The sequence below is a fragment of the Glycine soja genome, chromosome 6 (genome assembly GCF_004193775.1).
Source record: "Glycine soja cultivar W05 chromosome 6, ASM419377v2, whole genome shotgun sequence".
Lineage (NCBI taxonomy): Eukaryota > Viridiplantae > Streptophyta > Magnoliopsida > Fabales > Fabaceae > Glycine > Glycine soja.
In genome coordinates this window covers 38,039,611-38,111,699 of record NC_041007.1, presented here as the reverse complement: position 1 = coordinate 38,111,699, position 72,089 = coordinate 38,039,611, and the positions used below count along the sequence as shown (strand labels likewise).

The window sequence follows — 72,089 nt, the reverse complement described above, 5'->3', positions numbered from 1 at the left end:
CATCAACATGAAAAATACGAGAATGAATAACTATTTGAACCAAAATAACTCATACTCACAACCATACAAGGGTCGAAAGTTTCCCTCATGGAATGAAATTTTGAAGTAAAGATGATTTTTTTCTTGTTTTGGGCACTTTTTTTATGCATTTTTAGGAGAATTGGAGTCCTGAGAGTTCTATTATTGGCTTCATCGAAAAGAAAACTATGATAATTAATTATTATTTGAACCAAAATAACCGATACACAATCATATAGGTGCCAAAAGTTGTCCTCATGAAATGAAATTTTGAAGCAAAGGTGTTTTTTTCTTCTTGTTTTTGAACACTGTCCTAATGCATTTTTAAGCCGATTGAAGTCTTGAGTGTGGAATTATTGACTTCATTGACATGAAAATTATGAGGATGAATAATTAATTGAACAAAAATAACTCATACACATAACCATACAAGTAAGTTGCCCTCATGGAATGCGATTTTGAACCAAAAGGTAATTTTTTCTTGTTTTGGGTACTTTTTTTTATTGCAATTTTAGGCTGATTGGACTCGTGAGAGTTCTATTATTGACTTCATTGATATGAAATATATCACAACCAATTACTATTTGAACCGAAATAACTGATACATATAACCTTACAAGTGTCAAAAGTTGTCCTCATGGAATGAAATTTTGAAGCAAAGGTTGTAACATCCCAATTTTCGTAAACTAGATTAAAAAGGATTTTTATTTATGAATAAATAGAGTTTAAAAAAATGATGATATTTTATAAATAAATAAATAAGGAGATATAATTATTAATTAAAATAATGATTTGAGAGAAAATAAAAAGGGTATTTTATTTATTTGTTTAATAGAGAATAAAATAAAGTTTGTTTTTATAAAATAATAAATAAATAAATAGAGTAAAAAATAGGTCGTAAATGCCCCTAGCTATAAATAACAACATGCTAGGTCAGTTTTCAGCCTCCTCTGCCTCACAATGTTGTTTCTTCTCTCTTCTCCCAAAACCCTCTCTTTTTCCCGTAGACCACCTAACCTGTCTCAGAAAAAACGACGATCTCAGACTTGTTCACCGTTGGATCGTTGTGAAATTTAAACACCAGGTCCACAACCCAATTACGACCATTCCCACCATTGAGAATTTCAAAATCATGTCTGAGCTTATAGGAAAACCCTTCGCATTATAGCCTTTAAATTTCCCGCAGAAACCCAAAACTGTCTCGGTAAAACTATGATCCGGGTTTCGTTAACCGTTGGATTTTGATGAAATTTGCATATGTTGTTCGAAATTCAATTGTGCACACTTCCACCGTTGGGATTTGCGACATAATAATCGTGGAGGGAGAAAAAGGAATCGCATGAAGACAGTATAAGTGGATGTTTCAATCTCTTCTCCGTCTCTCTGACGTTTGGGAATTCAATCGGAGCAGTCGGAGGAATAATTGAATAAATCTCAGGGAACCGCTAGAGATACTGCTATCGCTGGCTAAAGACACATGAGTCCGCTCGGAGGTAAGGGATGAGTTATTCACGATTGGGGATTAGTGAGAACATGTGCAGGGATCCTTAGAGTATTAATTGGAATAAGTTTTGGGGTGTTTCTACAATTTTTACTTTATCCTTATAATTATAACTATGAGTTATATATAAATTGTATATGTTTGATGAATCATTTGATGTCCCAATAAGAAATTTTTGTGAAATTAATGTGCTCTTGTGTTGAGTGTGAACCGCAGTATGAATTGATGAAATTAAGTAAAGAGATATTGAGTTTGTATTTTCCCCTTTTCATAGTTTTTTTATAGTTTAAAATTGATATTATATTTGAAATTGAGAAAAGAATTCTAATAGACTATGTGTTGTATTCTTAGATAATATATATATGAATTCATGTATACTTATATATATGAGAAAGTGTTTGTATAATTATTTAGAATTGGTACATTGAAAACTTTCTTTAAATTCATGATCAAATATGATATACGTTGCTGGATTTATATATATAGATTTAGTTATATATTTATTTATATTAATATTTTATGTAAATAATGTTATAGTGTTGTTATTGTGTGATTCCAAAAATTATTCAAGTGTTGGAGTTTGAGAATACTATGTTTAGATTTGAGATACATGTGTATTGAGATGTGTGTATTGAGTTATGAGCTGTGAATTATACAATAATCCGACCAGTGTTGATATTGAGAAAATTGTTTATGCACAGTGTTAAAGAGAATGTGTAGGTCTCCTATTTAGGAACCAGTGTTAAATTGTAGCACAATGTGTTAAATGTGTTGAAACATGAGTGTGAGGTCGTGGTATTGTGTAATTCACTAGCAGTGTTTATAAATGCAATATGTGATAAATTGTGAAATAACATGTTGCCTTGAGATTATAATATTGTTATTGAGATTGAGTAAAAGTGTAAAGTAAAACATGTGTTGAATTGTGAGCTACGTGAAAACATGTGATGGTGGATTATGACATTATGAGATGTGAAATTGTGAATGAGTTTTGGTTGTAAATAAGTGTGTGATTAACTCTTGATGTGACATTATTTGTGTTGTAAACTGTGAATTGTACAATAACCCGACCAGTGTTATCTTGAAAAAAGTGTAAATGCGCAGTGTTAAAGAGAAAGTGTAGGTTTCTTATTTAGGAATCAGTGTTAAATTGTAGCGCAATATGTTGTACGTGTTTAACACACGAGTGTGAGGTCATGGGTATTATATAATTCACGAGCAATGTCTGTGTGCTAAAATAATTTTAGGGGTTGGACCTGAATCAGGAGGGAGAGGCCCTGACGGACTCTTCGGAGTGTAGGCCTTGAGGGTCACCGGGTTTGAGTGCTCCTTTAAGCCTATGCTGATCCCATATAGATGGAGCATTCTTGCAAAACATCGTGACCCTGACTGGTCTCCCTATGATTTTACTTAGTGAGAGTGACCTGGCAAACCCATTGTGTGGTGTGTCTTGTTATGTACTTCTAAGTGCCCCAAGGTAGCTTTTCACTGACATGGTACCACATTGCATGTAAGCTTGAGTCTTAGCATAATTGTCTCATGCGCTTGCTAATTGTTTATTATGAAATTGAGGTGTTATTATGTCTTGATCAGAGCATGTGATTCTTGTGTAATGTGATTGATGATTGAAAAGTGTGATTGATGGATGAAAAGTGAACTTTGAATGACAAAGTGGTGGAATTACGTGAATTACATGTAAGTAAGTTTTATTTGGTTTATATGATATGTATATCTAGTTATCTTGTTTCTCTATTAGTTAGGAATGTGATAACTCACTCCCAGTTTGCTGTTTGTGTTTGGATCCTATGATGATCTTGAACTTTGTGTTCGGGGGAGCAGATGACTAGGTGAACTGCTTTAAGGAATATTGTGTTGAAGGACGTCGGGACACAGCGCTCTGATAAGATGTGACATTGGCATATAAGTTTTTATGTTAATTTTATGATGTTAGTCTATTTTATTTCACCTCACTGATTTAACAAAATATTTTTGTAAATTTTGACGGCCTTATTTTGAGCCGAATATATTTTTAATGAGTTTATTTGGTAATTGAAGTAAACATGAACCTTTTACCCATGTGATTTTGTTTACCAATATATTTTATTTATTTATATATATGTCGGGGTAGAGGGTGTCACAAATGTGATTTTTTTTCTTGTTTTGGACACTTTTTTGATGTATTTTTAGGTCGATTGGAGTCCTGGGAGTTTTATTATTGGATTCATTGACAGGAAAGCTTTGAGAATTAATCATTATTTGAACCAAAAAAACTAATACATATAATCATATAGGTGCCAAAAGTTGCCCTCATGAAATGAACTTTTGAAGCAAAAGTATTTTTTTCTTGTTTTTGAGCACTTTTCTAATGAATTTTTAGGCCGATTGAAGTCCTGAGAGTTGAATTATCAACTTCATCGACATAAAAACTATGAGAATGAATCATTAATTGAACCAAAATAATTGCCCTTATGGAATGAAATTTTGAACCAAAAGGTAACTTTTTCTTGTTTTGGGTACATTTTTAATGCATTTTTGGGCTGATTCATGGAGTCACAAGAATTCTATTATTGATTTCATCGATATGAAAACTATGAGAATGAATTACTATTTGAACCAAAATAATTGACACACATAACCAGACAAGTGCCAAAAGTTGTCCTCATGGAATGAAATTTTGAAGCAAAGGTGATTTTTTTTCTTGTTTTAGGAACTTTTTGGATGCGTTTTTAGGCCAATCGAAGTCTTGAGAGTTCCATTATTGGCTTCATCGACATGAAAAAATGAGAATTAATCATTATTTGAACCCAAATAACTGATTCACATAATCATATAGGTGCCAAAAGTTGCTATTTTGAAGCAAAGTTGTTTTTTTCTTGTTTTCGAGCACTTTTTTAATGCATTTTTAGGCCAATTGAAGTCCTGAGAGTTAGATTATCGGCTTCATCGATATGAAAAGTATGTGAATGAATCATTCTTTGAACCAAAATAACAAATACACATAGCCATACAAGTAAGTTGCCCTTATGGAATTAGATTTTGAACCAAAAGGTGATTTTTTCTTGTTTTGGGTACTTTTTAAATGCATTTTTAAGCTGATTGGAGTACTGAGAGTTCTATTATTGACTTCATCGATATGAAAAATATGAGAATGAATTATTATTTGAACCAAAATAACTGATATACATAACCAAACAAGTGCCAAAATTTACCTTAATTGAATGAAATTTGAAGCAAAGGTGATTTTTTCTTGTTTTGGGTACTTTTTTGTTGCATTTTTAGGTCGCTTAGAGTCTTGAAAGTTCTATTATTGGCTTCATCGACATGAAAGCTGTGAGAATGAATCATTATTTGAACAAAAAATATGATACACATAATCATATAGGTGCCAAAAGTTGCCCTCATGAAATGTAATTTTGAAGCAAATGTGCCTTTTTCTTGTTTTTGAGTACTTTTCTAATGAATTGTTAGGACGATTGAAGTTCTGAGAGTTGAATTATCGGCTTTATTGACATAAAAAATATGAGAATGAATCATTAGTTGAACCAAAATAACTGATACACATAACCATACAACTAAGTTGCTTTCATGGAATGAGATTTTTAACCAAAAGGTGTTTTTTTTCTTGTTTTGGGTACATTTTTAATGCATTTTTAGGCTAATTCATGGAGTCCCAAGAATTCTATTATTGATTTCATCGATATGAAAACTATGAGAATGAATTACTATTTAAACCACAATAACTGACACACATAATCAGACAAGTGCCAAAAGTTGTCCTCATGAAATGAAATTTTGAAGCAAAGGTGTTTTTTTCCTTGTTTTTGAGAACTTTTCTAATGCATTTTTAGGCCGATTGAAATCTCGAGTGTTGAATTATCAACTTCATCGACATGAAAACTATGAGAATGAATAATTATTTAAATGAAAATAACTTATACACATAACCATACTAGAAAGTTGCCCTCATGGAATGAGATTTTGAACCAAATGGTGATTTTGTTTTTCTTGTTTTGGGTACTTTTTTAATGCATTTTTAGACTGATTGGTGTCCTCGGAGTTCTATGATTGACTTCATCAATATGAAAACTATGAGAATGAATTACTATTTGAATCAAAATAATTGATACACATAACTGTAGAAGGAAAGACTTTGATGTTTTGATGATGCCAAAGGATCATGCGCTTCTCAAGTTTAATTCAAGAGGATCATACGCTTCTCAAGTTTAATTCAAGACAAGAATCCAAGAAATTCAAGATATATGATGAAGATAATCTCTAGAGACTTAGGAAGGGAATTCCAAGTTGAAACAGCAAGAGGTTTGGCCAAAGAATATTAGTTAAAATGTTTTTACAAGAGATTTACTCTCTGGTAATCGATTACCAGAGGATGTAATCGATTACCAGTGGCCAAAATGATTTAAAATTATTTAAAACAACTATTAGAAATTTGAATTCAAATTTTACAATGTGTAATCGATTACACTTGGATGGTAATTGATTACCAACAGTTATTGAACGTTTTAATTCAAATTTTAAAGACTGTAATCGATTATACAAGTCCTGTAATCGATTACCAGAGGAGATTTTCAGAAAATAATTTCCAAGAGTCATATCTGTTCAAATGGTTTTTGAATGACCATCTAAGGTCTATTTATATGTGACTTGGAACACAAATTTGTTTAGAGTTTTTTAGAACAAAAAGTCTTATTCTCTCAAAAGCAAAAATTGTCTTATCCTCTTAAAAATTCCTTGGCCAATACACTTGCAATTCAATAAGGAATTATTTGAGTGCTTCATCGTTCAATCTATCTCTTTCAAGAGAGATTTCTTCTTCTCTTCTTCTTACTTCTAAAAAGGGATTAAGAGACCGAGGGTCTCTTGTTGTAAAGCAATATGAACACAAAGGAAGGGTTGTCCTTGTGTGGTTCAGAACTTGTAAAGGGTTTTTGCAAGTTAGTGGAACTCTCAAGCGAGTTGCTTGGGGACTGGACGTAGGCACAAGGGTGTGGCCGAACCAATATAAAACTTAGTTTGCACTTTCTCTTCTCTTAAAATCTTTTATTTATTATTGCTTATTGCTTCTATTCAGTAAGTTTAATTTGAATAATTATTTAGGAATTCATTTTAAAAGGAATCTTGGGATTTGGGTTAAAATCAAAATAGAATTTTTAATTAGGGAGTAGTTTGTGATATCTTAATTCAACCCTCCTTCTTAAGATATCTGAGGCCATTTGTTTAACAATAACTAGACAAGTGCCAAAAGTTTCCCTCATGGAATGAAATTTTGAAGCAATGGTGATTTTTTTTTCTTGTTTTGGGCACCTTTTTGATGCATTTTTAGGCCAATTGGAGTCCAGAGAGTTTTATTATTGGCTTCATCAACATGAAAAATATGAGAATTAATAATTATTTGAACCAAAATAATTGATACACATAATCATATAGGTGTCAAAAATTGCTCTCATGGAATGAAATTTTGAAGTAAAGGTGATTCTTTTTGTTGTTTTTGAGCATTTTTCTGATGCATTTTTAGGTTGATTAGAGTTCTGAGAGTTGAATTATCAGCTTCATCGATATGGAATCTATGAGAATGAATCATTATTTGAACCAAAATAACTAATACACATAATCACGCAAGTGCCAAAAATTATCCTAATGGAATGAAATTTTGAAGCAAAGGTGATTTTTTTCCTGCAAATGGTTCAAATAAGTGTTGTGAAACTTTGCCAATAAATTTTGAATAATGAAAAATTATCATATTAACATAAGTAAATTACATAAACACAAAATACTGACAATTATTTTTTAATACACTAGTTGCTAAAAACAAAAGCAAAATACATAATTAATCACTAAAGTGGGATCCAGTGCCACAATGTCTTGGCTTTCTCATACGATGCTGATGTTGGCGGGGTTATTTTTGTTGATGTTCTGGTTGTAGTCCACTGTGAACAAAATATATATAACGTTATTGTACATTCTTTGTGACACCCTCTACCTCGACATATATATATATAAATAAACAAAATATATAAAAATATCGGTAACCAAATTCACACGGGTAAAAGGTTCACATTCACTTCACTATTATCAATTAAAACTTATTAAAACATATTCGGCTCAAAATAAGGCCGTCAAAATTTACATAGATATTTTGTTAAATCAGTGAAATAAAATAAAATAGACTAACATCATGCAATTAATATAAAAACTTATGTCCCACTGTCACATCCTATCAGAGCGTTGTGTCTCGACGTCCTTCAGCACAATGTTCCTTAAAGCAATTCACCTAGTCATCTGCTCCCCCGGACGCAAAGTTCAAGATCATCACAGGATCCAAACACAGACCACACACGGGGAGTGAGTTATCACATTCCTAACTAATAGAAAAACAAGACAACTAGATATGCATATCATATAAACCAAATAAAACTTACTTACACGTAATTCCACCACTTTGTCATTCAAAGTTCACTTTTCATCCATCAATCACACTTTTCAATCATCAATCACATTACAGAAGAATCACATGCTCTGATCAAGACATAATAACACATCAATTTCATAATAAACAATTAGCAAGCGCATGAGATAGTTATGCTAAGGCTCAAGCCTATATGCAATGTGGTACCATGTTAGTGAAAAACCACCCTGGGGCGCTTAGGAGTACATAACAAGACACACCACACAATGAGTTTGTCAGGTCACTTTCACTAAGTAAGATCATAAGGAGACCAGCCAGGGTCACGATGTTTTGCAAGAATGCTCCAACCATATGGGATCAGTATAGGCTTAAAGGAACACTCAAACCCGGTGACCCCCAAGGCCTATACTCCGAAGAGTCCGTCAGGGCCTCTCCCTCCTGATTCAGGTCCAACCCCTAAAATTATTTTAGCACACAGACACTGCTCGTGAATTATACAATACCCACGACCTCACACTCGTGTTTTAAACACGTACAACATATTGCGCTACAATTTAACACTGGTTCCTAAATAGGAAACCTAAATTTTATCTTTAACACTGGTTTCTAAATAAGAAACCTACACTTTCTCTTTAACACTGCGCATTTACACTTTTTTCAAGATAACACTGGTCGGGTTATTGTACAATTCACAGCTTACAACACAAATAATGTCACATTCCACCATCACATGTTTTCACGTATCTCACAATTCAACACCTGTTCTACTTTACACTTTTACTCAATCTCAATAACAATATTATAATCTCAAGGCAACATATTATTCCACAATTCATCACATATTTCATTTATAAGCACTGTTCATGAATTATACAATACCACGACCTTACACTCATGTTTCAAACATGTTTAATACAATTTAACATCTCATAATATCACATCAACCTTCTCATTTTTACATGTATCTCGCAAATTGACACATTCAACTTGTACTACTCAATCTTCACAATAATATTATAATACCATTATAATAACTTATTACACCTTATAACTCATATACACATCACACAATAATAATATTTGCATGATACCAAAACATATATATGTATATGTATATAGTAAATTAAACTACATTGGTTTTAATCAAGGGATTTCTATAACAATTAATTTAATATTACATCAAAAGAATTTACCACTAGGCATTAACCTTACAATTTTCTTTAATTTATTATTCTAGTATTACAATAATTATATACACATAACATATTGATCATCGTTGTAGAAAAATTAGAACAAGATAATAATTTGTATAAAATAAGTCATTGAATAATATTATTTAAAATATAATTTACGTTAATAAAAGAGCTTAATTTTTTTAAGGGATTCACACTCAACACAAGAACATATCAATTTCACAACAATTGGTCTGTCAAACATATGTAATTCATTGTAATAATTATAAGGATAAAATGAAAATTGCAAAAACACCCCAAAACTCATTCCAATTGATATCTCTAAGGATCCCTACATATGTTCTCACTAATCCCCAATTGTGAATAACTCATCTCTTATCTCTAAGCGGACTCACGTGTCTTCAGCCAGCGATAGCATCATCTCTAGCGGTTCCCTAAGATTCCTTCAGTTTTTTCCTCTAACTGCTCCGATAGAGTTTCCAAACGTCAGAGAGACAGAGAAGAGATTGAAGCCTCCACTTGTACTCTCTTGGTGCGATTCCTTTTTCTCTCTCCACGAATATTATCTCGCAAATCCCAACGGTGAAAGTGTGAGAAATTTAATTTTGAAGAACATATCCAAATTTGACTACAATCCAACGGTTAACGAATCCAGAATCGTAGTTTTTTCAAGATAGTTTTGAGTTTCTGTGAGAAAATAAAAGGCTACAATGCGAAGGGTTTTCCTCTAAGCTTAGACATGAATTTGAAATTCCCAAAGGTGAAAATGCTCGGAATTGGGTTGCGAACGTGCTGCTAACATTTCACAACGATCCAATGGTAAATGAGTCCGAGATCGTCATTTTTCTGAGACAGGTTTGGTGAGCTGCGGGAAAAAGAAAGAGTTTTGAGAAGAGAAGGGGAAAAACGAAAATGAAGCCAACAGGAGGCACCTGACTTAACATAGCTATTTATACCTAGGATACTCAGCCTATTTTGCTCTATATTTATTTATTTATTTACTAAAAAGCTTTTTAAATTTATTTACGAAAAATTGGGATGTTACATTCTCCAACTAGAAGGTGGAAAGTGTGTGTTTCAAGTCTCCATCTTTCAACGAGCCCAGTTACAAAATGATGATCAATCTTGAAGTGGCTCAACTTTGCTACTTGAGCAAAGCCAACTTCCTTTAATAGTGATTCTATTCACAATTAGAAGTTCAAAACGTAAGCAAACCTTATTTTCTTCCCATAAATAAATTTTGGATTAACTTATTAAGTTAAGGAATCAAAAATATGAAAATAAGAGCCTCCGTTCGTAAAATTTGTGAAAAATGTCGATTGATTCGACATAGGCATTGAATGACAACATGAAACAATGACATTATGTGCACTACCCTGTTGGTGAAAGCATTAAACCATAATTGTTAGCAACAATATTATGTTTTCAAATTACATAAATAAAAATAATGAAAACAAACATTTTTTAGCATACCATGTTATGTATATGTGCAGATCTATGTTTGTGTTGTTCCCATAGCAATATTGATGGGAAAATAGTAAGTGAGATATTTTTTCGTTGGCTGATATCATATGTTGGTGGAATATTTCATTATACAACTTATAAACTTCAAGAAGACAATGATATCATAACAATGTTCCATACACTCTGCTAGTATCCAAACCTTACTGTAGTTGAGTTATATGCTACTATGGAAGATCTCCAAACACAGTGTCATGGTTGTTGTAGGGAAATCTGTCACAACAACTTGATCGAAGTCTAAACTTGAGGGAACTTGAAAATGTTAGCAATGTTGACGAGTAAGAAAACAAATATTACTATTAGTGTGTTTATGCTTTTCTTTACTTTTAGCACACTTAAGCTATGTTTGATTTGTATTGGACGAAGTATTTTTTATTTTTTTTTATTTTGAGTTTAAGACTATGTTTGTATTTAAGACTATGCTTAATTTGTAATGGATGAAGTGGTTTTTTATTTTGAATTTAAGACTATGCTTGCATTTAATTTCATGTTTATAATGGATTAATTCGCAATGCATAGTAATTTCGTGTTGAGTTGCTAATCATATTTGATATAAGTATAAAAAAATATAAAATAAATGAAAATAATATTTAAAAGTTAGAAGAACATTGAAAAAAATGTCTATAAACACATTCCCAAAATACCCTTTTAACAAAAATATGTTTATGTTGTATATAATATACAACAAAAATATCTTTGAATCATGTAATGAAAACATACTTTTGTTGTGTATTTTTTTGCACCCCTTCTTACACAATAAAACTACATTTTCATTATATAATTTATACACTTGAAATACGTTTCCATTGTACAGTTTATACAACCAAAACATATCTTTGTTGTATACTTTTTGCGCACCTGTTACACCATGGAAACATGTTTCCATTTTATTAAATTTTTACAAAAAAAAATGTAAATAATTGTAGATATAAGTTAATTCTTTTAAACTAATCAAATTCATAGTGATATAAATTATGCATTTTTAAATTTAAATTAAATCAAATAAGATATAATTTTATTTTTTTGATAGTAATAAATATCATATAAATTATATTTTTTAATTAAAATTGAATTAATTATGACATAAGTCACCATTTATAAAAATAATCAAATTAACTATTATGTGCATTTCCTTTGTTATTAGTAACCAAATTGATTATGATACAAATTTGTATCATAATTAATTTGGTTACTATTAATGAAAGGTAATTGTGTTATCATTATCATGGTTTTCAAAATCACATTTTAAATCGTAGAATCGTACGATTCTATGATTACAGGAAGCCTCCGCGATTTAAAAGGGTAGCAGAATCGAAATCCGAGTAGACCTGAGCGAGTTTGCGTAGACTCAGACTAGTTAACGTAGACTCACGAGTCTACTCCGAGTTTGGGAAAAAATTGAAACAATGTCGTTTCATTCATTTCATTTTTCTTTCTTCCTCCTCCCTTCGTGTCTGCGCCCTAGTGCTTGTTGTTTAAGGGTTTGTGTTTTTCTTTCTTCCTCACTCCATCTTGGCTATTCCGTCACTCCATCACAATGGTGCGACTATGAAAGTGAAGGTAAGGTGCTCCATGCTTGTGCGTGGTGGCTGCGGGGACTGTGCAAAGCGAAAGTGCAAGTGGCCGAGACTCCAAGTGCGTCTTTCTTTTGCGAGACTGCGAGGGTGTGAGTGCGTGGTGGTTGCGGCGACGGTGAAGTGCGTGATCGTGATAATGTTGAAGGAAGTTAGATAGAGTCACTAACTACTGTTGTCTTCTGTGTTTTGTTTTCCCTTTTCATCCTCCGTGACATGTATTCTTCTTTTCCTATTCTCTGTTTGAAGTTCTCTTTCATTGTTAAATTTTTAGGTTCTTGTTAAATTTGTAGTCTCACTCTTTTGCTTACCTTGATGTGGCCAATCCGATGACACTCGACCTCATTGGTCTTCTCTTTGAGTTTACGTTTCTGCTTCCTTGTTTGGAGAAATGGAACATCATTTCAGGTCTTGTGCGTTTCCAAAACATGCTTCAATTGTCAAATCTAAATATGTGCAATTGTGTTTATTTGTTTGTGTTTTTTTTTTTCTGATTTTTCGGATGGATAATCATGTTCATGTCCATTAATGGTTTACCAAGCATTGCATTTCTATTAAACAACAATAAGTATTATTATGGATAAATATTACTCAAAGAAATAGGTGAAGATGAGGAAAAGAAATTATTTGGGAAAAGAAAGAAAAATAATAATTTTTTTAACATGCAAAACGACATCGTTTTGTACTATTTTTTTAAAAAACATTTTTCCACGTTTAATCCCAGTCAGAGAAAAATCATAGGTGACACCTCACGTGGCATGCTTGTGTGGCCGTTTAATAGCCACATAGGCAGTTAATGATTACGGACTAAAGACAGGGACCTAAGACAAATTTCTTGAAATATTAGGGACTCAATCCTAAAGAAAAATTTATCTGGGATCAAACACAAAAAATATGCATTTATCAGGGACCAAAAGTATACTTAACCATTTTTTAAATTGAGTAAACTCTTACGAGTTTACGATTCGATTCTACAAGTCGAGTTTAAGAAGTCTAAACGAGTCTACATAGAATGGCAAGTTTGACAACCTTGATCATTATGATAATTTTTATCATAATTAATTCAATTATTATTAAAATGATAAATTATATCATAATTAAATGATTAAAAAAATAAAAAGCTTTAGATACAAAGTGGAAGATGAAAATTTTAAAAATAAAATAAAAAAAGGGGAAGAAGAAGTTGGGGGTTAACAAAACTAGAGTAAGGGAAAAGGATGTGGAAAAATAGAGAAGGATAAAAGTGTCTTTTTGCATGTTTTCAAAAAGTAAAAGGGTGAGGATCATAAAATTGGGTTTACGAATAGTAACACTTTTATTTAATTGGTGATTAGAGCTATCATGTATAATGTTCTTATCGGGCCTTAGCTCCCTTAATAAAGGGCCCTGCCAGGGCAAATTGAACCCAAGAAGTCAGTTTTACAAACTTTTTTCGGAATTGGGTCTGTTTTGAAAGTAATTATCAAGGAGGTTTGTTTTTCAAAGCTTTCCGCCATTACTATAAGCAAAACATGATGTGGCAGGGACAACATGACATTTCGCCAGTGGGGTTGGCGAAACAGGCATAGCATTTTGCCATTGGGGTTAGCGAAATAGGCATGGCATTTTGCCATTGGGGTTAGCGAAACAAACACCCATCACATTGACAGCAGGCATGACAACAATAATCCATTTATTTTCTTTCCTTTTTAATTACATAATAATCAAATTAATTTTAAATAATTACATAATAAATGAAAGTTAATATTTTTTCTTTCCATTTATGTTCAGGAAAATTAATTCCCATTTATTATGTTAATATTTTAATTTTAGTATATATTTTTTCTTTCCTTTTTAAAATCCTTTTAAATTTTAGTATATACTTTTTTCTTGTTTGGCCACTGCATACGCGCCACGTCAACAGCGAAACCCTCACCTGCAATCTAGCCTATTTCGCTAATACCACCAGCAAAACCCACTGTTGCTGTGCCTGCTGTTGACGTGATGGGTGCCTGTTTCGCCAACCCCACTGGCAAAATGCCATGCTGTCCCTGTCATGTCATGTTTCGCTTATAGTAATGGCGAAAAGCTTTGAAAAACAGATCCCCTTGATAATTACTTTCAAAACAAACCTAGTTCCGGAAAAAGTTTGTAAAACTAACCCCCTGGGGTCAATTTGCTGCCCAGCTAGACCCAAACCCATACAATCCTATTTAATATGGGGTTGGGGTTAGAGTTAGTCCACATGCCATGTTATTTTAAAAATTGATTTTTTTCAATTGTAAAAAAAAAAATTTTAAGTCATTCGGCTAGGATTAATTTTAGTTGACCTTGACTAGGGTTATTTATAGTCGACTTCAACCAAGGTTATTTTCGGATGACCTCGATGGAGATTTTTTCCCCCCTACCTCAGCTATATTATTTTATGTTTACCTTACTAGGGTTGTTTTTCGTCGACCTCGGCTAAGGCTATTTTCGATCGACCTCAACCAAGACTGTTTTTAGTTGACCTTAGTTAGGGCTATTTTCAGCCAACCTCAGCCATGGCTATTTTCAACCTACCTCGGTCGAGACCATTTTTGGCTAACCTCAGCTAGAGTTATGCTCGGACAACATCAGTTAGGGTTATTTGGACCAACTTTTGCTAGGGTTGTTTTCTGCAAACTATGCCTAAGGTTATTTTCTATTGACTTCGACCAAGTCTGTTTTTGGCTGACCTTGGATAAGGTTGCTTTTGGCCGACCTCAACAAGGCTCATTTTAACTGACTTCGGCTAAGGTTATTTTCTGCCGACCTTGGTCAGAGTTGTTTTCGGTTGACCTCAATGGGGCTCTTTTTGGATGACTGAACTAAGGTTAATTGTAGCCAACCTCGACTAGGGGTTATTTTTGGTCAACCTCCATCGAGATTATTTTTGGTCGATGTTGACTGATATTTTTTTTGGTCAACCTTGACTAGGGTTAATTTTGGTTGGGGCTATTTTCAGGCAACCTCATCTACAATTAATTTTGGCCAAGCTCGATTATGGTTATTTTTGGTTGACGTCGAGTGAAGTTTTTTTCAGCCAACCTTGATTGGAGTTAATTTTGGTTGGGACTATTTTTAGCCAACCTTGACTACGGTTACTTTTAGCTAATTTTGACCAACCTCTTCAATACATTTTTTACATACTCTTTTTATACAAAAATAAAGAAGTATGAAATTGAAATATATATTTGAATTATGAGAATTGAAAAAAAAAGGTATAATCTTTTTGGCCCTTGGGCTGACCATAGCCCACAAGGCTTTGTGGGCTTTTTGGTCCTATGAGCCATTTGTATATGTATCCCATTTGGCCCTGACCCACATGACCTAGGATCAAATGGGTTAGGATTGGCCCATTTGAGTGCTCTAGTCCTTGTATTTCTTGGGGCCTTGTTATTCTCACCTACTTTTTGTCTTTCTCCCACGTTTTCACCTCATACATTTTGAAAAAAAGAGTGAAAAGTCTCCCTTATCCCTATTAATTTTCTACCATCCCATTCCTTCCTCTTGGTGAGTTTTTTTTTTTTTTTTTTTAGATTTAAGAGTCTCATGATTTTGTTATATATTCACATACAAAGAAATCACGATTTCATCATTGTCTAAACTTTGTTACATAATGGAATCATTCACAATTTTATTTTGTTTCTGACATAATAGAAGTGTGATTCCATTGTGTATATGATCATTTTTAAGTATTTCATAATTATGTTTTTGGTAGGATACATTATTTGTGATATACTTTTGTTGTACCTCAACAATTTACCAACAATTATTTGTGATATACTTAAATGTGATGGTAGTTTAGGAAAATAAAACTTGTAAATAATTTTGGAAGAAGTACTCTTAGAAAAAAAAAGGTTGCTGAAAGAAAAGGTTGAACTCTTGTTTGAAACTTTGACAGCTTTTACCTGGCCCAAAACTAAGAGAAAAAAAAATTCTTAGGAATTTGACATTAGTCAAATAGAACTTGGTTTGTAATACATCTTGTAATACACTTTCTCTGGGTAAGAATTTGAAATAATTTATTTTGAACTTATTAAAATTGTTTCATTTTAATGATTTATAAGTTTTTTTCCTAATTTATTTCAATAAGTGTCATACTTTGTTATGAATAAATTCTCATTTAATAAAATTTATTACATAAATATTCAATTAAACTACTTATTGAATCGAACATTTATTTAAAAAAGAAGAAGATAATTTCAGGGCAAAATAAAACAACTGATCAAACAATAATAGAAATGATAAGTTATGACCAACATGTATTCATATGAAAAAACTATAAAACTTTAATATTGAAAAACTAAAGATACCGGAAGACTACGATGCATAGACTATAACACTCTTATAAACATGTAGCTAAGAAAAAAGGACGAGGCTATGGTGACGTTAGCAAACCAGGACCACCTGTGGAAGTGTAATTTTAAGCTATAATGACCGTGAGATATATTATTTAAAAATAGAGCGGCTGAGATGAATTACCGGTTACCTCATACAACGGTAATTTTGATATTGTATATGAGTTTATTTATAAAATACGTATTTGGATTTAATGAAAGGTCAAATACGTAAATTTGTGTGGGTATGTGTTGGGAGAGATACATGGATACGTTTGTTGACCTGAATCGTAAAACCTTGTCTGCACATGGTCGAAACCCAAGCTCGGTTTGGAATATCTCCGATCCTAGCTTAAGTTGTTCCTTGTTATTGTTACTAGTGGTATGAAGGTAATCGCTAGTTGTACTATTGAGTGTGCATATATACCAGGGCTATTGTTTTGGTGTGAGAATATATATGGTGGGTGGAAGAGAAATGGGCGTTGGAATTTAGAAAATCCTCCTTTATGGGTGATGGATTTGAGTGTAGTGTGCAGGAAAAACATTACGCCATTGAAGAGGGATTATGATGTTGTGTGTCCATCGATAAATGAAGCATGCGCTGATCGGTTGGCTAAGTCCTCACTGATCAATGTAGTAATTGTGTCCCAAGTTTTAGGGTCTGGTTGGTCATAAGTTAAAAGTGTTCTTGAGAATTTCTATATTGAAAAATAATTTTTTTTTCAGTAGAAATTTTTTCAAAATCACTTATGGTCTTTTATCCAAACTGACCCTAAGTATTTTAGATATGAATAATACATTAAAAGAACAACATTATTTGGCGTTACTTGAAATCTAAATTTTGATTTTAATAGAGCTGAATGATAACATTTTTCATGCCAATAACAAATAATACAATATGATTGTATAATTATTAAACAAAATTTATAAATACATTGTCTAGGTTGGTATTAATTTTGCTTTGAAAACCTAGGGTGACTCTCCCCACATAGCTGTGTCCCTCTTACCAAATTATAAGGCTGTGGTCCAAGCATTTGCAATAGTTGAAAACATTTTTTTTTCTCAGAAAAATATTATATTATATATCTAAATGAAGTAGGTACAAGAAAACATAATGTGATCATCATAAGGTTCGATTGAAACTTATGATAAACTTGTATTTGTTTCTTGTAATCAAAAAGTTAAAATAATTTTTTTAGGTAAATATTATAGTTAACGATTTGACAAGTTATTGAAGGAAACACCAGAAATGAAATGTCCACAAAGCATAAGTAACCTAATATTTGTCTGTCTAATACATTCATTCATAGGAAACTAGTAACAAATTTATTGAATTTGTTAAACCCTAGAATTACATGAGTGGAGTACCATAGCAAACATCCTAATTGCTCACCAAAATATACATATGAAATTTCCAAAAAACGATGCAAGGAGCAACCAAAATGTCTCGGTTAATTGTAACAATGCAACCAAAACATAATTGTGATGCCTTTGTCAACAAAAACCACAGACTCAATACTTTCTTTTTCAAATTGTTGTAGGTGTGGTCATCATCTCCCAATGCTTATCTGCCTTAAGCATTACACTTTGTAAAAATTGATTGTGTTCTCCTACAAGGATATTCATCACTATCTTTATACGAACCACCTTTTCATCCATCTACATGTGTGACTACAATTGTTGCCAGGTATCAAATGTATAATGTAAACAAAAATAAACCCTTAAATTATGTGTTGCGGACAATTCATTAACATACCACTCCCATGATATCTAGAAAGAACTCATCCTCCATGTTCATCCAGTTCAGCACCCATAGTCCCAAATGAAAAGTCTGGTTCCAACCAATAGCCAGCTGCAATTCATTCGTACGTGGTGGGTCCACTACTTGTCAATAAAAGTCATATTGCACAAAGCAAATAGTCAAGTACTACTAAATGAGCAGAATGTAATAATAATAAATAAAAATACTTCTAAATCACAAACGCGATAAATTAGCGCTCTCTTGAGTTATGAAGTCCTATTTTTATAAGACAATCAAAAGCATATTTAATTTATTGATTTTAACATAAATAAATTTAAACATAACAAAATAAGTAAAATTATTGGGAATAAATTAAAGTATTTATATGCTATTTTATAATAAAATTATGTTATTTAATTCTAACGTCTTAAAATTAACCATGACAGGAATTTCAAATGTACCACCAACGTTAATTTTATATGAGAAGAGTGAATGTAAATAATAATATCTATCTCAACTTTGAATAAATGTATAACAATCTGTACAAACGGAATTTTGATGTAGAACTATGCAAAAGATGGGTTCCTCTGTGACAATAATATTAAAACAAGTTAATCTACATTCAAATTCTACAAGCTATGACGCACACATTCTCACGAATAGAATAATAGCAGGAATTAATAATAAAAATAATTAACAGAACCAAGCAAAATAAAAAAGGAAATTATAGAATATATATATATATATATATATATATATATATAGAATTATACCTAATGAAATGGAAGAGAGAAATAATAGTGTACTCCATTCATCTTAATAAGCCAACATGAAAAATCCTCCAATGGAGTAAATCAAGACCTTGTGCGTGTTTCTTTAATTGTTACATTGAGTTATAACTGTTAAAACTTTTAAATATATCTTCTCCTTGGGTAGAACTTTCAGACTTCTCCTCTCTTCTTCTTTTCGGTCCTTTTTTTTTTCTTTTTCATTATATAAGTGTGATTTTTAGAAACCTCTTTTAGGTTAACATAGTTTTCTAATAACATGATCTTCTCTTATAATCACCTCTTATTTTTATATTTATTTAATATTTTAAAAAGATTAAAATATTCTCCGACCAAAATTGGTTATTCACAACATTTATTTGATTTAATAGTTTTTCTCCTTCAAAGAACTTTGAGTTAATATAGTGACACAAAATGTAGAATACTCTCTTTCCTCTAAATGACACTTTGAGAAGTTCAACTTTTATACATTATAAATATAATAACACAAAATGTAGAACATGTAACATCTCATTTTTTTTTGTAAATAAACTTAAAAAGATTTTTAGTAAAATAAATAAATAAAGAGAAAATAATAGGCTGAGTACCCTAGGTATAAATAGCTATGTTAAGTCAAGTGCCTCCTCTTTGTCCCATTTTTGTTTTTCTCTTTTCTCCTCTCAAAACTCTCTCTTTTTCCCATAGACTACCAAACCTGTCTCAGAAAAATGACAATCTCGGACTCATTCACCGTTGGATCGTCATGAAATTTAAGCACCAGGTTCGCAACCCAATTCTGAACATTCTCACTGTTGGAAATTTTGGTATCATATATGAGCTGAGAGAAATACCCTTCGCATCGTCGTTTTTTCCTTTCCCGTAGAAACCCAGAGTTGTTTCGCTAAAACTATGATCCCGGTTTCGTTAACCATTGCATTGTTGTGAAATTTTGATATATTGTTCGTGATCCAATTTCGCACACCTCCACCGTTGGGATTTGCAAAGAAATGTATGTGAAGGGGGAAATATGCATTGCACGAAGCAGTATAGAATGGAGGCTTCAATCCCTTCTCTTTTTCTCTAACGTTTGGGAACTCTATCAGAGAGGAAAAATTGAGGAATCTTAGAAAATTGCTAGAGATGCCGCTATTGCTGTCGAAAGACACGTGAGCCCGCTTAGAGGTAAGGGATGAGTTATTCACAATTGGAGATTAGTGAGAATATGCGTAGGGATCCTTAGAGGGTCAAATTGAGATTTATATGTGGGATGTTTTATTATATTGAAATTCTTCTTGTATGATTATCTGAAATTATGTGAGGGATTTTTACTCCCCGTGGATTGAGAAATATTCTTGTATAATTTGTTTGTGCTTTGAATAATATTAGTGTAATAAATAATTATATTAGAATTATGAAATTGTGATTGGAATTGTACATAAGTGATAAATCGAATATATGATGAATTATAGAATAACATGTTACTTTGATATTATAATATTGTTATGGAGATTAAATATAAGTGCAAAGATAAATGTGTTAAATTATGAGATACACGTAAATATAGGATGGTTGATTGTGACATTAATTATGTTGTGAGTTGTGAATTATACGATAACTCAACCAGTGTTTATATTGAAAAAAATGTTTATGCGCAGTGTTAAAAAAAAAGTGTAGGTTCCTAATTAGGAACCAATGTTAAATTGTAACGTAATATGTTGTATGTGTTTAAAACACGAGTGTGAGATTGTGGATATTGTATAATTCATGAACAATGTCTATAAATGAAATATGTGATGAATTGTGGAATGACATGTTATTTTGAAATCACAATATTGCTATTGAGATTGAGTAAAAGTGTAAAGTAGAACATGTATTGAACTGTGAGATACGTGAAAACATGTGATGGTAGATTGTGATATTATGAGATGTGAAATTGTGAATGATTTTTGGTTGTGAATAAGTGTGTGATTAACTCTTGATGTGACATTATTTTTGTGTTGTACGCTATGAATTATACAATAACCCGACTAGTGTTATTGTGACACCCTCTACCCCTCACATATATATTAATAAAGGAATAAAAATTCAAATATTAATTAAAAGTATTTTTCAAACATTTTTAAATACAAGCCTTTCAAATGGGTAAAAGGCTCACATTCACTTTCTTCTACATCATATTCAAACTTGTCCAAATAAATAATAAAGTCATCTCAGCTCAAAGAAGGCCATCTAAGTTTCATACAATTAATATAGAACTTATATCTTAATGTCACATCCTATCAGAGCGTTGTGTCCCGACGTCCTTCAGCACATGGCTCCTTAAAGCAATTCACCTAGTCATCTGCTCCCCCGAACACAAGTTCAAGATCATCACAGGATCCAAACACAAACAACACACGGGGAGTGAGTTATCATATTCCTGACTAATAGAGAAACAAGACAACTAGATATATATATCATATAAACCAAATAAAACTTAGTTACACATAATTCACGTAATTCCACCACTTTGTCATTCAAAGTTCACTTTTCAATTATCAATCACATTACACAAGAATCACACGCTCTGATCAAGACATAATAACACATCAATTTCATAATAAACAATTAGCAAGCGCATGAGACAGTTATGCTAAGACTCAAGCCTATATGCAATGTGATACCATGTCAGTGAAAAACCACCCTGGGGCGCTTAGGAGTACATAACAAGGCACACCACACAATGAGTTTGTCAGGTCACTCTCACTAAGTAAGATCATAGGGAGACCAGTCAGGGTCACGATGTTTTGCGAGAATGCTCCAACCATATGGGATCAGCATAGGCTTAAAGGAGCACTCAAACCCGGTGACCCCTAAGGCCTACACTTCGAAGAGTCTGTCAGGGCCTCTCCCTCCTGATTCAGGTCCAACCCCTAAAATCATTTTAGTACACAGACACTGCTCATGAATTATACAATACCCGTGACCTCACACTCGTGTGTTAAACACGTACAACATATTGCGCTACAATTTAACACTGGTTCCTAAATAGGAAACCTACACTTTCTCTTTAACACTGCGCATTTACACTTTTCTCAAGATAACATTGGTCGGGTTATTGTACAATTCACAGCTTATAACATCACATCAACCATCTCATAACATTCTTAATGATATTCATAAGGTACAACACACACATGTTCATCAAATTTAACCATAATATTCTCAAACTCCAACACTTAATAATTTTTGGAATCATACTATAACACTCTACAATATTATTTACATAAATTATTAATATAAATAACTACACACACACACACACACACACACACACACACACACACACACACACACACACACACACACACACACACACACACACACACACACAGATATATATATATATATATATATATATATATATATATATAAGCTAGTATACATCATATTGAATCACAAATATCAAAGTAAGCTTTCAATGCACAAATTCTAAATAATTATATGAACACTTTGGTCAATTTTAATTATGATATTAATTTTATTAAATTATATATAAAAACCTAAAAAAGCAAGAAAAAGAGAAAATACAAAATCAATATCTCTCTCTAAATTTTTCCTTACTTTATTTCATCAATTCATATTAATTAGAAAAATGCTTGATTTATAGGGTTCACGCTCAACACAATAGCATATCAATTTCACAACAATTGGTCTGTCAAACATATATAATTCACTGTAATAATTATAAGGATAAAATGAAAATTACAAAAACACCCAAAAACTCATTCCAATTGATATCTCTAAGGATCCCTACACATGTTCTCACAATTGTGAATAACTCATCCCTTACCTCTGAGCGGACTCATGTTTCTTCAGCCAGCGATAGCAACATCTCTAGCGGTTTCCTGAAATTCTTTCAGTTATTCCTCCGACTGCTCCAATAGAATTCCCAAACGTCAAAGAGACGGAGAAGAGATTGAAACCTTCACTTGCACTGTCTTCATGCGATTCCTTTTTCTCCCTTCACGAATATTATCTTGCAAATCCCAAAGGTGGAAGCGTGCACAATTGAATTTTGAACAACATATCCAAATTTCACGAAAATCCAACGGCTAACGAAACCGGAATCATAGTTTTACCGAGACAGTTTTTGGGTTTTTGTGGGAAATTCAAATGCTACAATACGAAGGGTTTTCCTCTAAGCTCAGACATGATTTTAAAATTCCCAACGGTGAGAATGTTCGGAATTGGGTTTCAAACGTGGTACTCAAATATTACAACGATCCAACGGTGAAAGTGTCCGAGATCGTCGTTTTTCTGAGACAGGTTTGGTGGGCTGCGGGAAAAAGAAAGAATTTTGAGAGGAGAAGGGAAAAAACGAAAATGAGACCAAAAGGAGGCAGCTGACTTAACATAACTATTTATACCTAGGGTACTCTGTCTATTATTTGCTCTATATTTATTTATTTTTACTAAAAAGCTTTTTAAATTTATTTACGAAAAATTGGGATGTTACAGTTATCTTAAGAAAAGTGTTAATGCGTAGTGTTAAAGAGAAAGTGTAGGTTTCCTATTTAGGAACCAGTGTTAAATTGTAGCATAGTATGTTGTACGTGTTTAAAACACGAGTGTGAGGTTGTGGGTATTGTATAATTCACGAGCAGTGTCTGTGTGCTAAAATGATTTTAGGGGTTGAACCTGAATTAAGAGGGAGATGTCCTGACGAACTCTTCGGAGTGTAGGCCTTGGGGGTCACCGGGTTTGAGTGTTCCTTTAAGCCTATGCTGATCCCATATGATTGGAGTATTCTTGCAAAACATCATGACTCTGACTGGTCTTCCTATGATCTTACTTAGTGAGAGTGACCTGACAAACTCATTGTGTGGTGTGTCTTGTTATGTTCTCCTAAGTACCCCAGGGTGGTTTTTCACTGACATGATACCATATTGCATATAGGTTTGAGTCTTAACATAACTGTAGCATACACTTGCTAATTGTTTATTATGAAATTAATGTGTTATTGTGTCTTGATCGGAGTGTGTGATTCTTGTGTAATGTGATTGATGATTGGAAGGTGAATTTTGAATGACAAAGTGGTGGAATTATGTGAGTCATATTTAAGTAAGTTTTATTTTTTATATGATAGATATATCTAGTTGTCTTGTTTCTCTATTAGTAAGGAATGCGATAACTCACTCCCTGTGTGTTGTTTGTATTTGGATGATGATCTGGAACTTTGTGTTTGGGGGAGCAATGCTCTGATAGGATGTGATGGTGGGGCATAAGTTTTTATATTAATTGCATAATGTTAGTCTATTTTATTTTATCTCACTGATTTAACAAAATATTTTTGTAAACTTTGACGACCTTATTTTTAGCCGAATATGTTTTAATAAGTTTTAATTGATAATAGTGAAGTGAATGTGAATCTTTTACCCTTGTGAATTTGGTTACCAATATTTTTATATATTTTATTTATTTATATATATGTCGGGGTAGAAGGTGTCATATAACACTCTCATTCTTCCAAATCATTAATGATATTGAGAAACTCAACTTTTATATATTATAAATAGATTCATTAATTTAGTCTTGCACAAAAAAAATCTACCTCCAATGTATAATATTAATAATTATTATTTTTTCTTAATAATATATTATTGCCACTTTTTACTATTATAAATTTCCTTTGTCGGTTAAAAAATTAACATACAACTAAAAAATAAATATACTTCTAAAAATCTGGCCTTGAACAGAAATAATAAGTAATTCATTAAAATCAAAATATTGGGCATAAGTTGGGCCTGCTAAATGTGCATCATCAATGATCCTGAAAACACGCAAAATACTGTTCTCACATATCCTTTGATTCCTTTCTGCCTAATTTTCGATAAGTGGACATTAAGTGAGTATTTAAAAAAGATCATTGTTAATATCACGGTGTTCCATGACTCAAAAAGATTTTGTAGTTAGGGTTAACCATGATACTAGGCAAAATAATGTATCTTTAACCAACAAAACGATAACATATGACCACCGGGATTGAGAGGATTCAGCATGTTGGGGGATACAAATCATGCCAATAGATGGAGGATACCAAACAGTACGCCAAATTGCTTCCACCTTAGGCTCTAATTCCTTCCAAATTTCGTTGTGGCAATCGGTAAACAGAGTCAATACCATATTCATCCTAACACATTTTTCTTCAAGCTGCATTTAGAAAGGCTACCATTAGACTATATTAAAATTATTGATTCTTTGAAACACATTAGACTATATTAAAATTATTGATTCTTTGAAACACATTAGACTAGTCGACTTACAACGGGAATGACATTTTTGCCAATGGCATGCTCCATATCAAGCCATTTCATCACTCGGACACCAGAATTCTTACTAACAAACATTGATCAGTCAGACAATTCGTAATTAATCTTCAACAAGCCATCATATATAAGACATTTTACAGTGTACTACACATACAGAGCAAACAACAGTCACATATAATACCTCAAAATTTATAATTGTGAAGATAACAATAATTTTAGATTGAGATACTGACCTATGTCGTCTAGTTTTGAGAAAGTCTCGAGGATTGTTGATGCTCCAACCAGGTGCCTCCATGTATCCATCCAAATAATTGTTCGGACAAGCATTTTTCTCCACCATTTGGAGATAATAAATTATTTGGTACTAAACTATCTTATGCAAGTAATAAAATTGGAGATAATAAATAGAGGATTTTAGACTACCACATTCATCATTGTATCCTTCCTGAACTCTAACATGCGTAGTTCTAAATGAGAATATGAAAATAACCAACATGACAACAAGCAGTTTGTTAAACAATTAAGTCGCATATGGTCAAACCACAGTTGACATCAATTAATAGAATATGAAAATAACAAAATGCAAACTTTATGTCATGACGAATAATAAATTATGCAAGTGTTCTAAAATTCAGTGCACGATATTGAATTGGATTGGCAACACCACGTTCATACCATAAAGGATGGAGGGAGGCTCCAAATTGTTTGATTGGTGAGTCATTTCTGCCACCAAGTAGCCTTCAAACTCATCTAGCTTATGACCTTATAATGCATACCAAGAAAAGATTTATTAGGTGTGCCATATGGTAGTTTACCATGTTAGTAAATATTTATGTTTTAATTTAAAATTTATAAATATATATTAATTCTATTTTATAAAATAAAATATTTATTTTAAATTTTTTTAAGATTTTGTTTTAATGAGTCAATTAGTATGTTAGGTTTGTTTTGACAATTATAGGTTAATTTTCAACGGTCATATTTGTGCCTATATATATATATATATATATATATATATATATATATATTTCTTTTCTTCTTTCTAAAAAAATGACAGAGCAATGTCTGAATTCTTTTTTCTAAAAAATTGTCTTTTTCTTTTCCTATAAAAAAACTTAATTTTTGTGAGAGCAAGAACATTGATGTTTAGAAGGTTCGGGGATCCTTTCGCTGTACACGATCGGAACCAACGGGTTGTCGTATCTTGGGAGAGGATCCTTTCTACCAGTGCAGTGGGGTGTTTTCTCTCTAAGGATAATGTTTATGCGCTTCAACCCAGACTATATCTTTCTTCTCTTAATTTATTTTTTTCTTGTTCTTATGGTATGATATAGTGTATTATTGATTTATGTGGTGTCAATTAAAATTATTTTTCTACTGTTATTTTGTTATTTAATTAAAGACTGTACATCTTTTTCTTATTTATTTTATTTTATTTTTTATTTTATTTTTTCTAACAGTATCCACTTAAGATAAGTCAATTGAACAACCAACTTACTTGTGCATCTATTTTGTTCCCAGGAACAAAACTTATAAAGTCTAGTCTACTAATACATCCATCGATTTTGAATATCACCTCCCTGCCAGCCATATTGTAGATATTAACATTGGTGGAGTTTGCAATATTGACAAATATTATATACCCAAAAGGGAAACTAAATTCCAACACCACTATACCTTGAATCTTGATCTGGCATGCCAGATCTAAGCAGCAATTTTTCATTGCTCAACTATCAGATGCATGCCTAGAGTTGGTGTGAATAGGCAATGTACCCTCCGAAGCCACATTGTGTGGAAAGTCAGATGTGAGGAATTTTTCGACCAATTCCAAAGACACAAAAAGACACTTTTAACGGTACTTACATTCTATGTCTGTCATGGTGCCATTTGTTTGTTTCACCATGCTGTGGATTTCGTCCAAACGATCTATTGTGCCCACAGCTGGTGGAGACTCTTGCTAACACTGCCCATTTTGGCATTGGAGTTGCAGCTGCTTTGCACCTGATCCAACATAGTAACACTCTTACAATAACACTGAAAATTGCATATGTCACATGTCAAATGAACTGAAGCTAAACAAACCCTACATATTACAGCCTTCCAGAGTTACTAAAGCCTTTGTGCTCCTTGTACATTCCACTAAAATAATAAACTATAAAACGAATGCCCCACTCTACATACCAAATTTAATCAATAATCCATCTTCTTGATCAGGGTATATTACTCTTTCATACCTTCCGAATGATGGTAAATGTAACCCACATTAGCCTAAAACGTGTATCCCTTCATAAAATTTCAAACACAAATTATAAAAAATTTCAATCACAAATTAACACAAATCCAGACCAAATTTATTCTTATTTTTTTATAAACAACTGTTAATTGACACAAATTTCAAACAAATACAAAAATAAACACACCTTCAAAGTCGAAATCACATTCTTCTTCACCTTCAAATGCACGTGTATGCTCGTTGCAAGTCAATTTATTATGGCCCGAGACCTTGCAAACACTACACTTGGTGGTGTGCTTCGTTCACAATGTTGTAAACAATGAAGTTTTCCTTAGACCACCCATGTGTCTTGCATATATAGGTAAGGTCCCTCAAACCAGGGACACCATTTTCAATTCCACTTGTGCCAACATGCTGTCAATTTTTTTCCTCCAAACGTATCACCTCATCACTAATTTTTTCCTTGCATGTATAAAATCTTCACTGCTTTGACAAGCCAAAGTGCAAAATTCCCTACAAGCATTAAGCAACCATATATATTGAGCTACCACATGAGAGTCCGAAAATGTGGAATCAACATTATTCAAATCAATAAATCTATCCTTAACTGCCTGGCTCCATCTTTCCAAAACAAGAGTTTTTGGTAATTCATCTCTATATAAATGAACAAGTATGACCAAAATGTGGACACATGGTAAACTAGATGTCTCCATCATTATCTCACATAGGGACAGATCTAGAAATTGATCAAATGGGTTGAGTTTTTTTTTTCTCTTTATAAATTATTTAAATAATATAATAAATTCTGTTAAATAATTATGTAATAATTAATAAATGTTAAAACATATTTGTTATTTATCGGTATTTAATGTCATAAATTTTTTATGATTTATTCAAATTTTAGAAAACATTTGAATTTCAATTTCTAAAACAACTACAATAATTGTTTTAATTTAGAAAATATTCTTCAAATTGTTGTTTAATTAAAAAAGAAAAAGGATTATACTTTGACAGAATAAAGAGTTTTCAAATAATTATCTTTAGATAATTTAAATGATGATTTATGATTGAATGATAGTGTAAATCAATTTTATACTGTTAATGCAAAGACATTAAGCTCTAAAAAACTAACAAATTTAAATTCATTATATTTATAACAATATAATTAGAGTTAGAATAATTCTTTTCACTATTAGAAAATAGATTTTTTAACATCGATTATTATGGACGATAAGTTTAACATCTGTTTTCAATCGATGTTGAAACTATTACCATTAAAAATATCATTTTAACATTGGTTATGAAAACTAACATTGAAATCCACCATACAACATTGGTTCTCTCCAAAACTAATGTGGTATAGTAGGAAATAGACAAAAAAAAATTCAAAATAACATTGATTCTGAAAATATTGATGTTGTGTAGTACTTACAACATCGGTTATAGCAAAACAGATGTTATATAATACTTACAACATGAGTTCTGTCAAAATTGATATTATATAGTACTTACAACATTAGTTTTGATAATACAACATCAATTTTTCAGAATCAATGTTGTTTTTTGCATTTTTTGCTACTCACACCCCTTGCTTCACATACTTTACCACACCCCTTATGTGACCCACCCTTAGTACATGAATCTTAATATTTAAATGAACCTCCTTTAAAAAAATCAGTTAGCAATTTTGACATTGCATAAGCAGTGTATAAAAAAATGAGATATTCAACCACAAAGAAATGAAAAATCAATGTGTCAAGTGAATATTCACATTTATTGATATGTCAAAAGAAATACAATTCAAATACTGAGATCCATACAGATGGACATGTCTTCAAATATGTATCTAGAATATCCCCTTCCTAGGCATCAAAGAAACTAAGATAAAGTGTCATTAATTGAGCAGACAACCAAAAGGATCACAAAAAAGACACTTACTGGTCACCAATGTATTTTCCCAATGTGAAATAGCCAATGTTTAGTTCTTCAACTAGATCACGTTGTTGTCAAGACCCTACTGTCTAGCAAAATATATAAGCCTATGACTATCAATACTGTTTCTCCTGATAATACTCAAAACAATGTTAGTTGAACCTCAGTTCTTCTTCAGAACACTCCACTTCTAAATTGGTTCATATAAGATTGTCCATTAATGAAGTGCAAAACCATGTTCAATCTTACGCTAGTCCAGACAAGCTATATTCCAGACCAATATTCTTGAACGCCTTCCAAATACCAAATTGACATTATGACTTGATCAAAATTCACAACTGGGAAGAAATATAAACAGCACAACTAATGATAACAAAACGAGTTATTAACTAGATATAAACCTCTGACATCTAAGCTTCTTCCAAGTCCCTTAAAAACCTGTAAATTCTAATATAAAAACACCTGTTACTAAGAAATCCAGATTGTTACCTAGTGCAGAGCAAGTTGAATGTTTTTGCAGTTAACTAAAGGACCTTGAAGATAGTGCACCTTTACTAATGTGTTCCCAAAATGAAGCTTGTCCTACCTTGTTAAATTTCTAATATAATTTGTCACATAAGCCGTGTCACATTACATTGTAGAGAATTGAAATAATTTTCTGCATCAATTTAATAAATAGTCAGTGCTATAAACTAAGAAGTTTGTCACTGTTATTGTGACTTCATTAAATATAACATTATTTAGCAACCAGGCAACAATGTAGTTGCATCACTAATCACGATAGCACCAAGTTACATCTAGAAATTCAAAAATAAGATACAAAGAAAAGTTTATTTTTAATAGCACAAACCTTCCCTGTTGAAAATGATTTCCAACAAACCTTCCTTGTTTCCCCAATTGTATCGAATTGTTAATGCTTTATATTTACGACTAGTTATATTTGACCCTTGCAAAAGCATTTGTTATGATTATAAGCATGACCAAGGCCAAGGTATTTTTCTTGACTTTAGTGAGGCGAAGGTTAGCTCCAAAGGTGGAAATATAGTTGGATAATACTATTATGTATTTGTGGATCACCCTAAATTTTTTCAATTGGTGTGGATCACCCTAAATTTAGCAACCGTATTCGACCAAGCATGTGAGCTCTAATTAGTTATACCATTCATGTATGGCTCACATGGCTGAAAATACTTTGAAACTTAATATCTTCCATATTAATCTTTGTATTTCCTATCATAAAGAATCTAGCTGGGACTATATATTTAAATAATTAAAATTTCTTATACATGAAGTTGCATAGGAATGTCTTGGTCACACATTAATTATTACGAAAATTGTTAGTTGTTATAGAGATGTATACAAAGATATAATAACTAGCTAGATTTCAGGCCTGCAAATAGATAGACCATGGCCAGCTTTCTTCATGATATAAAGTGGACGTGGCATCTATAGTAATTGGAAATATTCAGTTTGTTTTAAAATTCACTCTCAGGATGAAAAAAGAACAAAATTTTGCTTTCCAACCATATATGTAACAGTAAAAAGGAAAAATATCGAAGTCAATAAAAATTATAAATAAATAAAATATTCAAGGTTGTAGTCAGTTTATTCCATATAATTAAGGTGATTCATATGGCCCTAAACACGTGTAGGAGTACAAGTAACATCTCATATACATATTCTTGCAACGGAAAGTTAGATATAAAACCAAAAGGCATTATAGATTGTTCCTTATAATCAGACTATTACTACATATAATCAAGTTTTTAATTGACGAAAAAAATAACATTCAACTATATTTCATGTAGGAATTAGTTAAAACTATGGTAAAAAATATGTTAAAAGGAAAAAAATTGTCCCATTTTATCATGCTATACCAACAATGATGTGGTTAAGGTGATGCAGAGGGGTTAAATTGAGCTGTGATAACATACTCAAGCATCCAAATCAAGGACTTAAGACTCAAGAATGAAAACTCTCGAGCACACAGTATAAGTCCTAACCAAAGCTTGCTCTTCTTGACATTAATTATTGGCAAATTTTTATTATGTTAGCATGCTAGAATCTAAAAATATGAAAGGACTGCTCAGCACAGGCTTGCTAGACTCCTAAAACAATTGAACAAAATTTGCTACTATTTTTCCATGGGTTATTTCAAAGGGAAAGTTTAGGAGTCGATAAAATAAGAGAAGAATCAGAATACATAATTCAAATCATAAAATAAGAAAGTGAATATGCAAACTATGCAAATATCCTTCCATGTTCCATTAGAAATTATTTCATCAGAAATTATAATATTTTTGTGATATCAAATGATCTGAATTTTTCTTATCTTTTTTAAAATGAATTCTCAGATAAGTATACAGTAGTCCAAACAGGAAGGAAAAAAAATTTATGCAGTTCAAAAATTATAAAGTGGTTATGGCAAAGTAGTCCAAACAGGAAGGAAAAAAGTATGCAGTAAAGTGTACACATAAATAACCACTTGAACTTGTGGGACAATTTCCTATTCATAAATCAGCAAGTAAGTGAATCTGAGTGTTCTTCAATATGTTGGAGAAAACTGTAATTTCAGAATGGATTCACAAAGTGTCTTCAAATCAATGGGAGAAAATTACTACTTAACAAGGGGAAATTAAAAATTAAATTCTAAGGATTGGCCTGTATCTTATAAATTTTTTAAAGAACCTACATAGATGATACTTTCCAAAGCCACGTTTGAGGCAGAAGGCGGATTGGAGATCCCATGTGTGTTGGCACGTGCAGAAGATGCACTTGACATCAATCTTCCTTCTCCACCGACAACGTATCTGACCTAGTCACTGGCTTGGATTTGGGAAAAAAAAGAGTAATTTGGAACACAATGACAAGTGAAATTTGTCAGTCAACTAGGTTATACGATAAAACCCAAATTCACATTACACATAAGTGAAATGTACTATGAATTAATAAGAAGCATGTAAGCTCCATAAATCGAGTTCCTACAATAACATAACATAAAACTAAACCACCGAAAATGGGAAGGAGATAAAAGAAACAACAATAATAAAAATAAGCACTACTAGAAAAAGCGATTTTAACATTGGTTATTAAGGATATTCATCATCGATTTATAACAAATATTGAAACTACCAATATTAAAAGTATCAATGTTAACATTGATTATAAATACCAATGTTAATATACACGGCACAATATCAATTTTCTTAAAAACTAACGTGATATTATAAGAAATAAATAAAATAATGTAAAAACATGCTAAAACCGATGTTGTAGTTGACTGACAAAATAATTTTGTAGTTCAAAAACCATAAAGTTGGTTTTAAAAAAAAAACCAATGTTGTGACTGAATGACAACATCGGTTTTTGTAAGACCTGATATTTTTTTGGTAAACAACATTGGTTTTTATGGTTCAAAACCAACATTGGCTTTGATGAAAATTGATGTTGTTGTTTATTCAACAATATGACTTTTTTATGAAAACCGATGTTATTATTGGGTGAACAACATCAGTTTTTTTCTTAAATCGATGTTGTTTTTTGGATTTTTTTAATATGATATCTATTTTTTTAATATTATCCAAACCTGCAAAATTCAGAGAGTTTCAGACAGCCCGACTTTTCGACAGTTTCAAGCAGTTCAGATTTATATATTGTATAATTGAATAAATTACAATCAATTAAAAGAAATAAGTCAAGTAATGAAAACAATAATGTCAATCCATAAAATCATTTGTAACCTAATATAATTTATCATAACTCTACAATTGAAAAATTATTTAAAGAACTAGTGTTTCATTTTTAACTTTCACATAATATCTTGTCCATTGAATTTACATAAAAATAACATTCATACCTGTGATGATGGTGAGTGTAATATCCAACAAGAAATGACATGATCACGATGCAAAACAAGAAAATAAAAATTACCTACAAATTACATTGAACATTGAAGATTAGATGTCTCCATCATCTATGTATGCTAACGGATAGATATGAGAAGCAACGTGTATACTACCATCAATATCTGCTAATATGTAAATATCAGTCTTATCAGAAATATTAGGCAGAAAATATAATTTCCTTTCATTTACATAATTGTAAGCAAGGACCACAGTTGGCATAATCATTACTATGCTTTTTGGTTATTTTACTCACAACATGGAAAAGCAACTTGATTGTGATAACAATAACCCTGTTCCAAGTCCCAAAAGTAACTTGGCCTACGAAAACAATAACCTTGTCCCAAGTCCCAACTAACTAACCTCCTGATAACATGATGCATATTCCCTCTACTCATCTTGTGATGTATGGTAAATAAATACAAAAAGTAAAAAGTAACAAATAAAATTCTGCATGAATCTATATAAATAAACCGTTGTATTACACCAATCTACCTCCAAACAGAATTCTACTCATAAATCACTTCAATAGTTTTTTTACAAATGAGAGATAAATGAAACTTTACAAATTGTATTTCATTCACTTACTAAATTTTGTTACAATTGTAATATTTATATAGTGCTGAATAGAGAAACCACTAGTTACTATCTAACTACACTCCAATAAAGACCAACAAATATCCTTATTGATATTGGGAAAAATTAAATCTCACAAACAACACACATTCACGTATACAGAGGAAGAGTTTCTTTTTAATTCATTCACTCTATTGCATTCATATATTTGATGTGATACAGGAAGGTGTCTTTTATAGGAAAATTATAACAATAAAATATAATAAAACTTAGTGCCTAAGAATTGTCAATGATGGTGCCATGCATTAGTAAAACTATCTCTAGTAAAATCTAGATAATGCATTACACTAACCCTGTGTTTGGATGGGAAAATTTAACCAGGTAAAGTATTTTAATAGAGATATTAAATTGTCTTTCAATAATCTAATATGTTTGGATGAGGTATTTTAAAAGTAATTAAAATGCTGTTATTTTTACAAAGTATTTTAATATAGTAATTTGAGAGAATTTGAAATTCTCATTAAAAAGCAAAGAAATTAAAATTCCTTCCCGTATCCCTCTCTCAGCACACCACACACCACGAGCTCTCTCTCTCTCATCGCACACGCACACCACGAGCTCTCTCTCTCCCTCTCAGCACACCATCACAAGCTCTCTCTCTTTCCCTCTCAACAGCGTCACGAGCTACCACTCCCTCTCCGTGACTTTTCTTCCTCTCGCTAGTAAGTTCCTCTCTCCCTCGCTCATCTCTGTTTTTTTTTTCTTTTTTCAAGTTTATGTTTGTTTGATTTTGATTTCATTTTTGTAGTTATAAGGGTTGCTTGATTTTTTTTATTTATGTTTCGTTTTCTATTTTATTTATTTTGTTTCCGTGATTTTGATATGTTGGTGGGTGTGAATTGAATGGATTTGGAGTTGAGATAGATTCTGAGCACCATATGTTTGTGAATATGCATCAAAGAGAAATAGAGAAACAAATCTATTTAAATTTCTTGAACTGTATGATTTTCTGGGGGTTCAAGGGAATTGGTTTATTTGGAATTTTGGTTATTTGTTGATGGGGTTCAAGGGATTACATGCTTACAAGTATTTTAATATGCACAGATTTGATCCAACTAGTTTCAAGACAATCTTTTTTAGTCAAAACCAATTCAGGAAAGCTTTCTTTCATCACTTGGAGGAGTCTGTCAGCACCACCAAGGAATTGAGCATTATAAGATGTTGTGATAGTTCTCTCAGTTTTGTTCCCAACAGTGGCTAGTTGAATTATGACTCTGATGAAGAGATCCTCATCAATATAGGGTGCCACTTCCTGCCATCAGTGGAGAATCCTGGTTGCATCTTGCTCTAGGCTCCTTGTAATTGTGAAAACTGTGACAGTTTCTGGCACAGGAACAAGCTTTATTTCCACCAAAGAAGGATACCAAAGCTTGCTCCTCCACCTCCCCTAATAGCCCAAAAGAGATCTTCCCCCACGGCTTCCCTATCAAGGATTTGGCCATTTGCATCAACTATTCTTGCATCTAGGACATTGTCAGCTCCAAGGCCATACTTTCTCATCATGGATCCATATGCACCTCCCGTGATGTGCCCTCCAACACCTAAAATTGTGCAAAGGCCTGCAGGGAAACCATGAACCAAACTTTTCTCATATATTTTGTAATAGACCTCCCCAATAGTGGCACCGACTTGAATCCAAGCAGTGTTGTCTTCTATATCAACGTTGACAGCGCGAAGCTTGGACAAATCAACAATTATGAAATGGGTCTCAACTTCAGAAACATATGAGAGTCCTTCATAATCATGGCCACCGCTACGAATTCTCAGATGAATTCCAAGTTTCTTTGAGCAAGTCACTGCCACTTGGACATGTTAATCGGTCGAGGGTGTGAATATAAGCTCAGGTTTTGGCACTGAGGGCACCAAATACCTTAGGTTCTGTGTAGAGGATTCAAGGATCTTGTTGAATGATGCATTTTGTGGAGTGTAAATTGATGCATAAAATGAAGCTGCTTTGTCTGAATAGAAGCTGAGACATTGGACAAAGTTTTCTTCAAATGAAGCTGAAGCTGCCATTGAAACTGATAATAGGAGGATTAAAGTTGCTAAGTTTGAGCTTGGTGACACCATGGTTTTGTGTTCTGAGGTTTTGGTTCCAATTTTTTGTGCTTAAGGAGGCTACCACAAATGTTATATTTATATGACCATAATGTGCTATGGTCACAATGTGTTACACAATAGTTTACGTATAATTGAGCTAAGACAAACATCATAATACAGATGAAGAGTGTTGGCATTATCTTGTGGCTAATGTTCTATTCTTAATTATGACATTGTGAAACATGAGCTTTCTGATCTATCTTTGATTACAAGAACATCGACCCCTTTTCACATTTAACATAATCTGAAAGGACTTCTCTATGCTTCATAGTTGCTAAAAAGAATGGTATAAGCAAACCAACTGTCTTCAATGGCCCCACTAGTTTTATAACATTTTTGAATAACGAGATAAGCTTGTCTCTATTCTTGCAGCATCATATATATGAGCATGCAACAAGTAAAGGAAATTCTGCATTTTTTTTAATTAATTGTTCCATATTCCATGATAATTAATTCATTTCATGGCTTTGTAGTGGGGATAATTAATTGTTCCATATTCCATGATAATTAATTCATTTCATTCATCTTTTAATTTTGCAGTATTGTTTAATCCAAGTTTTTTTGTGTTACTACAAGAATATTGTATAAGATTCAAAATTGTTTAACATTAAAATTATTTTGATTATTTAATTATTAAATATTTAAAAAATTTATTATTATATATTTTATAACATTAAATTTATTTTGAATATTTAACTATTTAAAAAATGACTCGTGTTTATTTTCATTCAATATTGAAATTTTAATTTTTAAATAAATATTTAAAAATAAAAATTTGAATTTCATTGAAATTGAATTACTTTATCCAAACAAGGAAATTAAAATACAAGAAATTGAATTGTCTCATCCAAACAAAATATTTACAAAATGAAAAGAATTTAAATCAAGACAATCAAAATGCTGTGAATTTGAATTTCCTAGAAACTTTTAAATTCCTCATCCAAACACATAGTAAAGTTATGCGACTTTCGGCTGTAGCAGTTCTAATCTTTGAATTCAAAACTTCTAAATTCCTCTAGATAGATGGTGATGAATACTTAAGGTTGAAGATAAAAGTAAATAGCTTGATTTAATTAATTTAACCGACATTCCTTAACTTTTTAATAATTTATAACGGAAAGTTGAATAGTATGAACACTTGGACCGTTGTATTTGGGGACTATACTAGTGTCTAAGCATAAACAAATTTCAGCTAGATTTCCATTTTTGCATGTTAGTTGTGGCTGAACACCAATAGGTGATCCCTTTATGGTACTGATAATGATGTCTCTACATAGACAACACCGACACCGGGTGTTATACCGGCATTTATAAGAATAGCACTAAGATCATTCGTTGCATAAATATCCAAATCTAGATTGAAGAACAGGTTCTGTGAACTAGCCACTCATGACCCCCGAAGATTATTAATTCATTCCCTTTTAAAGCTGGCCAATCTGCTTGGACTTGTTGTTGCTGCAAACTTATAATATGATAAAATTAAAAAAAATAAAAACAAATGATGAAAACTTAGAATGGAATAGGAAAAAAGAGTTGGGGACTGAAGTTGCAATTGCGGAGGAGGTGGACTAGCTGTGTAAAAAAAAATAACAGTAGAGAGATCAAGTTGGAGTGAACCTAGGTGACAGTGAGTTTAATGGTTGGATCAGGATCGTCGAATTATAGAAAAATGTCGAGCAGAATCACATTACTCTAATGTCTGCCTCACAAATAGGTAATAGTGTATTAATTTTGGGTTCTGAGTTTGGATTAATCTATGATATTTAGGCAAAAAGATAAACAAAAATATAGTTGGGCGATGATTCTAGCTTAATTGTTGGTTAGGACACGAACTTGTAAGTTCTCAAAGCCCAAAGGGGAATCCTTTAGACATTGCTTTAGTAAGGGGTATCTAGTTATTTTTCTTTTCTTTTAAATAAAAAACTAGATCACATGTGTTGCTTTACATTCTAACTTAGAATCATTGGTAGCAATGGGCAAGTCTAATAATCTAAATCAAGTTAATAATCCAAACCTTGCTGCTTTGCTTCTGACGCCTAACAAGGAATTTGACATTTCTTGGGAGGTTTAGTTGGTTAACTAATGCAAGATGAAGCACTAGAAAAATATACCTCAAGTTCAGTTGAGTGAATGGTGATTATGGTGGATCAGGAAGATTGAAAGTCTGAGTTGGTTGTGCTAATCGATATGATGGGTTGGTTTGTTTTATTCTGCTTGTTCTTCAGACGCAGTACACTTGATTGAATGATTGAGAACTTAACTTTCGTCGAAAGAAATGGCAATAGGACCTAAATCATTGTGAAAAAGGTTTCACTAATGGCTACATCTTCTTGCACTACTTTTACATGGCTTTCCACTTTCAAGTTTTGAATTATTAGGATTTAGGACATCCAATATATATCTTATTACTTTCAGGAACTACTAGTTGCTCTTTTATGCTTTGCTTTCCTATATATAACCCTCTTCTTGACAGTATCAATGATTTATTTCTACTCTAGGAGAATCAGGAAGTTGGGTTGGTATATATATGTGTGTGTGTGAAAAGCAACAAAGACCCGACAAAGAATAAGTCTTCTCTATCTCACTCAAGCACGTTGCTCTTAATTTGCATGCTCTCCTTACCAGTGTGTTCAAGAGGGAAAGACTTTGTGCTTGTGCGTTGCGTTAGTTAAATTATGGCAAAAGATAAAACAAAAGAGACAACCTATAAATAAATATCTATGAGTACTTGGATATTAAGAAAATATATACTATCATTTATAAATTATATATATCTATCTTTCTTAGAACTAGAGCTTGAATTTTAACACTTGGTGATTGAGGAACTAACAATTCCTTTCAACAAGCATGGAGATGGCCTCAAACTATGGAGCATTCATGGAGACAAAGGTAAAAGAAGAGGAACCCTAAGTTGCCAAAGGTAAGAGAAAGACATACCTTGTTGTCGAGACCGACACTGAAACCAATAGCTCTCCTTTCGTACACTTGTCGCCACCGTAGAGAGTGGCCACTGAGATTGAGAGCACAACTGAGACCAATAGTGGCTGAAACTTCAAACGACCTTCACATCGATCGAGTATGAGTGCTAAGACAGAGGACACTGAAAGTACGGGTGCGAGTGCTAAGACGGAGGAGACTAAGACTACGAGTGAGGAAACTGAGAGTATGAGCTCCGAGAGTGAGAAGCTCAAGGTGAGAGTGAGGACACTATGAGTGGGCGCAAGAACAAGGACAAATTCAATTATATATATATATACACACGAAAATAACATCAATTTTTATGAAAATCGACATTAACATCAAAAGGTTAACATCGGTTTTTTTCAAAGACCGATGTTAACATTGTCACACGAACATCAGTTTTTGGAAAACAGATGTTAATGTGCCTTTGTTAACATCGGTTTTTTAAAAAAATGATGTTAACAATGGTTTTCCGAATGTTAACATCGGTTTTTGAAAAACAAATGTTAATGAACACATTTTATTTACAATTATGGCACCATCCTTTTGTTAACATCGGTTTTATCTGAAACTGATATTAACATGACAATGTTAAAAGCCTTTTTTAGTAGTCAATAATAAAAGGATTGTATACTCTCGTTCTAGTAACACATAATTGTTCTCAAATCTCAAATCCAAATCTACTAATTAACTACCCACCACCACCATTAGCAAGATGAAGAAGATCTATAAACTAAAAAAAAAATACTGAATCGACAATTTGCTTAGAGAGGATGATGACATTTCCATATTTTCCTCTAAATCCAAACCTCTTCCTTGTTTTTTATTTTTCCTTGTACTGTTTCTTTCTTTTTTCTTTTTTGAATTTGTGTAAAATAAAACAAGGAACAAAATAATTAATTAAAAATAAATAAAAATTAACTCTACTGGTTGTTCCTCTTGTTGTCATCTTTGTCCTTGAACAACCTCCCTTCCTTCTCATCTGCCTGTGATGTCTTCTTCTGTGCCTCCTTCACCTTTAGCGCTTACAGCGCCTCCTCATCGAGATGGTTGTGGAAGCCACATTTGAGGTAGAAGGCGTATTGGAAATCCCATGTGTGCTGGCACGTGCAAAAGGCGCTCAACATCGATCTTCCTTATCTTCCTTCCGCTGATGCTTCTCCAATTCCCACTCTCTTTGAAGTTATGGAGAAACCCTCAGAAGAGTATGTAGTTGCACCTCTGGTGGGAGAGGAGACAGTTGGGCCAGTTGTAGAGGAATAAATTATCATCGCAGAACTGTCTCATGAGAAGTTTGCATCCATATTCTCTCCTGATATCCCAATAGCCGTCAACCAATAAATGCGGATTCTGGCAGATGTTCATCCATTTTGCAACATTCTGGTCAATAGGGATGCTAGTGTGGTGAAGGCCTGGGTAGCACATGACGAGCTTGAGGAGGGAGGACAAGGTGGAAGGGGAATCAGAGGCAAGGAATGGGAAGGTTTGGGAGCAGAAGAGGTGAATGAGGGTGGAGAATCAATTTTTTAAAATGTAAATTAGGAACCATTTTAAAAACAATTATGAACAATAAATAACAAGAGTAACATTGATTTTTAAAAAAACAGATGTTATGAGCACTTAGACAATATTGATTTTTAAATAACCGATGTTAAAATCACCCTATTAAGATTGATTTTTTAAAAACCGATGTTATAAGTACTTAAACAACATTGATTTTTTAAATAACCAATGTTAAAATCACCCTGTTAACATCGGTTTTAGAAAAAATTATGTTGACGATAACATTTCATTTACAAAAATGTCACCACGCATTTTGTAAAATTTGTTTTCATCATAATCAATGTTAATAGGTCGATGTTAAAACATATTATTTTAGTTGTGTTTATAATATAAAAGTACATAAATAAGTAAAGAAAAATTTAATTATATTTTAAAAAGAAGAAATAGATAGTATCACTAAAAGGAAAATTTTAACTTGATCAATCCTTCATGAGAAGGTAGCATCACTTTGGATAAAATGAAAAAGGGGTAGAACTTTAGGGCCAAATCCAAGGCTTTGTAAAAGTTTACTGCTATAATATAAAATCTGGAGCATTTGCACTATTAAAGAGTACAAGGAGAAAAAGGGTGTCACTACATCCACAAAGGAGTTGTTTTCTTTTGAACTACATCCACGAGAAAGTTAATACATTGTAAATTTTTTTACAAGTCAAAATAAAGCAAAAATAAATAGCTATTTCTCAAATCCAATAAAATGAAATGTACTATATTCAAAGCATTATTATGATCAAATTTCACGGTGTGATTATTTTAAATTATGCAACATGAATAAAGGAAAAATCTTCGATTTGTGATCAAAGTATTTCATCATTCTCATCTTATTAGGGATACATATGAAGAAATGTTGAGGAGGGGCTAAAGCCCTTGCTAGGCCCCCAATGAATTCGTCATTGATCTCATAGGAGCATCTGAAATTGTCATCTTCGGAATAATGTGACACACGCCAACTCTTTTTTAAGACTTTATACTTATACTTTGTGGTCAACAAATCTCCCTACCATGCACAACACTAACAAGAGATGAGGCACAAAGAACATCTTGAAACATTTAGAACATGTGTATAGTTTTCCTATTGATCTCACAATGCTAACAAATTCAGTTAGGGCCACTAGAGTATCAATGATAGATTTGAAATCAGCTTGAACTTCCTTATACCTCTTATAATGAATCACCCGTTGAAAGTGTTCTACAAACTCTATCAAGTTGTGGTCAGACCCTTCAAATTTTGCTAGTTGGGCATGTAATTGCTCATAATGAGATGTCGTTCTAAATCACACAAAGAAATTTCCATAGATACAAGTTGTCGCCCATATGTTTTTTTTTTTGGTATATGCCATTCACCCACTTATTTTGTTGTAGTTTGTGTTCCTATACAACTGCATTCCACTTTCATTTAAATTCTCTTATTGAGTAATCCACAAACATGCATGCTTCAAAACTTTTCAAAAATGTTGTACTTGCAACATTGCTTGTGACATTGTGCATTAAATGCCACACACAAAGTTGATGATGTGCAATTGTGAATACTCTTCTAATTGCATTTCTCATAGTCATATCTCCATCAATTACAACAACATCTGGAGACTTCCTTTTCATCACATTTGAAAATTGCTTAAGCAACCACACATAGGTTTCTTCAACTTCATTGGCAATAAATCCAGCTGCAAAAATAACCGTTTGATTGTGATTATTGACTCTTGAAAATAACACAACCGAACATTTGTACTTATTTTTACTATACATTGCACTGAATGCAAGTACATCTCTAAAAACTTCAAAATCCATTTGACTCTGACCATCACTCCAAAAAACATGTTGGACTCTTTTCTCTTCATCCACTATGTGCAGAACAAACATTAATGAATCATTTAAACTCAACCAATGTAAATATTCTATTGCACTAGCACCATTCGATCCTTGTAACTGTTGTTGTTTCTGAACTTGATTACACATGTTCTTAGGCCCAAAACAGAACATTTGTGTAGCCTCCCAACTAATTGACAAATGCATTAAATATATGAGGTACACACTAATACCTGCTTTTCTCATGCTATTCATTTGCATGATATCAAAACATTACATCCTTATATGATTAGCTACCATTCCCACATGCACACCACACAACAATTCATGATTGTGATCATTATTAAAAACATTTATGTATTTTCTCATCCCCCCAAGCTATTTAGGTCAAGACAAAATATGTCATTCACATTCACATGCCGAATTATAGTAGCCTTTGTACAATGGAACACACCATTACCTTCAAACATCATATCACCACCCTCATCTTCATATGCATCTTCTTCCTCATACCATCTTCTTCAAACAACCCTCCATCTAACTCTTCTTCCTTGTAGACATCATCTTCAAAGTTGCCTCCATTCAATTCTTCTTCATCATACAAATTATCTTGAAACATGCCTCCATCAGATTTGTGTTCCTGATACACATCCTCTTCACCGTACAAATCCTCTTCAGACATGCCTTCATAGTCTTGCTCATCAACTACTGACTTCAAAGAAAATTCATCTCAAACCTACAAAAAATCCCATATATACCAATCAATACCTACATTAGCTGAAGTCAATTATATCAAATTTAAATACAATTAAACAATGAAATTAGGAAGACCTCAACAACATATCTTAACTATTGATAATTATCTCATAGTAATCATATACCTCCATATATGATTCCTCCAAATTCATTGACATACTTAATTCACAAAGTTCACCCACTTGTTTGCCCAAAAACGAATTGTTACCTCTTGTACAAATACAAAATTCAAAACACAGTCAAGTAAAAGGAATAATCAATAATATATTCAAATATAAATCCATACAATAGTGTTAAAATCTACCAATACTCAATTCCAAGCACAAGTAAAAGGAAAAAAAAAACAAAGAATTTCTCATAAGAAGCTTCAATTACGAAGAGTAGAAATCGAGGGTCAGAGTGAATTTTTACCAAGGGAAATAGTCAACCCTACAATTTTAGCGTATTATTAGATACAAAACACTTGTCTACCTATACAACTAATATTAAAAAATATGTTTTTTACATCGGTTATTTACGACTTTCTACATCGGTTGCTGATGTTGAAAGTATTATGGTTAACATCGGTTTTTCAAAACCGATGTTAGCGTAAAATTTATAACATCGGTTATCTAAATAACCGATGTTATATAATAAGAATTACACCAAAATAAATGTATGAATGTTGACAATTAACATCGATTTTCCTAAAAAATCAATGTTAATCTATACGTTAACATCAATTTTCTAGAAAAATCAATGTTAAGTTCAAAATGTTAACATCGGTTTCAGTAAAAAAAACCGATGTGAATCTATAAGTTAACATCGATTTTGTAGAAAACCGATGTTAAATGTTTTAGGTTAACATCGGTTTTGAACAAAAACTGATGTTAATGTACATTAACATCGGTTTTTGTAAAAAACCGATGTTAACGTTTTGGATATTAACATCAGTTTTTTTGGAAAACCGATGTTAATATATACAAACAACATCGATTTTTCAAGAACAGATGTTAAGTTGTATGTTAACATCGGTTTTTTTTCAAAAATCGATGTTGTTTGTGTATATTAACATCGGTTTTTGTAAAAAAACCGATATTGTTTTTAGGTTTTTTTAAATACACTTTCTGTTTTTACAAAAAACCCAAAATTTAACCTTTCAAATTCAAATAAGACCAATTAATAATGTAATACCAATTATAAGAAAATCAACTTTGTTTGAAATAAACAATTACCGTTTTCCAATTATTTCTGAAAGTTCCTAAGATTATCATGGACATCTAGTGCATGACGTAATAGCCGCACTCAGTGCTTCCTTTTTGTCTATTATACTAAATACATAATGAAATTTGGATATTAATTAAACGTTAACTACAATTAGTGTACACACACATAAGCAGTATATATAAGTAGAAGTTTTATTTAAATCACGTACCTTAACAACAATCCACCTAGCAGCAGCCTTGAATTTAGGTTGTGGAGTATCATCAAGTCCTTTCAAAGCACTATTGAATACGAGGAACGTTAAAATATTGATGTTGTTGAGTTATGCTAATGCAAATGTATTGAAAACAACACTGACCCGTTAATTATTCCCTTAAGGTAGTTGTTTGGCATGTTATGCAAGGAACAAAACCAGACAACAAGGTTTTCCTTAGGCAGAAAGATGACCATTTGCCAGTGTTCGTTGCAGTGGAGACGAATATGGGTTATTGTAGTAGTATACGTTATTTAAATTCAGTTGTTGTGTTTGACTTACCCATTCAGGTAGGCTCCAAGGTAGACATCGCGTTTTGAACTCTACATCCAACTCTTGATGTAACTTTCAGATTCAAATTGTGATTGCCTAGATATCTGAATGGACTGTGGCTCGAGGAATCCGTACACATCGAAATTCCCCGCTCACATACTTGTCTTAGTCAGATGCCTGTTGTTGTTAAGACAAAGTTAATTATGTAAGAATTGAAAACAATAACTTAGGTAATTAACAGTAATCAAAATTGACTTACAGAATCCATAACTGTATAACAGATATGCTGAGACATTGACCACCGTGTACAATTTCAGAGAGATCTTCATGCTTTATGTACAACGAGAAGTTTTGATTAAACACCCTGGACATGGTAGCATTCCACATAACCTGGAGAGGCTTCAAAAAAAGTTGTGGGATGGTCAATGTCATCAAATATAGGGGATCATCGATCTCAGGATCCGGCCTTTCTGGAGGTTTTGCTGGAGACACAGCTGCCTATTGATCAAACATAGTTAACTAACAAGTTTTGATTACAGTGAACAAATCAATTGAAAAAAAGAAGCACATAATCAGAGTAAAATACTTGTTCTGATAAACGCTTCACGAGATGTGTCGGCCAAGCAAGGAAGGTGTTAAGTGTCTGCCCCACTAAGGTAACCTCGTCAGTGGGTACAGGAACGCGAGCCTCTGCATCTTTAACCTCCTCAACACCAACCTTTACTTAGCCATGCAACAAAGGGATGTTGTTAACCGTTGTGGATCCCTCATAAAGTCTTCCTAGGGCAACCAGGCGGGAAGAATTTTCTTCAACGTACAGCCCGCATTTGTCTAAGTCACCCTTCTATGGATCGTTCCCTAAGGGATCAACACAACTCTTCTTTGTGCTGACACACGCACCTGAGGGACCAACCTCAGGCTCCGGAGGCAATGCAAGTCCCTGTGATTGCATCTATGACTGAAATTAGGATTGCATCTGGCTGAAGGATGCCATCAGTTGCCGAGTCACCTTTTCTATGATTGACTCCTCCAGCTAGTCCCTGATTTGTTGGGTCAGTTGCTGTAGGTCTTTAGGAGGCAGGGAGGAAGAACTGCGGGAGGTTCGTGGAGCCGATCCAAAGTATTGCTTTATGGTGACACCGGCTCCAGCAGCACGGACATGGCTAGGGTGTTCTGGTCGCCCAATGGTAGCAGTCAGGATATCCTAACGTCCATGGGGGACAAACGATCCCTATGACGCCTGCTCCTCCAAAGAATCCTGTACAAAACACATATATTTGTCCAAGGCATTCATAGAATAAACAAAGATAATTACAATTCTTAATTGAAAATGACTTACAGTCTTCTCAACAATTTCATTTGCTGCCTCAGACGCCATCTGCCTAGTTTTCTTGGTGCGGGCCATCTTTCACTTCACGTGGCGTTTGATGGGAGATGGAGGGTCAATGATGCCCTCAGTGCTTTCGGACTGGGCATCTTCCTCCAGTCTTTTCTTTGTCTTCTCCGCCATGAGCTTTTGTTCTAAATATTCATAACCCCCACAAGACAACACGTGGGGGGGGGGGGGAAGTGTTTTGCTTCTGGATGGCCTGTGCCTTTTTCCGCACATCCTGCAAAAATCGAACATTAATGAAAATGATTCCTACAATGAATTATAAGAAGTGAATTTTTTGTGGAAAACAACTAAAATGACAAAGTACATACCTCTCACGTAGGGTCTCTTCAGGTCTGACAAAATTGGGCTCATTTCTCCTTGCTAATGTCGTATTTTTCATAGACAATGTCGTCCACGCCGTCCTTGTCGGCTGCAAGTGCCTATTTCCTCGTCAAGTCTGATTTAAACTGCCTCCACCGCTTGCCTACAGTCTGAAGAACTTTCTTCTTTGTCCTACTGTCAGAAGCTTTAGGGATTTCAAATTCTACCTAACAAACAATAAATTAGGTTTTATTGTTAGTACATTATAAATTTTGGCTAATAAAGAAAATCAAAGAAGAAAACTAAAATACCTGAATATCCTACCATATCAAATCCATCTGAGCAGCAGGGACTTCCTTCCAGTTCTCGTATGTCACGTCGACCTTATCACGAGTGACAATCCCCAAATATGTTCTTAATTTCTTCTTGTGGGGACCGTCGGCCTTGCTGGTCGCAGGATCGATGTGGACCACTGGTCTTTCTGCCCCAGGTGGTCTAGTGGCCAAGGATCGTAGCCGTGTGGCTTTGCGTGTTTGCTTCAAGGTAGACGGAGACTTTGATGCGTCTGCAGGAGGAGGAGGAGGAGGATGAGGAGGCGAGGTAGGTGGAGTAGCCATGGTCCTTTAAAAAGAAAAACTTGAGTTAGTTAACATTATCAAAAAGCATTGTATGAGTTATGTAAATGAATGTACCAAAATGAAATACATAATTAGCAGACTCTTGAGTTAGTTAACATTATCAAAAAACACTGTGAGTCATGAACAATGCCAAACAAGTTCAATCATCTTCATCTGACAACCAAGAAATTTCAAAGACAAAGGACCAGGCTCCTGAGCTTATAAATGAAAATGAGCAGAACGAACCTTAGGTACACTGTAGTCAATTGCAGTTACCTTTGTCATGGAGCATAAACCATCTGTTTCGACCATTGGCTGGGACATGAACCTTCTTGCTGCAGCCTATGATGTAAGCCACTCTCCCTCTCTATTTGTCTATGCATCTATGATCTATCTGATAAATTATTATATTAATCAGGAGTCAAGATTATAGACATGTGTTAGTCTCGGATTATACAATAATTTTTATTATATTTTTCTGTGTATTTGTTGTTGAACCATATCATATGAGAATCTAAATGGACGTAAACTTTGGTGAACCAGGGAATAATATCATCAGGTATCACCTACTATGTTCAAGGGATTGTCATGCATAAAAAAGGGCCTGTTTTCGTTACTGCTTTCAGCCCTTTGATCCATCATGGGTGCCTTCATCCTTGCAGAAAAAATATATCTTGGAGGGTAAGTACTCAATACTCATATTCACTCCCAATGAACATATCATGTTTTTAGGCACAAAGAAAGAAGTTTATAAGTTTTAATTGACTCTCTTTTGTTTCATAAACTAAAAGTTTGGTGTTTCTTACATAAAAGTTGAAACATCACAATCTTAAAAAGCTCAAACTTTGAAATAGTGGTAAACAACAATTATTGATGTGGATTTATATGCATGTGATTTCAGGGTCATTGGAGCTATTCTCATAGTAATGGGACTTTACTCAATTCTCTGGGGCAAACACAAGGAGAACAAAGAGAAAGAGACAGAGATAACCATTGAGGTATTAAAGTGTTGTTCAGAAAATAGGATGACATTGGAGACTGTGGTAGAAGATGCTGAAACAAACAACGACATTGAGATGCAAAAGGGTGAAGCCTCAAGAAAGTTAAGGGTTGCCATTGGTGTTCAAAAAGTTTAAAGTGGTTAAGATTAGAAAGGAAAGGGATGAATAATAATAGAGGCTGCAATGAAAAAAGGGGTCTTTAATTGAGAGCAGAGAAATTGAAAGGGGTTTTGTTTTGTGTACTCACCATCTTTCTTCGGAAAATTAACTAAGGCTTATTTTTTTTTTCTTTCTTTCTTGTATTTTGATTAGGACCTTATGTGTGGACCTTACTATCCATAATGTAACTTAAATTTTGCACACTTTGGTGAAAGGAAAATTGGCATTTGCAGAAATTCTCTCTCTCTCTCTTATGACAGGTGTAAATATTTTTTTTTCTTGTGTAAGAGACCATTGGTGTCTTAATTAATTGGGTTGGAGATTAATCTTGTTCATAGTACATCGTGAATTTAAAAGAATCTTACATATAGATAATGAGAATCGAAAACAAGTTAGATACACAATCTAATCATTCATGAAATTATTTTATAATTTCAACATTAGATGATGCTTCTTTACCATCTTAATTAATTGGAGCTAAAACTTATCTAATCCTATAAGACACGAGTTTCCTGATACATGGTTTACAGAATATTAAAAGAATGACAAAGTAAAGTAAGGACACGGGCAACACAAAACCTGAATATTACATGCGAATGTTTGAAAGAAAGCAATCAGAGCATTATCTATATTCTATATCATGTTACAATTGTATGCAAATTTATGATACATGAACAAAAGGGATTTGTTTCAGTTAAGTTTGAAATCCTAGTTAATTTCCCAAGGTTAACCAAACATACAGAGTAGTAGTAGAACCTAACAAAACAAAAACAGAGTAGATATTTACTGAAAAGAAAATACTTATTATATTATAAATATAAAAATTCTTACTTCTTCCTTTAGACTTCCCCCTGGCCTCTTCACATTCTGCTAATTTTTATCTAATGTATTATGTTCTTTTCCTATTTTCTATTAATTTCACCATCATTTTCATTTTTTGACTTCATTATTATGTTCTTATAATGAATTTCTTTAGTTTTTGGTATTTTTGGTTTTTGAGAATTTATAAGTGTAATCTAAGTAATTTAGTTTTTATTATAATATCTAAAATATAAGTCATCCCACTTCCTACTCTCCTGCTATAACATTTTCTGAGCTACCATCGTATATCCCTATTAAGTTCTAAGCTTTTTAAAATTAGCATTATCAGTACCATTACATAAATTAAACTGCATCAATTAGCATCTATTTAAAGTCAATACAAATGCAATAGATTAAAAGGCAAAGAAATTGAAAAAAGAAAAGAACAAAACTTAAGAACCAGAGACCACAACAGTCCAATCCTAATAACAAATAATCGCATTAGCCTTGAAACTTCAATAATCAAAATCCAAAGCATTAGCCTCGAAACTTCAATAACAAATTCACGGACAGTGGTACTTACCTTTGATGGAAACTTCACTGATCAACTTCTCCAGCGTTGCTTCGCAGAGATTGAAGGCACTGTGCACGTGAGCTTGAGGGTCACTGTTGGAAAATATATGAATAGACATACTAAGGAACTTTCCTTTTTCTCAAATTTGTGTATTAGGATATCTAGTCAGCCTTTTCCATTTTCTAGCATCTCTCATGCAGGCTTTTTGTGAGGTTAACTTCTCCTTACCTCTCTTATCCAGCTATCCAACCCCCCCTCCCAACCACTAAGATTCACAGCTATTACTAAGAAAGTATGCATGATAATAAAAGCATACCAATTTATCAATTTTAACATTCCTTAAAACTACACCAAACATTAAAAAAAAAGTTTTTCTTAGATAATACCACTTTGCACATTCCAAAGGAGATATGTAAGTTCCATGAAGGCATGGACCAAAGGAGAAAATTATCATGATCCTGAACTCAAATAAATTTTGTCAATCATATAATGAAGCTATCTTGTCTAATCAACAAAACAGTAGCCTCAATTGCAAAAACTTAGCAATATTTATAAAAAAAAAAACACAAATTCATCTTCTGGAGTACTTCAATATATTTCACACATTACAATCCTAGCTGAGAGAAGCCATCAATGCATGATATTGTATCTAACATATTAATTCAGTATTCAAACACAACTAAGAAGTCTAAGCTGTTCTAGAATCAATATTAACAGAAAGCAATTGATTGGAGCCAAGACAAGTTTAAAAAAGGGGGAAAAAACTTCTGTTATGGGTGACAATTAGTGCAAGTACCTGATAAACATAAGGCTGAAAGGGTGTTGAGAAAAACGGTGCAGCCATGGCTGGGGCACAGTGATTACTTTGAAGTTACTGGAGGTAAAGACAGCCTATCTGAAACCATATACATGAAGAAATTAATAGACTTTTTACTGAACAATTTATTTGATTTCTATTATGTAATAAATTCTCATGTCTGAATGTTACAAGTTTACGACTGACAATTAATACAAGGGTTCAACTCATCACTCAAAAATTAAATATTATTAACAGGACATTCATCTCACCATTATTTTAAATATGAGTAGACATGTTTAATCATAACGACCAAGGTTGTCAAACTCAAGTTTATGTAAATCTGACTCACAGACTTGGGTAAAGTTTACCTATTAAAAAAAACTATAAATAGCATATATGCATGAACTTAATACTTCTAAAACAATAACAATTAACATTAGAAAAATATATTATAATAGAGAACAAACTTGACATTTTAGATGTTTTATTCTGATGTAAGGGTTGAGCGGTTGGGTATTGGACAAGGTGGAGGGGACCCACAAAATAAATTGTATAATTTTCAGTCTTTCCAAAAGAGACCAAAAAGGACATAATCAAAGATTATAAAAAATAAAGTCTCATAATAAATAACATGTATCAAACTTCGATATTAACCCAGTCAGTTGATATAAAACTTTGTTATTATAATTTAAACAGTGCAAGTACTGGTCCACTTGTTGGTTGGCACAAATGCTAATAATCATCACAAAAAATGTCTGACAAAGAAAATGGTATACATACTTTCTATGGACAAACTAGACAAAAGAAAAAAAAAACTAACTGAAGGAATATGTATATACTTACTGCGCTCCATGGATAACTACTGCATTTGAGAAAAGATCCTAACCATAAAAGAAGTTGATATATGGTCTAAAGATTTCAAGATAAAAGAATGCCTCAATTTATGTAGCTTCAGCTTCAAATTGCTTTCTTCTACAAAGAGGCAGAAATTATCCACCCAAGACAAAGGTGTTTCTTCAATTTTGATGATATATTTTCACTGACACCTACTTAGTATATTCATACTCTACTATTTAGCCATGATATATTTTCTATAATAAGTCTAATAAATAAGGTATGCTCTGTACCTATTTCTAAAAATTATAGACTTGAAAATAATAACAATAACTTCCCCCAACCCATGAAACAATTCGTATTACATCTTTCATCCTACAACACTTGCCATGACATTTCTCATATTTAGATCCAGCAATTTGTTACCCCTTCCTATATCAATCTAAATTTGTATCAGTCCATCCTTCCATCCAAAAAGTGACAATCAGTAACAAGTAAAAGAAGCTTAAAGGATTGAACCTCAATCAGTATCACTAATTACTAAAGTGTTGAACACCTTCTCATTTCAATTTCATTCCTAATACCAAAAACTTCAAGCAAAAACAGTAATAAAAAGTCACAAAATGCAATGTCGAACACTCACTGTTACAAAATACAAAACTTCCGAACAAACTAATTAATTCAAATTATAATACTTCAAAAGTTCAAAAACACATTGTGACCTTGCTGCCTCTTAGTATATTCAGTAGATCAGTTAGACTTATTTATTAGACTATAGAGTATGCCTTATTATTTATTGTGACCTAGTTAAAACTATCAGAGAGGCATTTGAAGAGTGTGAACTAGTGCGTATAAACTGTCAAGGACTAAATAAAAGGGACTATCGAAAGATTGGAGCAAAACTAAGGGTATAATCAATTTTGCATCCAATGTTGAAGATCGTGTGGACTCAGATTTTTTTGTTTGTTTTCTATTCTTTTGGTTTTTTTTATGTTAATTAATCAAGATGCTATCTTAAAAACTTTCTTTCATATCTATTCTTTTGACTATAGGATCTTGTTCCATGCACATTGCTTTCGTTTGAATATGAGCACATACTTATGTGGAGATGACCAAATTGGAAGTCATCCATACCAGATTTAGGAGATTATCGCAAGGAATCCAATAAAAATTATGAACCACTGCCATCAGAGGCCCTAGAATTCTCAACACTGGGACTACAGATGAACCCAGTAGAGCATGAAAGCAATTTATTACATGACACTAGCATTTCCTCTATTTCAAGTGAAGGTTGAGGTGTCATATCCCAATGAAAATAGCCATCAATCTATGTATGGGTTTACTGAAGTTCCTTCACCTACTTATAAAAAAATTATTAAGTCCGCATGTTTTTCTATTGTCATCTCCACTTTGTACAAATCGCACTAGTAGTTGTCAAAAGTTTTGGTTTGCTAGGCCTTGCCCCTAACCACTCCCTGTCCTGCCCTCAGTGACACGCCTAACAATTTTCCTTCTCTGTTGGATTTGGAAGATACTAATTGTGACCTTGGTATAAAAAAGACAGAATAATGATAATTCATATTTGTTTATTAGATTATGTTTAATCCAGTAGATCAGTTAAACTTATTTATTAGACTATAGAGCATACCTTAGTTCCTTATATCAATCATAATAATTAGTTTTCAATTCCTTTAATTATTTAGCCGTGCAAATCTGTGCAAATCTGTTATTTCCAATTCTGATTTGTTGAGAATTATTAGGAGATTGGTAGCTTGATTCACTACATATTAGGGTTGTTCACTTGTATATATATCACTGTAAACTAATATCAAATTTATCAATAAAAGTTACAAACTTATTCCTCTATATGGTATCAGCCTAAACGATCCACCCATTCCCTATTTCTTCAATTAAGGACGTCGTTCCCCACCCTTGCCTCCCATGGCCAACAACAACTCCTTCATTCCCAACCCCCATGAGCCATCCAAACCCCTTGCTTGCATCACTTTCACCAATGTCACCAAACTTCTTCCCAACAATTATCCTAATTGGAAACAACAAGTTGAAGCTCTCCTTGATAGCTATGATCTCCTCCAATATCCAGATGGATCTTTTCCTGCGCCGTCAGAAACGATCCTCACCGCTCCAACATCTTCGACGCCGACTCCGTCGGAAACGACCCCACCACTGCATCACTTCCGGTAACAACTCAGAATCCTGCTTACCAAACTTGGCGTCGACAGGACCGCCTTATATATGGTGCTCTCCTCACCACTCTCTCTAATGAAGTGGCCTCCCTGGTGTCTCAAACCAAGACCTCACATGATCTCTGGATCCTTCTCAAAAACACCTATGCGAAAGCATCTCGCAAACCTTTTCTCGGCCGCTGTCAGTGGTGCAACATCAAAGGTCATGTTCTCTCTCAGTGCAAAACCTTCCAGCAGCAGCATCCTAGTGTCCCACCGCCACCTCGTAACTCTCCGGCTCACACTGGACAGGTTCAGGTCAATACTGCAATTGCCGGCCCATCGCAACATGATTTTCTGTTTGACAGTGGAGCGACACATCACGTAACCAATGATCTCGATAATCTGGCGCTTCATCATCCGTACACTGGTCCTGACTCACTGTTTATGGGTAATGGTTCAGGTTTAAACATCACTCATTCTGGAGCACTTTTACTTAATGATTTATCCTTGTCTAATGCTTTGTGTGTTCCTTCCATGAAACAAAAAATAATCTTTGTCTCTAAACTTACCCAACAAACCAACTCTGCTGTTGTTTTCCTGCCAAACTCTTTTTATGTGAAGGACTTGCAGACGGGTCACACAACCCATAAAGGCTCCTGTGTGGATGGACTCTATCTCTGGCCCGCCACCTCACCCTCCGTCCACACGGCTCGAACAGAATCCTCTGCATCATGGCATCATAGGCTTGGGCACCCTTCATCTTCTATTTTCAAATTTGTTCAGAAACATTTTTCCTTAGGCTCAAATAAATTTCCGCAATCCGATTGTAACTCGTGTCAAATTAGCAAAAGTCATAAACTTCCATTCCATGAATCCACTCTTAAATCTTGTTATCCATTAGAAATAATTTTCTCTGATGTCTGGACTTCTCCTATTTTATCAATTGATGGTCTTCGCTATTATTGCATGTTTGTTGATCATTTTACTCGCTATATTTGGCTATATCCAATGAAACAAAAATCTGATGTGCAAACTATATTTTCCAAATTTAAATCGCTAGTTGAAAATTTCTATCATCACAAAATAAAAATTCTTTACACAGACAATGGTGGCGAATATATTGGTCTTTGCCCTTTTTTACTAAATCATGGTATAAGTCATCATACAACGCCACCTCATACACCTGAACATAATGGAATTTCAGAACGCCGGAATCGTCACATTGCTGAAACCGGTCTCTCTCTTCTCCATCACTCGGGCTTCCCCTTCACCTATTGGCCTCACGCCATGACCACCGCCGCTTATCTCATAAATCGCCTCCCAACTCCAATTCTTGGGTACCAATCACCCTATTCTAAATTGCTCAACATTAGTCTGGATTATCATAAGTTAAAGTGTTTTGGATGTTTGTGTTTTCCCTGGATTAAACCATATGCTAACCATAAACTTGCACCAAAGTCTGCTATGTGTGTTTTTGTAGGTTACTCGGCTGATCAACATGCATATTTGTGTCTCGATCCCACAACAGGAAGGATCTACACCTCTCGGCATGTGAAGTTCGTTGAATCTAAATTCCCGTTCAACTCCCTAGTAACTCACGCTAGTCCAAGTCCGGAGCAACAAACAGGCCCACTTCAACTCTCCATCTTACAACCCATGAACCCACCGAAAGATTCATCTCCTGCCCCTTCCTCCCCATCCATCACCAACTCCCCATATATGGCCCAGTCCTCCACCGAACCCACAAACCCCACTCAATCTCCTCCTCCAACCTCACAATCATCCCCGCAACTCTCTGCTTCACCACCCCAAACCATTGTCAACCCAAATGGAGGTGGGATCATCACTCGGTCTAAAAACAACATTATCAAACCCATCCAAAAGCTTAATCTCCATGTCCAAGCCTCCTCTCCCATTGAACCCAACACCATCACCCAGGCCCTTCGCGACCCTGATTGGCGCTCAGCCATGCAAGCCGAATTTGATGCCTTACACCACAACAACACTTGGGATCTTGTCAGTCGGTCCTCTGATCAAAATTTGGTTGGCTGTAAATGGGTATTTCGAATCAAACGAAATCCAGACGGATCAATTGATCGTTACAAGGCTCGGTTAGTCACCAAAGGGTTTCACCAACACTCTGGTTGGGACTATACAGAAACTTTTAGCCCCGTTGTTAAACCGGTGACCATTCGCATTGTCCTAACTCTTGCAGTTCGTCAAGGGTGGCCCATATGTCAGCTTGATGTCAACAATGCATTTCTTCAAGGGACACTTAAGGAGGAAGTCTTCATGATACAACCACCTGGTTTTGTCAACAAAAACTTTCTTGATCATGTTTGTCGCCTCAAAAAGGCACTCTATGGGCTGAAGCAAGCACCCCGCGCCTGGTATACGGAGCTTCGCGTATTCCTGCTCTCCCTTGGTTTTGTCAATTCCACTGCAGATGCATCTCTTTTCATCTACCAAAAACCAGAGGTTACACTTTACTTATTAGTATATGTTGATGATATAATTATGACTGGAAATTCATCTGCAGAGCTGTCCAAACTCATTGCCACACTTGCTGCTCGGTTTTCGTTAAAAGATCTTGGATGTCTCAGTTATTTCTTGGGTGTCGAAGTAATTCCTTCCGCTGCAGGAATGTTTCTTTCACAAAGGAAATATATCATTGATTTGCTACATAAATCAGGCATGACAAATACAAAACCAGCATTCACTCCTTTGTTAGCGAGTGTTCAATTACTTAAGGATTCTGGTGATCTCCTACCCTCTCCAAAGGAGTACCGCACACTGGTTGGAAGCCTTCAATACTTGAGTCTTACACGTCCAGACATCGCCTTCAGCACTAACAAACTCGCACATTTCATGCAAAATCCAAGAACGACGCATTGGTCTGCACTCAAACGAGTGCTCCGATATTTGGCGGGCTCTTGTGACAAAGGAGTCTTCATCTCAGCGACTGCTCCTTTGACCTTTCATGCCTACTCGGATGCTGATTGGGCTGGTGACAAGGATGATTATGTTTCAACCACTGGTTACTTGTTGTATCTCGGTAACACTCCCATCTCCTGGAGCTCCCGCAAACAACGTTCTGTTGCTCGATCATCAACTGAAGCAGAATACAAAGTCTTGGCTGACACGGCTAGTGAACTATTATGGGTTCTTTCCTTGTTCACAGAACTTGGTCACATGCCCACTGCCAATCCAGTCATATACTGTGACAATCTTGGTGCCACAAATCTCAGTGCTAATCCTGTCTTCCACTCTCGGATGAAACATATAGCCTTAGCCTACCACTTTGTCGGAGAACATGTTCAACATGGCAAGTTTCGAGTGTCTTTTGTGTCTACCGATGATCAACTTGCTGATATTCTAACAAAGCCTCTGCTTCGCCCTCGGTTCGAATCGCTACTGTCCAAGTTGCATCTCTCATCCAGATTATACAACTTGCGGGAGGATATCAATCATAATAACTAGTTTTCAATTCCTTTAATTATTTAGCCGTGCAAATCTGTGCAAATCTGTTATTTCCAATTCTGATTTGTTGAGAATTATTAGGAGATTGGTAGCTTGATTCACTACATATTAGGGTTGTTCACTTGTATATATATCACTGTAAACTAATATCAAATTTATCAATAAAAGTTACAAACTTATTCCTCTATACCTTAAAGAACAACTCATCATAAGGTTCTGTGAAATAATTTTCTACTTGCATTTGAGAGCTAAAATCTGTGTATTGACTTAATTGACATAAGATCCAATTCTAAAAAGGCTTCTAGTCCAAGACAAAACATAACTACTGGAGCCTGCAAGGGAGTGTAACGACTTTTCACATACAAAGTGACACCACAACAAGGAGGATTAGAGTTTTAGAGGGGAAATAGGTTTCCAGATGAACCTTTCTTTCTTTTTCTTGAATCAATCACTTAATGTGCACAGGAGTGAGGCAACGAAGTCTTAGGTTAGGGTTAGGATTATCAAAACCATTGTTCAAAACAAACATCCAATGCAAACTACATCTTGTTTTCTTATACCCCAAAACAAAACAATGGCACTCAGCAAACAAGAAAATGGTGCACCAATAACAATCATTGCAGCAAACAAAACCAATAGATTTAAACAACGAACTCACCAGCCCGAGAACCCACCAATTCACGAACCCACCAACTCAGGAACTCGCGAACCCAGCAACTCACCAACTCGCGAACCTAGCAACTCACCAACTCACGAACCCACCCACTCAAGAACTCACGAACCCAGCAACTCACGAACCCACCAACTAGGAACCAAGACTATGTCAAAAACCTACGAAACAACAAACTCACCAACCCGAAGTTAACATTCTATAGGGATAAATGTTAAAGCAACATCAAGGTTTGCCCACGTACCTAAATCGCGCCAGTCACGAATGGGAACTTGTGGAGCCACGTACCTAAACAACGAACCTCAATGGTAGCTTGAGTGAGGAGGACATAGTATCTGAGGGATGAGGAAGAAAAGGAGAAAGAGTTTTTGTACCAAACTAATCATGCAAGGGGTAAATAGATTTTTGGGTTTTTAACTTATCAATTAGACAACATCGGTTTCTTAAACAAAACCGATGTTAACTTTATAATGTTAACCTCGATTTTTTTAAAAAATCAATGTTAACTAGTTTATGTTAACATCAGTTTTTTCAAAATCAATGTTAACATTAAAAAGTTAACATCGGTTTTTCAAAAAACCGATGTTAACATCACTTACTTAACATCAGTTTTTTCAAAATCGTTGTTAATTAAATCAACTAATTTACCAAAATACCACTATGTTTTTCTTAACTTCGATTTGTTAAAAAAGCGATGTTAAATCAATGTTTTGTAGTAGTAAACCATTGTATTTTCAAAAACACCCTTCATTGTAATACAACTACATATTAACAATTTTATTATTTTTAATTCAACAATGCCGGTCATTAATCCCAGTTAACTAGCAATAACAGGTCAAAATATATAATTTCCAGGTGATCCACGGTTTGCAAACTTCACCCTAGCCTCGTCCTGGAAAAAATAGTGCAGTTTATCTTTATATTTGACTTCCCAATTTAATGTCTATTGTGTTAAAAAATTATACCCACTAAAATATGAAGCTAAACATTTATATATTAATAATATCTAATTCACTTTTATTTTATTATATTAAATCAGGATTTAATTTTACTATATTATGCAAGTGTCATCTTCTAGCTCATATATACATATTAAAAGTTTAATTATTCATTTAATATTTATGATTATACAAATTTTATTCTTTTAGTTCTTAGTTAAAAGTCATCAATTTTAGATCCCACACTTACAATTTTAATCTTTTTTAATTAGTTCCTACATATAAACTTAGGGATTAAAAATTATATGCGTAATTAAACCTCAATTAAACCATTACAATTTAACATACCGTTTTTTTTTTCACAAAATAATTGTCCGATTCCTTTTATTAGAATATAACTTTTTTTAACCATAGAATATTATAACTTAAATTATAAAAATTCTATTTCCCCATAAAACATGAAGAGCACCCGCCCATATCAATTTGAATGTAACTAAATTTGTGAAGCACTCTTAAACGTGCAACACCTTTAGCATCATTCATTTAAAACCCATTTATCAATTTACACAGGTGCCATAGCCATATCTCCCATGATAACTAAATTTTAAAAACATATATCAGTTTTCCATCTTCCCTTCGAATGTTACAGACACACCACCCATTATTTTAGTAATTTTTCAATTCTTAGAAATTTATTCTACAATTACGTGCATTCTTTTCCCACATCATAGTAGTTGCTTTCCCTTAACTATCCCATATACCCATGCCTTAGCCTTAGCCAAGTGGTTTTCCTACACTATTTTTTTATGAGGTTTTTGTTACACTATTAAACAATGTTAAAAATTACCCCACGTATCCTGCAAGCTATAATGCACATAGTTGGCTTTATGGCCTCTCACCTTCCGATGCTCATTTATCTATGACTATATATAAAAACAACATGGTGTACACATTTTTATATTTATTTTATCGCTATAACTACATCATAATGCTAATGCCATATATACAATTATTTTCACAAATTACCTACTAACTTTTATTATTAATATTTTTTATTAAAAAAACATGAAAAATAGTATGGAATGTGTGTTTCCCTAGTAGATAATAATAGCAATAACTTGAGACTCGATCACCGAAAAAAGAATAAGATCAAATAGTTCTATTGTGCCAATCAAACTAAGTTCTCTCCAATACTACAAAGCTAAGTTGCAACCGCGGTGGTTGATACAATTCAAAAATGCTAATACCATAAATCACAATTTCCTTCTTTATTTATAATCTCCGAGACATCTGTTAGAAATACATGAATCCACCTTTAGAACTTAAACTCTTTATTCCTCTTGGACTTGCCCTCCTTTTCTTGCATCTTTCTCATCTTCCTTTTCTTGTTCAACACGTTCCAGTTGGTTACATTATTAAATATACCAATAAAGACCTAAGTTTTTTTTTGGAAGAAAAATAAAGACCGAATAAGGCGTTTGTTTTACAGAGATTTTTTAGTCCTAGAAATATAGGAGAAGAAAAAATATTTTTATGTTTGTTACGAAGTAATAAAATAATTAATCTCATGTATATTTTTTTATTCGAGTAATCTCTTCTTTATCAATATTTAATTATGACGGAGGAAATAGGAAATATTTATTACATACAATTTGAAAACAAAATGGGATGCCCTTTTATCATAGCGTGACATGTGTGTTGACAGCCCAAGTATTTTATATAATATTAGCTTAGTACCCGTGTGATGCATAGGTAAATTTGGAGGAATATTTGTTTGGATTATATACAAATTATGTTGACAAATTTAATTTTTTTTTTGTATTATTAGAAAAAAAAATCTAAAATTAATTCAAAATATCTTCAATACAAAACTTATTTATTAATAAGTAATAGAAGATAATTTAACGTGAATATTTTTTATACAATCATAAATTTATATTTAAGTAAAAGAAATTTCTATAACATTAAAAAAGACTAAATTGTTTAAAAAAAGTTTGTATAAACAAATGAAATTATATAATAAATTTCAAACTCTAAATTAAATTAAGGAGTTGTATTGTCAAATGTGACTTTTAAATTATAGGTCATAGTTTCATATATGTAATATGTCATAATTAACAAGTTATATTGTCTTTTATTAATATATTTCTTAATTAAATTACGTTTTATCAGCTTTTAATTAAGGGTCCGTTTGTTTAAATTATTTGTTAAAAAATTTTTTTTGCATAAAATAAATAGTTTTCTATTTTTTGGTTTGTTTCTTTAAATTTCTTTTGCTTAAAAAATAGTTTTATTATTTTTTAAAGAAAAATGTTGTATCTGTTTTTACAAAAAACACTTGTTCAGAAACATGTCATAAATTGCTAAATCTTTATAATAACTAACACTTAATTTTATATTTGTAATTTGTCATAATTAATAAGGTGTATTACCCTCTATCAATATCTCTTAATTAATTTTTTATCAGCTCTTAATTAAATTACTAAAATGTTATATTAACTTTTTTATCAATATTATTTTGTCATCATATATTTTGAAATGTTATATTAAATTTTTATGCGATGTACAATATTCTTGGTCTCCATATTCATCTATTAATTACTAATTAGTCAATATTAAAATAAAATAAATAGTATAGATAATTATAATAAAAATTAAGTAAGTAAATACTTTTTATTTTAATTAAAATAGTATAAGTAAATACATTTTAAGTTAATTTTCTAAATAATTCTTAAATTAAAATGTTATGTTAATTCTAATATATTATTTTTAATATACATAAATTAGTTGTACAATTACGTTCTTCATCCATATATGAACTAGCACCATCTAATTAATTAAAATTAATAATTTTTCATTATTAATAATTATTAATTTAATATAATTTTAAAAAATTTGATCGGCATTATCGTGATATTGATTTTATTAAAAATTAATAGTATATTAGTTTATAGTCCTCTTTTAATTTAAAATAGTAGAATAATAAAAAATGTTGTTTTCTTATTTAATGTTTTTTACCACCGTATTTTGAAATGATATTATGCCTTATTAAACCTTTTTTCTATTTAAATTAGGATCGTTTACCTTTCAGGAAAAATATACAAAAAAGATTTTTCACATATTCACCTCAGGAAAAAATTCTAACTTTCTTCAAATATCAAAATTTTATTTTCACAATACTATTATTACCAAAACATATTTACATATTTAGGATACTATATTTTGAATGATAATATATTTTAATTATGATTTTTTTTTTCACTTTTTCTTGTAACCATGATACTAAAATTTTAATGTCTTATATTATTTAATGTTTTATACAAAATCATTTTTTTTATAAAAAATTGATTTTATAAATGTTTGACTATATATACATTTTTTTTAAAAATAACAATTAAATTTTATTTTTTACTGAATTTTTCATATTTATAGAAATATTTTATTATTTATTTCATTTATAACACTTAAACTAATAAAAAAAATTGTTATCATTGGATAATGTCTTGTTATAATAGTTAATCTTTAATGATAACTAACAAATATTTAAAAGAAAACTATTATTATTGTTGAAATTAGTATTAATATATTAGATTATTATTTATTTTAATTATTTTATGATACATATAATTATTTGGGAAATAATGGTAGTTATTTCATATCTTGTATTGATCACATTCCTCCTAGCATTTTAGCTGATGATTCTAGGGGTATAGCTTTTAAAAGAGGTCGGTAGTGTTTTAATCTTTTTTTTCGAAAAAAATGATAAATAGTAATTCATTGGATAGTAAAAAATAGTGCAACATAAAATAATAGAAATAGAAGTTAAAAAATATTAAATCAATATGAATAATGGAAATTCTAACTCACCAAAAAAAGGAAGTGCTAAGTGAAATGAAATGTACCAACAATCTTTAAAATGAAAAATAATAAAATTAAGAAAAAGCGTATTACCAATATAAGAATAAGATGTGAACATTACCGAGAAAGGATGAGAACACATTAGCTTTTGCATGTCAACAAAAAAATTCATAAGATCTTGCAATACACCCAATAAAATACAAGGGATTTTTCTTTTTCTTGTACAAAAACAATTACAAAGGAGAGAATAGGAACATCAAAGAAAGTCTATAAATAAAATACACGAAGAAGAAGAAAAACATGTGTAAGAAAAAATAATTGATATATTATAAAATTACCCTAAAGAAAGAAAATGCAAAAAACAAAATGAATTCAATAACGGCAAAAAATAGTGATGTTTACAATAGAGTAAAAGAAGAAAAAAAGTGTATGATAAAAACTCTTAATAAAGTTTAATGTCCACTCAATAGATTATAAAATAGATTATTTATAATGTATATTCAAGGTTTAATAAAAACAATTGAATTTTAAATAGTGATATAAATTATCTTAATTAACTATTTGAATATATTAACTAACTAAACTACTCTTTAATATATTAATTGCTTAAATCAATTGATATATGCTTGTAGATTTAAGCAAATAAATCATACCAACCTTTTTTTTAAGTAAATGAGTTTTCCTTAAATACTTATTTTTTCTTAAAAATATATAAATGAGAAGATATATTGTTATTGGTTAGTATCAAATGCTTTTTGTAAAACCATACCAGAGTTTCTACTAAAAAGGTTGGTATAATTTTTAAAAAAAAATATTAAATGAGTTTGTCCATGATTGAGTTTTACGTTTTCAAGTTTTTAATCGTTTTTAATTTTTCTCTTCATATTAATTTAGGTGTGTTTGATTTAAAAAAAATCAAATGTGATTTCATTTTCTTTACTGATCATTTTGTTTTTTTATTAAATTTTATTTTGTTTGTTTTAATAGGAAAAAGAAATTAATTATGTGGGACCTAATTTGATCATTTCTGACCACGTACTCAAACATGGAAATTTAGCAACTATGTTTTATAAGATATGTAGATATTGATAATTGATTATTTATATTTTGGATCAATTTGTTATTTCCATTGAATAAATTAATTATTAGAAAGACAGATTTGTATACAACAAATCTTTTGAGTAATAAATAGTCAAGATATAAACATATCAAATATCTTATTAATCACAATAGTTTAGATTCATTTTTTTGTTACAATTGATTGATTTACAAATCACGATAGTTAAGGGATAACAACACTTTATTTGTAAATTATTAATAATATTAAATATTTTAAATTTGCAAATATTTAATTATGTAATCTGAATGAATTTATTGTTTTTAAACATGGTAACTATTAATTAAATATAGATTCCCTGGAAATAATTTTTTTTTTTATTTTTTATGATAATTTTAAATTTTGAAAACAAAGCGGAACAACTTTTTTTCATAGTGTAACATGTGTGCTGACAATTTCAATCAATCAACAACTGTCTTTTGTATAATACATTAATTGATTGTTGTTCAATTTATTTATTGTATGTATATCATATCTCTAAACCAAATAGTTGGTCAAAACATTTCAATATGAAAATCTTAAAACAAAATCATTTTTTTTTTACCAAATCAAGCACTACAAAGTATGATTCTCTCTCAAGAATAAATTCAGCTCTAGAAAAACATTAAAGACAGTTCAATTCACGATACTTGTCATTCATAGAAGCATCAACCCAATTGTCTAAAAGAATTACTTCAATAGAAATTTGACATTAGACAATAACTATTTTTTCTACATCAAAAAGAGATACGTCATCGGACAGATTCTCTTTGCATATACATGCCAAATTAATAAGGAAAATTGTTATTGAAAGGATGTTTAAACTAACTTTTTTTGTTTATATAAACCCTTGACTCCACTTCAAACTGTAATTCACATCAAACAACAAAGATAAATTCGTTATTGGCATTGCTGATTTGAAGATGGCTAAGATGTCTTTCATGCAATATTTTGCTTTATTCCTTATCATTTCAGGTTTACAAATTCTCATTATATATTGACTTTTTTATGAATTTATTTGTTATATATTATAATTGTAATTTTTTTACACTATCAATTAATTAAAAATTATTTTTAAAATGATTTTTGAAGTAGTTATTATAAAAAATGAAAACCTACATGAAATCTCTATTAAATAATAAATAACATTGTAAAAAACATTATGGGTTTATTTCAATTAATTTCTTTTTATTCTCTATGTATGCATACACATGTTTTGCATAACTTTTCAGTATTTGATCTTTGCTAACTTTGTTTTCTTGTTATTTTAGTTGTTTTAATCACAAATGAAATTGTTGCACATAAAATATGCGTGCATGTGGCACAACCGAGCAACTGTGGCTTTGACGTGTGTAAAGTGCGATGCGGACAGTTATTCAATGGCAAATTGGCCGCTGCGGAATGCATTATTAAGAGTAATAGTACATATGGCGCTAACCAATGTACTTGTTTCTATCGGTGTTAACTTATAATTATATTATTCATGTACCCAAAATTATGAGTTAACATTATACAAATAAGATGGGCAAAAATATCACAATTGAGGTTTCTTTTACAAATTATTTATCTAAATGGGTCTGTTCTGAAATTATTTATTTTATGGGTCTGTTTTTCTTATTACAAAACACTTTTCTGCTGGTTGCGTTCATTGTAATAGTAACACGTGACATAACCGAACTAGATAGCAGGGGCTGTGGGACAGGGCTGGAAGCGCTGCTGACACAGGTGCAACTAGATGCGCTCGTCTGCCAGACGCGACTAAAGGTTTCATCTGTCAGGCACTCCCTTCCACGATTCCCTAATTGGTATTTAAAAAATGATAATATTATCATTAATAATAGTATTATCATTTAAAATAAATAATTTGTAAAATGGACCCCAAGGGACCCTAATTGGTATTTTTTAAATATTTTCAATGATAATATTATTATTATTTTTTATTTGTGATTTTTATAGTTTTTGTTTTATTATATTATTATTTTTAAAAATATATTGGATATATTTTTATTGTCGCATTTAATGAAATTATTGTTGTTAATATTTATTTATATAGAAGACTTGAATTTATGGGTTTTTTTATATACATTTAATGGTGTTAATGTTATTAATTATTTTAGTATTTATGGATATCCTTTTTGTTATAATAAAATTATTAGTAAAATGTATTTAAATATATCGTTATTTTTTATTTATTATCTATCATGTGCAAATGGAATGAAGGAGGAGGAGGAGGAATTTTATAGGGAAGCGTGAAAGGAAGCCTATGACAAACCAACACGTCTGGTCGCGCCTGGCAAACGGGGCGCCTGGCAAACGGGTGCGTCTCGTCGTGCCTGCGTCAGCAGCAAGCAGCACTTCCCGTCCCTGTCCCACAGCCCTGCCACCTAGTCCGTCATGCCACGTGTCGTTATTACAATGAACGCGGTCAACGGAGAAGTGCTTTGTAGAAAAAAATAGACCCACAAAATAAATAATTTCATAATAGACCCATTTAGATAAATAATTTGTAAAAGAGACCTTAATTGATATTTTTGCCAATAAAATGACACTTGGTTTCTAAAAATTTCTCAATTAAATTTTCAGGATTAGACTATACAGATGGATCACTATATTGAATAACGTAGGTTAAATTTTTTAAAGTCTTTCACTTGACAATTACTTCGTCTACCTCCCTTATTCTTTCCTCCACTTAATCCGTAATATAAAACTACATTTTGAATTAGCTTTTTTGAAATGTAAGCGTGCATTAGATATTAGGTGTTCAAAAGCTTAAAAACGCGGAAGAAGCAAAATTGAAGGCGCAAGAAGCAAGAAACATTTACTTTAGTTATTTAAAAAAAAAAAAAAAACACAAAAACTAAAAGATACATATATAATCATGGTGGAAGGCATCCCAACACAAGGTTGGTGCTCCAACCAGTAACCATCATATGCAATGCAACACGTGCACGCCTAGAATTCATTGAGAAAAAAAATATACAAAAAGACATGGGGACAGAGACCAAACCCATGAGAGACGATAAAAGCATCATCTAAATCTACAAAATAACATGTTTTTATCATAAAGGAAAAATTACAAACATTAATTATACAAAATAGATTTGTGTGTATTTTTCTTATAAATTACAATAAAATAATCAATGAGTAAATTATATGGACTCTCTTAAGATTTATCCTTACTATATTCGATACTCCTTTATTTTTGAACTCTACATAAAATTTCTTAATTTTTAGCCTTTCGTACACTGACCTCCTAGGCTAAAAATTGTTACATCAATAACTCTTAAGAGACTCAAAGTAATGTAAAAAAAAAAAAATCAAGTGTAATAAGAGCAAACATAAGCAAGTTTATATAATTTACTTTAATTAATAATGAAAAAAAAAAGATAATGCTTATATAATAATATTGTTGATCTTATTTTATTTTCACTAATAATAAGAGACATAATTTTTTCTCTTTTGATTTTAAGTTGATATAGTCTTTCAGGTAATAATTTCACACACATATATAAAATAATGATATATATATATATATATATATATATATATATAATACTTTAAATATATTTTTAGTCCTTAAAATATATTTATATTTTTCTTTTGGTCCTAACTTTTTTTTTTTGTGAAACTAAATTTTGTTTCTTGAGTTTTGTTCTTTGAAATATTTATTCTTTTGTTTTTCGTCTTTGTCGATACAATAAATTGTTATGTGTAACGAAAGTGCTCTGCCAAGTTGGCACACATGTACGTGACATGAGTGACTTTGTGAGTTAACTTAAAGGGTAAATAGCCACCATTTTTATCCCTGAAAGTGTAATTCGCTGACAAATGTATCTCTGAAAGATTTAAATGTAAAATTTAATCCTTAAAAGTGTTAAAAGTGTGACAAAAATATTCTACCATCACTTTCTTCCATTACCGTTAAAAAAGTTGTCTACGTAGCACAGATGGATAAATTTGTCACAAAATTCATTACCAATGTGACCATCCTGACTAGACTGGACGAAAATGTCAGTAAGAAATCATTTTTGGACTTAAACGTCAGTAAAAATTTTATGGATCAAATTGTCGGTAATTTTTTGTTGGAAGAATTTGTCAGTAATTTTATTTGGACTTAAATGTCAATTTTGTGATATATTTTGGTCATTTGGATGAAAATAGTCACCATTTTTTTACGACAATGTCAGCAATTTCATTTTTTATAGATAAAATATAATTTTATAATAGATTTTTGATATTTTTATAGTTACAAGTATAACGTCACAATAATCACTTAAAAAATAATTTGCAAAAATAATTTATGACAAAAATAATATCAATAATATTGATTATGAATAATAATTCTTCTGTCACAACATAAATTATCCAAAATAAATATTGTACTAAAATACCAAAATAAAAATTGTATTAGTGTATCAATCATTATAAATTTATCCAAATTATAATAATTAATTACTATCTACTATAAATAAAAGATTAATCTATCTTATATTTTAGTTCTTCGAATCTTGGCGGCTGGGCATTCCTGGTGTAGGTATGAAGTTCAACCATCGACATCCATATCTTCAATACCATTCTGAGTACACTCTTCAGCAACAGCCTTAACCATATTTTCTACACTGCAGTTTATAGGCATTGCATGTACTTCAATCAATGGCCCAATGTCACTAACAGGTCCCCCCTTTAATTCAACATTTTCTAAGTATACATGCACTTCTTTTTCTGGATCAGCAAGCCCAATTTGGCACATAGACAACACATCACGATCATTCTCCAATTTTTGTAAACCAATACCAGGCACCAAATAACATACTAAAACAAACTTCACATAGTTGCGACAAGCTTTGCACAATTCTTAGGGTGTCCAGACATTAACCAAATCTATTTCAATTTCTTCCCGGACACAGAATTCACCATCGACATACTCTAGTACCCCATTTTCATTTTGTATGAATTTACCATTGTGGTGCAAAATAAGACTGATTTCATCAGATATCCTACAGAGAAACATAACAAACATTAAGTGTATATTCACAAAAAGAGAACATAAAATGTTCCATAATAGAGAAGAGAAGAAGTTTGGGAATAAAGAAGAGAACACAAGAGAAGAGGTTTGATGAAAGAAGCCAGATGGACGATGACCACCACGAAAACGCGATGGCAATGGCGTCATTACGGTCATTGTTGAAACCCCAAAACAACCGTCTGTCGACGACGATGACACTAGCCGATGACGGTACCATTACGACCAACCAATAAAAGCCATATGCGTAGAAAAAAAATAAAAAAAGCATACAAAAACGACACAACATATGATAAAGTCCAAACCTGGGTGTGCGTCGTTGTGGTCACCGTCGACGGGAATGATTGTATGGGTGTGCGTCGCCGTGTGTCGTTGTGCATCGTCGTGTGTTGCTATGCGTCACTGTGGTTGGGAGATTTTCCAGTGTAATGAGGCTGTGGAAGTGTGGGAGATGAGAACTTCTCTCGTAGAAGTTTCTGAAAGTGTGGGAGATGAAGAAAAATCAAGAACATAGCTTTTGGGAATGAAGAGTCAATTTTGGGTTGTGTAATCCTTTTGGGAATGAAGAAAATCGGTAGATGCCAAAATACCCTTTTTCCCACAGTAAGGGAAATAGACATGGCAATGGGATGGGGTGGGGACGAGTATTGTCTCCCCAATCCTCGACCCCGACTCCCCAACATGTCCCCATACACGTACCCAATACTCGACGGGTTAAAATTTATTATCCCATTCCCGTACCCGTTGGGTATCGGGTATCCCTGATCCCGTTCCGTACCCGATTCAAATTAGAAAAATATTTTTTTGTAAAGAAAATATAAAAAATTTGATTTTAGAAAAAATAAATTGATTGTTAAACATTTATTTTTAACTACTTATATATCAATAAATTTATTATAGCGCATGTGTCTACAAAAATCGTTAAGAAAAAAATATTAAATTATGTAAAAATTCTAAAATAAAATTAACTAATAATAAAAATTCTAGGCCTTTTGATTAAATTATACAAAAATTCTAAAAATTTTAAGTGGCAGGGCAGGTCCGGGTTCGGGGTCGAGGCAGATGCATTAATCTCATACCCGTACCCGTACCCGTACCCGACTTTTGGTTGTCGAGGAAAACTCGAACTCATGCCTGGTCAACTCGGGTATTACCCATCAAAGTCGGGACAGATTTGGACGGGTACCCACGGGTACAGGTTTTCTTGCCATGTCTAAAGGGAAATCAAAAGTCACTACATTTGTATATGACAAATATGTCCCCACGTTGGCAGCCATGTGGGTAATTTTTTACTAATAAAATTGTCCATCTGTGCCACATAAGTAACTTTTTTAACGGTGATGGACGAAAGTTGACGGCAGAATATTTTTGTTGCACTTTTAGCACTTTCGAGGATTAAATTTTGCATTTAGATCTTTTAGGGGCACATTTATCAGCGAATTACACTTTCAAGGATAAAAATAACTATTTACCCTAACTTAAATAAAGAGGAAGATAAAGTGATTTTGTTGATGAAGAGATCAAAGAATTCATGAGTGAAGTTTTGTGGGTATTTAAAGATTAAGTGATTTTTCCTATGATTTTAAAGTTAATTTTAATTTAATTCAAATTAAACTTGAATTAATTCCATTAGTAGAATATTTAGTATGAATTACATGATTAATAATGATAACAATAATAATGTAACTCGCTAAATATCAAAATTTGATGTGATGATTATAGAATGCTAAATTTAAATAATGAAAATGAATATTAAAAATAGATTACATTACATTGAAATTTCATTAATTCACTGCTATAAAAATGATTTTCAATGACACTTAATCTAAGATTTAATTTGTAGTAGTGATTTAACATTAGAATGTGACATGATTGGTATTAACATATTTTTATTTGATTGAAAGTGATAAGAATTTAGATTATTTATTTGTTCTTTTGTACAATCTCTAAATTTTGAGAGTAATTTTAAGTACAAATTATTTCACAAAAAATATTTTGACTCACTTTATAAATATATGAGCCTAAATTGAAACTTCTAAAACCCAAAAAAACTAACATAAAACCAAACATGTGATTTAGCCGAATTATATTTGTCAATGTTTTGGTGTATTAATTATTACCAGTGTGGGTACTTTTTAGTACCTTCCTTTTTTTTTTGGCAATTTTGATACACGTGGATTATTTATTGAGAATTAGATGTGCTCCAATAACTACAAAACCGCAAACATGATATAGCTTTTGCATGCTTGACTAGTTAGAAATGAATGTATCATGTATTTATATGCATACACTCTTGTATAGGGTAGATGATTGGGTTGAAAGAAAATTCAAATGTATATGTGTAATATCCTAAATTTATGGACTTTAGTAATAAATAATAAAAAAAGAATATTTTTACGAAAATAAACTTTATGTTTAATAGTCAAAGGATAACTTTAAACTTTATTAATAATACATACCTTATATTAAGAATTGACATGGATATGATAATAGGATCCAACTGAAGAGCTAAGTCCCAAGGTGGGCCGAGGCCCACAAAACCCAACACATTCATGTTTTAAATAGAAAAAAGAAGAGAGTTAGGGAAAGAAAGAAAAAATAAAAGCAAGTTAGAAAGAAGGAGGAGAAGAAGGAAGTAGAGGAAGAGAGAAAAATCATCAGAGATCCAAGACCCAGTGCCCTGAAGCTTATCTGAGACCCCAAGGGGAGTGCTTCCTTCCTTTGACTTCCTCATACCTCCATGGTTGTTGTTTTGATGTTTGTTTCCCCTTTTTCTCTTTGATACCTAAGTGTAGTTTTGAGAGATTCGGAGGTTTATTTAGGTTGCTTGAAGGTTGAGTTTTGTAATAGAAGGGTTATGTGAGTGAATGATTTGCTTGGGTTGAATTTGGGAGGCCATGGATGGCCATAGGAAGCAAATTTACAAGAATTCAAAAATTTGCAATTTGCAACATGAGGCTTAGCCTAGGATTTTCAAGGCTTAGTCTCAATGGTGCAAAATATAGTTTAGCTCTTAGGGACTTGAGGCTTAGCCTGAGAAGTATAGGTTTGAGGTTTTAGTCCTAAGGATGCTAGGCTAACTGTGGAAACACACTAGGCTAAGCTTGAGACCTCCAAATAGGGTTTAAAACTATGGGTTGAAGTGACAAAAATACCACAAGAAAGGGAGCTTGAATTGTGTTTTCATAAACTTTTATTCCTTTTTCTAAAAACAAAATATATTATGATATAAGTTCATAAAGAGATACTTCAAAATGAAAAACTATTCTGAGCTTAGAATGAAAATGCAAGTAGTTTCTAAAAAAAGGTTTTTCACAATTCAAAGCTCTATTTTCAAAGGAATTGTTTA

At 32.4% G+C, this 72,089-nt stretch overlaps 3 long non-coding RNA genes and 1 pseudogene across 5 annotated transcripts; 1 reads left to right on the top strand and 3 right to left on the bottom strand.

Annotated features, from left to right (window-relative positions):
* Window positions 1–35,105: 35,105 nt before the first annotated feature.
* On the bottom strand, window positions 35,106–36,187 carry LOC114416196 (annotated as a pseudogene).
* Window positions 36,188–42,584: 6,397 nt separating this feature from the next.
* Window positions 42,585–44,739, bottom strand: LOC114414175. Its single transcript, XR_003667145.1, has 2 exons — window positions 44,691–44,739; window positions 42,585–43,256 (listed from the first exon to the last, which is right to left on the bottom strand). It is a non-coding gene; the product is annotated as an uncharacterized LOC114414175 (long non-coding RNA).
* A 1,833-nt stretch (window positions 44,740–46,572) lies between these two features.
* LOC114414174 lies at window positions 46,573–48,646 on the bottom strand. 3 transcript variants are annotated; one of them, XR_003667143.1, is made up of 4 exons: window positions 47,565–48,646; window positions 47,026–47,322; window positions 46,710–46,928; window positions 46,573–46,615 (listed from the first exon to the last, which is right to left on the bottom strand). It is a non-coding gene; the product is annotated as an uncharacterized LOC114414174 (long non-coding RNA). The 3 variants fall into 3 exon arrangements; XR_003667144.1 differs by having other exon boundaries at window positions 47,013–47,322; window positions 47,595–48,645; XR_003667142.1 differs by having other exon boundaries at window positions 47,595–48,645.
* Window positions 48,647–64,601: 15,955 nt separating this feature from the next.
* LOC114415270 lies at window positions 64,602–65,257 on the top strand. The gene is made up of 2 exons (XR_003667338.1): window positions 64,602–64,692; window positions 64,989–65,257. It is a non-coding gene; the product is annotated as an uncharacterized LOC114415270 (long non-coding RNA).
* Window positions 65,258–72,089: the final 6,832 nt, after the last annotated feature.